The sequence below is a fragment of the Lepisosteus platostomus genome, chromosome 7 (assembly GCF_059453375.1).
Source record: "Lepisosteus platostomus isolate fLepPlt1 chromosome 7, fLepPlt1.hap1, whole genome shotgun sequence".
Lineage (NCBI taxonomy): Eukaryota > Metazoa > Chordata > Actinopteri > Semionotiformes > Lepisosteidae > Lepisosteus > Lepisosteus platostomus.
In genome coordinates, this window is record NC_142617.1 from 36722229 (window position 1) to 36783176 (window position 60948).

A 60948-nucleotide genomic window follows, 5' to 3' on the forward strand; every position below is an offset into this window, starting at 1 on the left:
CTTTTACGCCAAACATATCGTTTTGCATTGTGGCCAAAAAGTTCGATTTTGGTTTCATCTGACCAGAGCACCTTCTTCCACATGTTTGGGGTGTCTCCCAGGTGGCTTGTGGCAAACTTTAGACGAGACTTTTTATGGATATCTTTGAGAAATGGCTTTCTTCTTGCCACTCTTCCATAAAGGCCAGATTTGTGCAGTGTAAGACTGATTGTTGTCCTATGGACAGACTCTCCCACCTCAGCTGTAGTTCTCTGCAGTTCATCCAGAGTGATCATGGGCCTCTTGGCTGCATCTCTGATCAGTCTTCTCCTTGTCTGAGCTGAAAGTTTAGAGGGACGGCCAGGTCTTGGTAGATTTGCAGTGGTCTGATACTCCTTCCATTTCAAGATGATCGCTTGCACAGTGCTCCTTGGGATGTTTGAAGCTTGGGAAATCTTTTTGTATCCAAATCCGGCTTTAAACTTCTCCACAACAGTATTACGGACCTGCCTGGTGTGTTCCTTGGTCTTCATGATGCTCTCTGCGCTTTCAACAGAACCTTGAGACTATCACAGAGCAGGTGCATTTATACAGAGACTTGATTACACACAGGTGGATTCTATTTATCACCATCAGTCATTTAGGACAACATTGGATCATTCAGAGATCCTCGCTGAACTTCTGGAATGAGTTTGCTGCACTGAAAGTAAAGGGGCCGAATAATTTTGCACGCCCCACTTTTCATTTTTTTATTAGTTAAAAAAGTTTCAAAAATCCAATAGATTTCGTTCCACTTCACAATTGTGTCCCACTTGTTGGTGATTCTTCACATAAAATAAAAAATTTATATCTTTATGTTTGAAGCCTGAAATGTGGCAAAAGGTTGAAAAGTTCAAGGGGGCCGAATACTTTCGCAAGGCACTGTACTTGTGTCAGCGAGAGGCTGCTCGTCCACTGGGCTATAGCTGTTCTGGAGGGCTCCGTGGAACCTGCTCACTGTCAGAGGATGAAAGGGTCAGATGGGTGGGCATGTCAGAGAAACTAGGCATTTTTCATTTTCCCAGGTGGGCACAGCAGTCATTAAGAATCTTTAACGACCGGTGATTCCAAATTGAGTGGTTATCAAATAATACTGCCAATTCAAATTTTATAAAAGAACCCTGCATAGGTAGTCATTACATACTTTTTTAATAATACAACATAGCTGATTGCATAAAACTGTGTCTCTAGTCCTGGTCCTCTGTAGGTTATCTTCTAAAGATCTGAAACACTAATCAATAATTATGTGTCATTTATTGTTGTTAGGTGCAAGCACAATTAAACATGTACTCTGTCTAATGAAGAAAACTTGAGGGATAATGACTTGATTACAAATCTTGCTTAAATAAAAAATATGCGAATTACTTATGTCTTCACAGTCCTTTCTACAGTAATAGGTTTGATTTTGTAATGTTTGAGAGAAACATTTTAAAAAGAAAGTTACAACATACCTACGTATTATTCTATCATGCCCGCACATGCAAATACGTCAATTGTTTTTCTTTGTAATGCCTTGGTTCACCTCTTTGATGTCATACTCCATTTCCTGTTATAATGTTAAGGCATTCCACTGAAATATTTCTTTCAGTGGCTTTCTTTTCCCATATACAGGAGAAACAGTAAAAAACAAAACACCAAAGGGGGCAAAACAGAAATAAATTATGCCTTAATCTATCCATGTGTTGTTTTTTCTCTCACTTCTAGATTACAGAAATAGGGAACCAAAGTGTCTTTCCCATTCTTTTATTCTTTTAAGTAGTTTTACAGTTGCTGGCTATGTCCTCTTCTTTAGCCACATGTTAAGAAATTCCCACTGGAAAATCTTGGCCCTTCACTGCTGCATTGGCCTAAAAGAGTCATTTATTTTCTCCCTGGGATTTTCAAACAGATACAGCAGAATCTATATGTCAAATGGAAGACAGGCACTGTGTCTCCAAATACTGAGCTGCACATTATTGAGGAGCTCCAAAATAAATAAATCACCAAAGAGAAACATTAAAGGGCTATGATATATACGTAAATTTTTTTAACAATGTAAGCTTCTTTACCATGCTTGCTCTGTCTTATTCATCCATTGTCGGTTTTTGGCAGCAGATTCTTTGCACCCTAGTGCTATGAAGTATGATTACACCAGTTCGATATGTGAGAAAGTGTTGTAAAATCAAACAGACCACTAAAAGACAATTAACTGCATAATACAAACATAACTACAGAAGAGGTTCATGCTTCTAGATCTTGGTTCATGCAGTGATAGGGCAGAACTGTTAAAGATTAGAAAAATTGTTTTCTTTTGATTGTAAACATTTTTGTAATTACATGTTGATTGTCCATGAGTACTACTGAAAACAACGCAAAGATTAAACAACAATCTGTTCAGCAGAAATCACCCCATACTGTATATCAAAATGCTTAACAGGTTAAATTGTCTTTAAAGGGGAGAATATTCTAAAATGCCTTTGATATAGCCTGTGCCGAATATTAACATTGAACAGATTCAGCTTCAGTGTTTTGTAATTATCTTATGTTTTGGGGGATCAACTTAAACTGGATAAGGCCTGATAGAAAATTCCATGTAAGCTTTTTTTTCTGTATGTGACCATTTCTATGTGCCTCTCTCAGCACTTTCATTTCAGTCTCTCATTGGCAATTATTGTCTGCAGCCTCTTGCATAGCTTGGCAGACAATCTTCTCTGTAGTGTGAGGTCCTGGCTGCGTACACTGGGCTTACTCTTCAACACGCCATTGAGTGGGACTCAGCCAGACCTGCTGAGAAGTGCACATCTCCTCTCAGCTGGAAAAATGCTACTTCAGCTTTCAATGTCATTATATGGCTTTCAGCACTCTGTGCCACCTTCCTGGCCATCTGTGAAACAGAATCCAGAGTGAGAATGTCAGGTTCTAGACATTTTCCCTAAGCCATGTTCACAACAAAAAATTGAACTACCACCAAACATCATTAACTGTGTAGGTGTGGTATTTATAAATACTGACTTTACAGATGATGCGTAGGTGTAGTATTTAGAAATATTTCCTTTACAGATTTATGTATTCATATCTATTCCAAATGTGTTTTCTTCTACATACAGTGGTGTGAAAAAGTGTTTGCCCCCTTCCTGATTTCTTATTTCTTTGCATGTTTGTCACACTGAAATGTTTCAGATCAAACAAATTGAAATATTAGACAAAGATAACACAAGTAAACACAAAATGCAGTTTTTAAATGAAGGTTTTTATTATTAAGGGGAAAAAAAAATCCAAACCTACATGGCCCTGTGTGAAAAAGTGATTGCCCCCTAAACCTAATAACTGGTTGGGCCACCCTTAGCAGCAACAACTGCAATCAATTCTCCTTCAGGATTTTTTGGTAGACAGCAGAATTCATGGTTCCATTTACCACAGCAAGTCTTCCAGGTCCTGAAGCAGCAAAACATCCCCAGACCATCACACTACCACCACCATATTTTACTGTTGGTATGATGTTCCTTTTCTGAAATGCTGTGTTACTTTTACGCCAGATGTAATGGGACACACACCTTCCAAAAAGTTCAACTTTTGTCTCGTCAGTCCACAGAGTATTTTCCCAAAAGTCTTGGGGATCATCAAGATGTTTTCTGGCAAAACTGAGACAAGCCTTTATGTTATTTTTGCTCAGCAGTGGTTTTCGTCTTGGGACTCTGCCATGCAGGCCATTTTTGCCCAGTCTCTTTCTTATGGTGGAGTCATGAACACTGACCTTAACTGAGGCAAGTGAAGCCTGCAGTTCTTTGGATGTTGTTATGGGGTTTTTTGTGACCTCTTGGATGAGTCGTCGCTGCGCTCTTGGGGTAATTTTGGTCGGCCGGCCACTCCTGGGAAGGTTCACCACTGTTCCATGTTTTTGCCATTTGTGAATAATGGCTCTCACTGTGGTTCGCTGGAGTCTCAGAGCTTTAGAAATGGCTTTATAACCTTTTCCAGACTGATAAATCTCAATTACTGTGTTTCTCATTTGTTCCTGAATTTCTTTGGATCGCAGCATGATGTCTAGCTTCTGAGGATCTTTTGGTCTACTTCACTTTGTCAGGCAGATCCTATTTAAGTGATTTCATGATTGAGAACAGGTGTGGCAGTAATCAGGCCTGGGTGTGGCTAGAGAAATTGAACTCAGCTTTCCAAAGATGTGATAAACCACAGTTGATTTATGTTTTAACAGGGGGGGCAATCACTTTTTCACACAGGGCCATGTAGGTTTGGATTTTTTTACCTTAATAATAAAAACCTTCATTTAAAAACTGCATTTTGTGTTTACTTATGTTATCTTTGTCTAATATTTCAATTTCTTTGATGATCTGAAACATTTCAGTATGACAAACATGCAAAAAGATAAGAAATCAGGAAGGGGTCATACAGTGGTGTGACACTTTTTCACACCACTGTATATTTTATCACCTTCAGTAATCAGAAAAACATGATTAACACTTCCTGTTTGCTTAATGGAGCAAGGAAATGAATGCGCTTACAGAACGTTTTACTTTTGACACTTTACAATACATTTCCACTCCTTTCCATTTAAAGCCCATATGCTCCCTGCCAGAGATTTTCCATTTGTTTCTCTTGGATAGCACTGTCAGCATCCTTACCTTTACACCATGCGTTTCTAACAACTCCCTAACCCAGGGTCAGGCTTGGACTGTTCCTGTTTTAAATTCTTTGAATGCTTCATTTTATATCACCATGGAAACCTCATATGATATTGTCATCTCTAACTCCCCAAAGCGGTTTTTATTTGTGCTTCTGCATCAAACATTCCTGTTGCCACACTGTTTTATGGACTTTTGGGAAGTATAAAATCCTTTCCAATGCTATTAAAGGCTGGAGCTACAGTATGCTGTGCTTCTCCTGCCTGGGTCATCTAGCAGGCAGATCATTTCTTAAGCTTCACCCCTACAGAAATTCTCCCCCTCTCTTTAAATGTTATTTGTGGTGTGGCTCTACCATGATGAATTCACATGATTTCTTCTGTAAATGTCAAATATCTCTGTCACATTTACACTTTTGTGAAACAACTCATTTAAACAGTAGGCCTTTTTGATGGCTGCTATGTGTCTCCAGACACTCCACATTGAGATTGGACATTGATTACTAATATTGTGAGTTATAGCTCCTTGAAGAGCCATAATTCTTTCTGAGCATGGCAAACTGTATATTAGGGCTTGCCAACACTGGTGCTAGGAAGCCACAACAACCCACTGGGTTTTATACTTAGTTCATGCATTTAGTTTCAAAAACAAATTAAAGAAAAATACCACTACCAATACCACATAGATCTGCAGGTTCACAACATGGTTAAGTCCTTCATGACTTAACCAAGCCCTTTGCCCTGGGGCCTTAGTTTGGGGTGTAATAGATTCTGCTATTGAAGTAAAACTGCCGCACTTCAGACTGGGTGATATCAGATCCGGGTCCTTTTGTGACTTTATACTCAGAAACTAGGCAAACACTGGGAAGTTACAGTAGATTTTCAGAAAGAAAAAATAAGTATTGCGTACAAATACAGTATGTGATGTGTTTCAAAGATCACATATTGTGCAAAGCAGTGCAAAAATGAAACAGAAGTCATGCCCTGACTTGTGACTTGCAAATAGCAATGTTTTTTTTTTCCATTCCACATTTCATAAAATGTCTGATCATGTCATAACAAACCAACAGCTTTTCTGAAAGGTTGTATACAGTATAAATTCCTGAAAAAAACGACACTATCATTTCCATGTCTGCTTATATAAAAGTATACATAACCTGTGTGTATTCACTTGACATTTTACAATTGACTATAATGATATAATCGGAGGATTAACATATACTGCAGCAGAAAGTTAAAATACAGAAAGACTCAAGCCAGGGCAAACTCTTGACAGATGTTTCATGCACATAACAGACATACTACATGTAGAGTACTACTGTATTATTAAGATATAAAACTGAACTTGAAGAAGCTGCCTATGAAACATACTAACTGTAGGTGCTTATGTTGACATATTTACATCTTTTATATAATATAAGGTGGCAATATGAAAGGTGAACGAATGTTAGGATATAAAGGTTTAAAACTGTAGAATTTAAATCAAGAAATTAAAAGTTGTACATTGGATTAGTAAAACATTATTTACAAAATGGTTAACCATTTTGGCTATCATGTTACAAAAAATATTACTACTCTGGAATCAGTCTATGAGAACACCAAACAGATACAGAATGTTGTCTATGAAGAGGTGTGGCTGAAGTATTCAAAATCCTCAGAGGCATTGATAATGTCAGCCCATTTTTCTTAAGTGGAAAATACGATAAACGGAACACGAGATGCTTTTTGCACAAAGGGTTGCTGGAGTGTGGAGCACGCTGCCCAGCCATTTTGTCAATACTGGCTTCATTAAAAGAAACGTCGGAATGAGATTCGTAATGAACAAGATTATTTATCGACCAAACGAGCCACAGTAAATGGGCAGACGACCTGTTACTTTTCTGTGCGTTTTGAGCGTTTTGTTTATATAGAAAGCACACATACTCCTGGTACTGGATAATACTGTCCGGTTAGAGATCATAGATCATAGAGATCAGAATACTACCTTTCTTTCTTCATTTAAAATGTGGTTTTAGGTGGTATTTAAAACGCAGTCGGCCGGTGCTTAACTGGGTTGTTATAGGTACTTTTGAACCTCGATCGCGCAGAAAAGGCTGGGTGAGGGAAACATATGTCTGCATTCGCTCTTTTTAATTCAAAGGGGCTTCCGATTGCCTACAGACCTGTGTACGTGCCTCCGTTTCCAGTCTTTTGAGTGCTAAACATTCTGGACAATGTGCACCTGCCGTGTGATTTAATCATCCATTTCTATTAGACTCACGACACACTTTCGCTTAGTTAGTTCTACGGACTGCATGTTTTGTTTTTTTGTAGCTGGACATTTTTTAATCTTTCTGTTTAATAGTGGCTGTCAACCTGCTTGGGCTTGTAAAAACAGGGAGACATGTTTTAACTCTATACTGTACCAATTACAGATATAATTTCCATAAAACCGTATGATAACCGTAATTCAGGTATTTACAAGGTGTGCTTTTGTAGTATTTTGACCTTCATTTACCATGTATATTTTTAATGGAGGACTGGATCAATTAATTTTTTTTTAGAAAAAAGGTAGAGGTAGACGCAGCCTCTCGTAAATGAATATCATACCCTCCCACCCCTCACCCAGGACCAGGACCAGGACACTGGAATGAATCAACACAGCAAATAAACCTTTCCATGCACTGTCACACATTAATTACGGCCACACGTCATACTGTCAGAATTCAAACGCGTGTTGTCGAAACCCAGCGAGTGAGCGAGAAGCTGAGCAGCTCGCATGAAACGGGGAAGAAAACCAGAAGATTATGACCTGGTGCGAGTAGCGAAGCAAAGCGCACGGGGGTGTGGGGAAGATACTGTGTTCCTTTCCCTTTTTTTTCTTGTACGGGACAAAGGGAAAAATCTGCGCCACCTGCGTTTGAATGATGGTGTAAACATGAAACTAGGACTGCTTTCAAAAGAGGGAAGAGCCTGCAGAGCAAACAAGAGAAATAGGTCGCCAAGAATAAAAGAAGAAAAACATAATAAATATTAATAGTAATAAAGGATATAAAAAAATCAGGACAGCTGTTTAAGGTCAGCGCAATGCTTAGGAGGACCACCACCGCACAACGGAAAACGTGACAAAAACGCTGTAGTTAAGAGCGACACTGCCATCAGACTATCTCATTTTGTTGCTTAATTCAAAACCGTGCGTACTCGCCCGACGTCTCCGATGGGTTGTTTATTTAACGAGAGAAACAAGATTGTTGAAGGTGACTTAAGATGATGAACAACAAATTGTGCTAACAATGGAAATTGTCATGTAAACCGCAGAAGGATTTTACCTTCATGCAATGGATGGAGGTCCTGTAACTGGCATTTCGGAGAGCACCGAGCGAAGAGTGAGATAATGCGGGGCTCGGGGTGCACCTTTTTCTATCAGGATACATGTGCTAACATTTCAGTCTAACTGGATTTTTATCAAGGGGACACATGTTTAGTTTACATGTGGGACCTTTTTTACCTCTCACGGATTGTCCAAGACGAATTATGCCTTCAGACTGGATTTAAAAATACTTTGTGGCATTCCTCCTTGCACAAAGGTGAAATTATTTTTTAACATTAAGATTTGTTTGTGGACGGGTCCTGGAAATATGACTGGATTGTCATTTTTACCGTACATAATTAGACTTTCATGTTTTTAAGGGGTACGTACATTCTTTGCTCTGGAGTTTAATTTTACGGTTTTAAGGATGTCTGGACAGCTGGGACCATCCCAAGCGCTTTATATAGGAATGGAGGTAGTGATAGCCGTCTCTTCTGTACTGGGCAATGTAATGGTAGTCTGGGCAGTGAAAATCAACCGCTCATTAAGAGACACAACTTTTTGCTTTATCGTCTCTTTGGCCCTGGCTGATATAGCCGTAGGAGCGCTCGTCATCCCTCTGGCCATCACCATCAGCATCGGGCTACAGACTCACTTCTACAGCTGCCTGCTCGTAGCCTGCACGGTGCTCGTGCTGACTCAAAGTTCGATCCTAGCCCTGCTGGCTATTGCCATTGACCGCTACCTTCGGGTCAAGATACCCACCAGGTAAAGTAGCAGCTTCAATGAAAGCTCCAAACCTGAACGCTAAGAATGATGATAAAAAAATAACCCGGGAATTCTCATTTATTGTCATTAGTTAAGATACAAAAAAAAATACGTTTACCGATTTTACAGAAGGGTGAAGATTTCTCAAGAGTCTTACCTTCTCTGCTATTGTTGTGCATACTCCGTTTCTATAGCTTGATACTGGGTTTTTGTGTTGTTGTTTTTGGAAAATACGAGACTTGAAGTTATAGTGTTCCGACATCACTGAATGGACTGAACACACCACACACAGTGTGGCGATAGAGCTGCTTTTGTGCAGCACGCAGTCTGTGGAGCTCAATATCTTGGCCTAAGGAGGTTTACGAAAGGGTCTTTTTGTAAAGCTTGTAATGTGGAATTTGTTTTTATAGTTATTTTTTTCTATACAACAACTACTACTACTACAATAATAATAATTCAGTTGTTGTACAATACGACAGTACGATAAAGTCAATATTTCTACACTGATATGCCTACTCAGATGCTCATTAAGATAGCTAGAAAAAACATTCTTCTGCATGTTATACCACCCGTTAACGACCCTGGATTTCTCCTGGGGGAAAACAGTCTTTACGTTTCAATACTTAATAGCAGTTTCACCAGATATGTGTTGCTATTTTTAGTAAGGAACTGATACCTACGTCGCTTTACTCATCCTGCATAATCTGTAGGTGAAATATGATCGTGGAAACGCTTTCTCGGAGCTAGAGAGTGTGTATGCTGCTATTCTGCATGGTTCTGTGTCACCTTGAATTTTTTAGTGAAATTCACAGACGTTGTTAAAAAAAGTCGCTTACGAGGTTAATTTTTCGCTCTTACTGTGTACAAAATATTTTCCTGCTAAGGACAGCTATATTTACTCGTCATATCTCTTTTTCAATCATCTACTACCACGCAGAAAACAAGCTCTCCAATTTAAGATTCATTCACACATTAATGCTACCTTGCTAACAACTGGATACCAAGATAACATTATTATATATTTTTTATAATATCGTTGGTTTGCTTAAATTCGGTAACGTTCAAATCTTCCACTAAGATAATCAGTCGTGAAAAGTTACAAACAGTAATGGAGACCAGAGTCCTTGGTCTAGTCACCCATAGATATACTGTACATACTGTATACTGAAGCTTTGTGTATAACATATTCCATTTTCACAAAATCGTTTCTGGTCAAATCCTTAATCTGTTTTGATCCGCCTAACGTGAAATAAATTAATTATAAATCATCACGGGTTAAGAAATCAGATATATTCCCATTGCAATTAACTAGTGGAGAGTAAAATATGCAGTATATCCAAGACCAGATGCTTTTGGGTCTGGCTGCACATTACCCATCCACACAACACCAGGAATAAAGTCTGCTAAGATTTTATTTTTATATATATATGACACCTTTCTTGCAAAAATGTTAAGCACTCACCACTGAGAAAGCCCATGACAGAAAATAACTTTCCAGTTGGTAAAGATATTAGGTCAGATCATTTTAGTGAAGACTGGTAGTTTTCCTTTCTAAAATGTCTCATGTCTGGTTTCTTCTGTCCGAAGAGCAGTACTTAATTCAACCTGCCCTTGAACTTTCCTTTTTCTGGACCTATTTTCGGCTTGTTTTCAAATCTGCTATGGGGATATGAATATAGCATATTTTGAATCAAATGAATCTGTAGTCCACTACTTTTCAAAAGGGGAAATTTCTGGTGTGTATATTAGTTTATAATACAGCAGTATTAGTATATACTGTAATAGCCAGCAATTACTGTATAGCACCCTGCAGCCCCCAAACTGGCCGCCCACTGAAGCTAAACCGATGTGAGACTGGCCAGTAACTGGTTGGGAGGCACAAAGCACTTTTAATGGAGTGTCCAGAAAAGCGCTATACAGTATAAGTGTAAGGAATTATTACTATTGTTGTTGTTGTTGTTGTTGTTGTTGTTGTTGTTGTTGTTGTTGTTGTTGTTGTTGTTGTTGTTATTACACAAAGCAAATTTTTATTTATTCTTAATATTTATTTAATACACAATATTACTGTGGAGACTCAATAGTATTGACTTAAAGTATTACCATATTCAATCAGCAATTAAAACTATTGTACCAATTATCTAACATTTTCTAAAGATAACAAAAGGAAAGCACTATAGTAAAATAATGATCTTACCCTTTAGATTTATTTTAAAAATATCTGCTGATACATCTTGTTGGCCTAAGAGATGAAGGGCAAATGTATTACAACCTACTTCAAGAGGACATATTCCAATGCTGAGTTCATAACCATGTTTGTGAAAAGAATCCCTGTCAGAGAACAATTCTGGAACAAGGTTTTGATATACCCTTCAGAAGAATACACAGACCTTTGAAGTCTCTGCAATGTATGATCCCAGAAATTTGAATGCCATTTATTCTATTGGAAGCTGGTAATTCACACATCTGGTTCTGTACATTTTCTATATGTAGCACCAAGATCATAATGTATAAGAGTTAATCATTTACATAAATAAATCTCTGTAACACAGGAAACAATCACAGATGGATACCAGGTATAATGATTATTTTGAATTCTTACCATATTGCCTGCAAGGACAAAAGTACAAATTATGTATAATCTAATCTTCTAATTGGAAATAAGCATAGCTGTTTCTTCCCAGCATATACTTGGTTATCAAAAAAACGATTTCCAGGATTTTTTTTTCATATAGTCAATTTTCTATTCAAACTGCAAACTAAAGTGCTGAAACAAGATTGTAGTGATTATCCAAGATACAGATCAGGAAAAGACAGTGCTGAATGAGCTGTTTACTTGCAGATTGCATATTAGAGCAAGAACTGTCTCTGTTCTACAAATTGATATTGCAATCAGCTGTCTGCTGTGAAGGGTGTACTATGAGCTCATTGTAGCTGTTCACAGTATGTCACTGCAGGCTATAAGAAATCTCTCACTTGAAAGCAATGTCTTAAAATCTGACCTGAGCCAACCACAATTTGAGAAAGTACAGTTAGTCACCTTTAGCAAAAAAAGAATGAGTGACAAAAAATGTCTTAATAGTTCATGCAAACACTAGCAATCCAGTGAGTGTACGGTAAGAATGAAGGGGAAAACAGCTGTTAATTTTAGTAATCACTATTTGTTATTTACTGCCATGTAAAGCAACTGTAGTGAAACTGAAATAAAACACATTTACATACCTTCTAATAATGCAATTTGTACATACAGTACTGTATGCAGAGGTGCAAGCCTCACAAGGAGGAGAAAATTCTACCTACAGTATAAGAGAAAAGGGAGAGATGAACCTGGTTTTAAGAAACTGAAAACAGTTTAAATGCAAACAATTCAGAATACGCTGAATATGCATTCAAATAGTCTGTGTAAAAAATAAAATTAAAACGGCTACAGCAGGGAAATGTTGTTTGGTTTGTGTTTCCCACCATGAATGTGTCAGTAGGGTAGTCACTCTCCCTGTGAGAAAGAATGGTGATACTATTCCCATTGGCATTTAGAGTTCCAAAATGGGTGAGAATATTTGTGGTGAGAAAGATGTAAAAAGCTTCCGCTGAGAAGGTCTGAGGAATAAAGCTGACTAAGAAAGATCAATACAAGGAACATAAATACAGGGGAAAGCATGGCATACAAATGCCTAATTCTGAGACACCAGACAGTCAGGCAGCCAGGCTTTATTTGGTGCTTGTTTAAACAAACTGAGTTCATTATGCCCCTTCGAAAAATCTAAAATGTGTTTTAGCAGAGTGATTGAACTCTGATATTGAGCATTAGCAATATCAAGAGAAAGCTTTAAATACTTGACCCTTCAGATGACACTGAAAGTCAAAAGGGCTTGGGATTTCATATCACTGAAAAGATTAATTTTTTAGATTAATGCTTGATTACTCTCTCTCTCTCTCTCTCTCTCTCTCTCTCTCCTTGACAACAAGCTGTTATGTTCCAGCTATAATCTAGAGCATCAAGCAACCTGTACACAAATAGACAAAGGTTAACTTGCAACAGTCAGAGTGAAAAAAGTCTAAGTACAGTAGTCCAACCCACAGCGGAAGATACACAGAGAGTTCTCCAAATATTTTATCTTTAATCTGCAAGAGGCAACACAATTAAAACTAATTCTCAGTCTTCAGTAAATATATGATATTAATATAAGGTTTGACATTTCTGCAGTTAACAAACAATATAATTCACTTATTTATTATATATGTGTCTCTCTTCACAAATTAGTGAATAATCTTGTTCCTGATACAGTGCCAACTTGCTTTTTGTTGTCCGAAACAAGCTTGCACATTTAACAGTCAGCACTAATACTTAGACACCGGTCAATAGAAACACTACTGCAGATTCAGCGTCTTAGGTAGCAAATGACTGACACCTTGTGGTGGTTGCAGTGCGCTCTACAATTTGAAGATATCCCATTTGGTTTGAAATTGCTTTTCAGATTTGGATTCTTGGCTGAGCTAGTGATATATATATATTACCAGGTTTTGTCCTAACTGAAGGCAAGGTAGCAGTGTCAGTATTATTGGACAACACCTTTTTATTTTGAAGAAGATTGTCTGGGAATGCATTTTTTGGTTCATGCATATTGGAGTGTGCTTTCTCAGAACCCCCCAGAAGACTATTGTTCATTTCATATGCGATGTTTTGTTAAGAAATATAAATCAGACTAATATACAGTATATATTTTGTAATTTCAGCTGCAAAATGATGGTTGCTAAATCCCCCCTACTCCCATAATGCTGGAATTTAAAATTAGAAACACAACTGAAATGGTTTACTATCCTAAAGAGATCAGAAAAAAGGGCTTTTAAAGGCCAGCTGATGAGGATGACAGCGTCAGCTGACCTACTTCTAATCTGTTTATGCTTCTTTTGTCTGTATAGAGTCTCAGGTGATGTGTACTTTTAAATTAATTCATAGAGGACTAAGAGTCAAATTTCCACATGGGGATAATTTGATGTTTGAGATATAATGGGATTCACAGTGATAGCTGTGGTTATTAGGTTGTTTGTATGTGTGAATGGAGATGTTTAATATGAATAAAGTCTCTTTTCCTTGTATTTTGGCTATCCGTTGTGAGTTTCATGTGCTTTGCGGTTGGGCAGCAAGTTGACCTTGGACTCCTAGACTCCTAGACTTACTGAGGAGTTTTTGGTTCCTCTCCTCTGTTGTCTTCTGGCTTTTTCTCTGTCTGTATTGTAATGTCATGTATTGTCACACAGCTTTGTTAAGTGCCTTGGGGCAACCGTGTTGTGAAAGGTGCTATATAAAAATAAATTGAATTGAATTGCTCAGGGCTCATGAGCCACCTATTTAGAGGGAGGACTGACAAGGGATTTTACAGTGTGCTAGCCAGCCTTATTATTTACAGCATTAGTCAATATACTGTAGCCTTAGCCTAACAATTATTGTTTTACTTGTATCCTGAGATATGTCTGTGAAGAGGTGCTTTTCGTTTAATTTACAAGAAAACTGAACTGATACAGTATGAATATACAGTATAAGCAGATGTAAATTCCTGGGTAGTGTATGGTAATATTTGAATTTTTTATTGACATACAGTATTATTTACATAGAATATAGCTCTCAGAGAGAATCAGACGTACTGTTGTGGTGTTTCCCAAATTTCATATTTCAGTCCATGAATGTGGCAGATGGCTCGCTGAGGTCAGACAATGAGGTCCTGATATTCTTGTTGCATCTATGTTACTGTGTGTACTGTATGTGGTAGAAAGAGGAAGGAGTGGTTCTCACACATATTAGCTCTGTGCATGTCAACCATGTTATTGTCATTAGCAGAATCTCTCTGATTGCATCCCAGTCTTTTATTTTTTACAATAGCCATCTTTGTGGTTTATTGGGCAAGAGTGGTACATTCTTCACCAGCAAATGCTGCCATCCTCCAGTGCCCAGCAGTAATACTGTATGTCTGTATGACTATGAAGTGGGCCTGCCTATTGTAGCCACCGTGCGTACAGCAATGCTTAATGTATGAAAACATACATCCTTTTGTGTATTGGAAGGAGCTGCTTTGATTTAAACTAGAAACTTAAATCTGTTTTTTGTCCCAGTACAATGTGCAGACTGTCTAATTCTCACATTGTGAGAGTTTGTATCTTTACCAGTTTTTAAATCTGCTATAGTTTTTTCAGCAAGAAACCAACAAGCTAATTAAAGCTGAGAGAAAAAACTAGCAGAACTCTGCTACTCTCATGAACTCTGTTTTATATTCACAGATTAAAAAAGTAGGTTACATCTGTATTTTTATATTAAAAATATTACACCATCATTAATCATTTCAGACATTGCTCACTGCATAGATACATTGTGGCCACAGTAAAGAGAGACTGACTCCCTGGATTACTTTTTACCTATTTCCACATAGAGAACAAATCATTAAATAATTTATCAGTTTAATAATTGTGACAAAGACAGCTTAGTTCCTGACCATCAGACACAAATGCTTGAGGTTCAAGGTAGAAATATTAAACATGAACATGTGGCTTACTGGCTACCTATTAAATATTTTACATCGATAAAGTGTCTTTATGAGATTAAATGCAAATTTTCTTACAATAATATTATATTTTGTACTGTATGTTGTTGTACTGATATATTTATATTTATTTTCTGTTTTTCATAAAAGACACTTTACCTGTTATCTCAGAGGTTTGTTTCTACTGAACATAGATCAAGTGTTTTTCATGTTTTCACAAAAAAAAATGACGACCAAAGAAAACGTACACTGAGATGTGTCTTTCATTAATGTTTTTTTTTTTTGTTTTCATTAACAATAACAAAAAGCATCATTAAAACCAGTTCACACTTATCTCTGAGCACAATACTTACGGATACAATGAATAGGAGATAATTCCTGCCCATTATTTACCATGTATTAGTTGTTTGTTCTGTGTAAACCTCAGACCTCAGTAGGCTTTTGGTACTGTTGTGGCCTATTGACTCTTAAAAGGGAAAGAGGTTGGTGCTTTTATTTATGATAGGAAAACAGCCATTTGTAGGAGCAATTACATACAAGAGAAATAAAAAGCTTCCCATTAGCTTTCTGCTTATTGGAAGTTGCTTTCTAATCAGTAGGTACTGTCCTCTTCTACAGTATGTCCTCAAATAAGTGCCATTTGTAAAGCAAATGTGAATGGCCTCAGGATTGTCCAGAATACTTTATTCCTGCAGTGAAATACATCCGTTTTTTTTTCTTTTCAATTTCTCCTCTTTTTGTGGTTGGGGAGATATATCAGCCAATAAATTGACCATTTACAAATGCTACAATGAAACCCAAAGAGGTAGTGTCTCTTTCTGTGTCTTTTGCATGTATCTGTCTTTCTGTCCACCCTTCTATAGGCCAACGTAATGGTGCTGTTTTGACTGTCCAGAGGAATGCAGAATGACAAGCATTGTCCACCCTTCTATAGGCCAACGTAATGGTGCTGTTTTGACTGTCCAGAGGAATGCAGAATGACAAGCATTTATCATCTGTCCATCTGTCCATGTATCTGTCCATTTTAGCATGCTACAGTCACAGTGGTGGTAATGCAAGTCTCTTGCCTGTAATCTGAAAAGTGGTGGAAAAGTAATGGTGGAAAGCTTTGCTTGCTCTGAGCACTGTGGAGATTGCAGAATGTCAAATGTGAATGGGCCTGGCAGACAAATGGGCCTGTGAGGGGAATGCATGCACTGTGTGGTATGGGGATTGTAGCAGTAAATTGAATCCATAAATAATTGATGACTCCAGATTGTGTGAGAATATTAAAAAACATTGGTTAGTCCCAAAAGAAAAACACAGAAAATGTTGCATTCGTTAAGGAAGGAATTCCGCACAAATTCAGTTTTGGCCCTTAGTTTTACCATGCACCAGTATTATCAAGGTAAGGTTTAGTGTTCTTTCTTAAATTCATTACCAACCTCCCATACATCCAATTTAATTATGAATGAGGAGTCGTTCAGGAAGCAAGGCAAGAAATCACTTTGCATGTTATAAAATGTGTCAGAAATTAAACAGCGCCTCTGCCATAGAAGGGGTGCATGTACATAAAGTGCTTTTTATACAATTCACATGGAGGCTCTCTAAACTATTCAGCATTAACAAGGGATCTGCTCTACTGACAGATCTACTTTTCTGAAAGAAATACACACAAGGGGTTGGCGTCTGATGCATAACAGGCTGTGGTCCCTGCCTGTGTGCTGAAAGCAGGCAGAGGTGGTGACGAGATGTTTCTGTTTCTGCTTTCTAGCTACAAGAGGGTGGTGACAAAGAAGCGTGCTGGAGCAGCCGTGGTGGCTTGCTGGACAGTGTCCTTCATCGTGGGCCTGACGCCAATGCTGGGCTGGAACAACCTCCAGAAGATGAAGGAGAACGGGACCCAAATCACCTCTGATCTCACGGTCACCTGCCAGTTCGAGAACGTCATCAGCATGGAGTACATGGTCTACTTCAACTTCTTCGGCTGGGTCCTGCCTCCCTTGCTCCTCATGGTCCTCATTTATGTGGAGATCTTCTACATGATCCACAAGCACCTCAACAAGAAAGTGACGGCCAACAGCTCGGACCCCAGCAAGTACTATGGCAAGGAGCTGAAGCTGGCCAAGTCCTTGGCCCTGGTCCTCTTCCTGTTTGCCATCAGCTGGCTCCCCCTGCACATCCTCAACTGCATCACACTATTCTGTCCCTCCTGCCAGAAGCCGATGATTTTAATTTACATCGCCATCCTACTGACACATGGGAACTCAGCTGTCAACCCCATTGTGTACGCCTTCCGGATAAAGAAATTCCGATCCACGTTCCTCAAAATATGGAACCATTACTTCTGCTGCAAGGAGACGAAACGGCCCACCAACTTTCAGAGTGAGCGGTCAGACTTCCAGGGACGTAACTCCATCTGAGCTCGGCAGGCAGGCTCCAGATATTTTTCCATACAGCATCTCTATGGGCTTAACCATCACGACCTGTTACAGTTCACAACACTGGCCTCTGGTGTTCCTGATGTGCTGATGCCGATTGAGGTTACACTACAGAGAGGAGAGGCGTGCTGTTTTCTTAAATGGTTTCTTCTGATGAGAAGTGTAGAAATTATATTCTCACTTATCTGTCGGGAAGAGGAATATTTCAGGTGAAAAGGGGGAGAAATGTTTTTAATGTGTGCCGCAAGAAAATGTAGGTTTATGTGTATTTCTAAAAATATATTAAATTGTTAACTGTAATAGTATGTCGGTAACCAAGGTTGATTTTGGAATGATTAAGTATCAGCTAAACCACCAAATTAGATGAGTAATTTGAAATATGAATAATTTATTTGGTGATTCAGAGGAAGACAAGTGCCACATCCTGCACAACAGTAATAGGCCTTAATGCAGAACATTAAGAACTGCTGCTGGTTTACGGACGAACAAGATACATTAATGCTGACACACAGATTCTGTATTTCTGCAGTCTGATTTCCCTCTTCACCGGCAGAATCCTATACTGTTTCAATTTACTGACAGAGCTCTTATTCATGATGAGCAGGATCTCAAAGCACTTTTCCAGATCAGGTTAAGGGCAACCACAGTGCCAATGTCTTATTACGAGTACAATAATTAGATTTCATTTGCATACATTTTTTTTTGCTGTTCATTCTAATATAGAGATATTTCACCAAGGTATATGCTGAAAGCAACTGCAGTGTTTAATCCCCCGTTTCAGTATCAGATAACTTCTTGTAGTATTATTTACCTTGTTGACATATATTTCTCATCTGTGTGTTTCTGCTCCAGTGTTGCATTTGTTTAACAAATGCAGACCCACTGATTGTCTAGGCTGGACTATTTTACAGACCCAAAAAGGGGGTCAGGACTTTCACCGCTGATTGCTTTACTTCTGTTTGGGTTCGACAGTTGTACCTGATAAATATTCTGAAGAAAATAATGAAGTCGAACACACCAATGGCTGGTGAAAAGATATGGAAGACAGATGAGTTCTGTGTTTACTCTGTTCCATGTCTTTGTTCACTCAAGATAGTTACTGATGTCTAATTCACAACTGACAGATGTATTTAACACTATGGATAGAACAAACCAGTCTGATTGCCGATCAATAAATGTATTGTCATTCTGCAGAATACCGCTGTTATAAATGTCTTGTTTTACATGTGATTCACTTACTGGAACAATGGTGCACTAAAGCAATCAGGTTAATGCAAGTATTGAACTGTACTAATATGAGTATCATCACTGTATGGAGGAATTCAAGTAAAACAAATTAAACTGAACACTGATGAACAGGGACACTGCTGTGGTGGTTTTAATGTTTTTCTCCTGCCCTCACAAAGTCTTGTTAGATGCTAGTGTGTCAAACCAGGGGATTAAATTATCACTGATTGGCTTTATTTAGTGTTCATTATTTCCTGTTGTAACTCAACAGGAGACAGTAATTGTAGTGGTGGATTGTGTTCTGTCAGGACTCCAGGGGTTTTGCCTAGTTTTGTACCTTTTTCTTTGTTTTAAACGGAAACACAAGATAAGTAACACAATTATGGTACATTAATATAATATTGAGCATTCCCCTGCTCAGTTTCAATATCGTTCTGTCATTTCATCTACACCGATGTATTTTGTGTTCTGTGAAGAAGAACCTGCTCTACCATCCATTCATTTTCTAACCATTTCTTCCAATTCAGAGTCCATATGTACATGATGTGCCCTCCAAAAAAACAGTACCGCCTAGTATGGCAGATGCAGCCATATTAGTTCCAAACAATTTCTACAGTTATTTCCAGAATTTCACTATATACATGATGGATAATTCAGTTCATAAAATATGAAAATATGGTTGGAGTGTCTTCAAATTCTCACACTGTCCTCAGGTTGTGCCAGCTGTTCTCTCATGTGCTTTGGGTGAGCCTTGAGTACCAAGACTGACTCTACACCATCTGGCATAAAGTGGGTGCCAACGGAATATCTTTTCTGATATTCATATATAACTGAAAACTGAATGTTTATAAAGAAAAATTATAAAGGGCACCCGATTCAAGTATTTAAACTCCTCACAGGTATTGACACAATCAGCCCAGTGGAGTTCTTTAGACTGAAGAAAGAACCAGAGGACACAAACTGGGATAATGGGAAAGTGCATTAAAAGCTTGAAACAGGATCCATTGTTCTTTTACACAAAGGGTCTGTAACAAGCTGTTGCTAAACTTGCTTCTTTTAGGAAACTCCTCAGTTTCAACAGTCATAGAATAAACATTAAACCAAAGGCAAACGAAGAAAGCAAGTATGTGAAGAGTACCTGGATCTGTAAAGGGAGACAGTGTTGTATCTCAGGGAGCTCTAAAATAAATCCTCTTAAGAAATCTCTTTTATGTAAAGCAGTTGTTTACTTCCTTTCAGCTTAACAATTAAGCCACATTCAGCAATGCATTTTCTCCGTGTCATCTCTTCACCTCTCTTTCTTCATCCCTTTCAGCTCTGAAGCTTTGCCCCAGTAAACAGCCCTAGACAAACCTTTTGTCTGTAAATAGTAACTACTTGGTCATTTAAGTATTATAAACCTTTTTCTTTGGTTTGGCATAATAAAGAATAGAGTCTGCATTCTGAGACCTTCTTTATTTCATTGTATGCTCAGGGGAGATCAGAGAAAAGCAAATCAGAGTATACTGTACATATGCACAGTATCCATCGGCTATGAAAATTAAAGATTAAGATTCTCTGTATCCTTGTAAAATTAATATGACCTTTCCTTCTGACACAATTTACACTGATGAAAATGACACTCTTGAATAAAGACCTTCTTTAGGTAAAAAACAAAAAACAAAGAAATTCCCACAGGATTGTGCTGTGTCAATTCAAGGTCAAAGGGGAAAGAATTCCAATTTTTCTTGCCGTACTCCCATTCAGTAGTTGGGATCGTCATGTATTTATTTTGCAAACAAGCTGTTTCTGTAATCAAAAACCTAAAACAGCAATGCTAATGAACACAGCCAAAAAGTCCTGAGCAGTATATTCTACACCGCAAAATCTGTGGAAGGTCACATTAAGACAATGTGAAGCTGAAAAGGTTTGAACCACTAACTTCAATTAGGAAATCTGTTTTGGATCTCATATGCAAAAGCCCCTAGCTTTTTTGGGGCCCTAGGCAAGAACTTGGAAAGGGGCCCCTCCAGATCACAGTTTGCAACTGATAACAACTATTATCAGTTCCTAACAAAATCTTATTTTACTATTTCAAACAATAAAATTAATTACATAACTAGAAACCTTTTCTTAAGCAGCTTGGAAGAATACATAACTTATAAACAAGAGCACACGGCACACGTTTTACAAAGGTGACGCATTTTAACTTTGAAAGTAATAAAAAGGAGCATTACTTACAATAAATAATGATTGTAACTTCAAAATTTTAGCAAATCATAACTTATAAATTACAGCATTGAAATCTTTGTAGAAATGAATTGCAGAAATAAAAACAAAGAAACAAAAAAATATTCTATACATCAATTTGCCTATATTTTCTACCTCAGGTACTGCATGTTTTAATCAACGTAGGCTCTGAAAAGCTCCTCTCTGCTTCAGCTGCTGTCACTGGGAGAGAGACTGCAATCTGAAGGGCTATACAGTAGGTTGAGTTCACGATACTTCCATTTAATAAAATACAGGAGAAACCGCAAGGAAAACAATACGTTTTAATGTCTAATCGCCGAACAGACTTTGAAAATGTGACATGTTTGCTAGTGTTGTTGATCTGACAGACATAAAACCAAAATAAATACAAATGATTACATTATTGCACATATCGTGCATTGCCAATGACTTGATTAGGCGTAGTTCTGTATTGGGACCGCCGATCCTGCTCTTCTATTCCTGGCTTCAAAAACATTGCGCACTCAATTTTGATTGGTCATTTTTGGAAGACTGGGCTTCCATTTGGGTAATCCACAGCAGCAACAGAAAGAGCTGCTAAAAGGATTTTATTTTCGCTCACATTTGAACGTGCCAATTAAAAATATGTTGCGTTGCACATTGAGGGGGCCTCCTGGCGGCCTCGGGGCCCTAGACAGTAACCTAATTCGCCTGTGCCGCGGGCCGACCTGATCATCAATCTCAACAGAAGAAATCTCCTCATTCCTGTGAGATAGAATGCTGGCAATACATATGAATACAGAAGTGCTCACCCTTCTGTATTTACATGCATTGGCAGAATTCTGTCTCACAGAATAAAGATATTTCTTTTGCGGTAAAAACTGATTAGTTGTATATGGCATTGCAACCATTGATTTAGGAGTGCTCAAGACCTAAGCGCTGGTATAGTGATGTAATGCCTCCCTCTAGTGGTTAATCAAATTTTCTTCATGAAATGAGATGCTCTTCTCCAGAATAACATATTACCGTTTTTACTGTTGCTACTGTACATCCATACAAAACCTTTTTAGGCAAAAGCACTAATGCAGCACGTAGGTTGTACATTGACTCCAGGCTACTGTAATAATAATCTAAATCGGAAAGCAATTTCTTTAGGAATAATTTAATGCCTGATGATTGCCAGCATAAAAATTCGATTTCCAAGCTGCTGGACTTGTTTCCGGGTATTAGGGCTTGATGGTAGTCACAGGAAGTCCTCTGAGACTTTTCTTTTGTATTTCTGAAAATATTAACATACTTCAGTAATGAAAGTAGTGTAGGGAAAGGGTATTTATTTCGGCTTTAAACCGTACGCTTTGAAGGAAAACTCCCTGGATATATGGATGAGAAAACTGGTACCTGTGTACCAGGCCAGATCCTAACCTTGCACACTTCAGCTCACCTTTGCATATACTGTACAGTATCTTGCAGCCCCCCTGCCTCCCCATCTACACCCTTGCAGCAGCTTCCTAGCTCATTCCTCTCAACAGTGAGGGGAGTTTGGGCAGGTATTCTGTCAGGGAGGCTGCCGTTCTCTTTGCTACTGTAGGTGAGTCACACCAAATATTTATCTATCACATTCATTAAGATCGAAACCGAACTACTGAAAACTGTGCCACTGTACTGGCACTGAGACTGGAGAAGGGCAGTAGGCATTACTAGGTACTTATCCCCTAGAGAGCTGGTGAAGGGCAGAAACTATGGCCTGTCTTTCTACAGAACTTTTATTAAGTTGATCTCACAAACAGTGACAGGTGGCACAGCCTACGACAATGTTGACTGACTGACTTTGGAAAACAAATTTTGTAATAACCATAAACTGAAATAATGGAAAGCATTTCTCCTCTTCTGTTTTTCTCTTCATCATCTCCAAAACATAATAAAAGATCATTGGTTGGCTCTGGGTCTTCCATGCAATTATGGGAGCAAAAAAAGCTTAATGCAGAGAGAAAACAAAATCTACCTATATACTCCCTATATTCAGTAGTAGAAGTTATTCAGTAATATTGGTACACCCTTAACAGGTAAGAATTACTCTACAAGATGACAAAAAACCACCTAGTACACACATAGCTATCATGCAGCAAAACATTTAAATTACGGGACCCGTAAACAAGTTTATTCATTTTACCTTTTATTTTAATTTCATTAAGAATTCACAACATTTAAAATTAGAACAATAAAATTAATTTTAAAAACATTGTGTCAATGTTTATTTCATCTATACAATGTGCACAGCATGAAGACTACAAAATGAATGAAGATACCAATTTGTGGTTTATTTTTCAGGTTAATAAAGCTTATCCAACCTGAAATGAAATAAATTCTATGTATCAAGCTACAGTACATACTCTATAGACTGTTCACCACACACACAATTGCCTTCACTCTCATTTAATGCTCAGATTTCATTTAGCTGACCACTAATTTCACACTCTTCCATGAGCAGGGTCATCACCAAATATTTGTCTTACAAGACATTTTCACAAAGTGTTTTATGCCGTTTTTTAAATAATTAGGTATCAAGATTATTTAAAGACTCTTTTGTAGAAGACATTCATAATTAAAAACAGGATGTTTTGATTATGTTTTATTGCTCAGGAATGTGAGGCAGTGTAATATAACATCCCTTGTACTGCCCAATGGCATCATCCATAAGAGTGACTTGTCCAATTTTCTAAGTACTGGGAATGGCCTATGTTTTCTAAGGGCTGTAAAATAGCTGCAGACTAGGATCCTATCATCAGAGTGCTGTAGTAAAGAAATCTGATGTTGGCAGCAGCATTACCAGCTACTAGCCTGATCCTGTCGGATCTCAAAAACTAAACCAGGCTCAACTGGGAGACTTCTCAGGAAAAAACACATTACTGCTGTGTGTGGTGTTGGTGGACCAGTAGATGGACATTCATTTTTCTGCACCACAAATAAACAAAAAACAATACTTTAGTATACCCCAATGGTGATCAGAAACACTACTGTGGCAGGTGCAGTCCTTTGGATGAGATGCTCAGATGTCAAAGTAAGATACGTTTGCTTAACCTCTGCTCTGAGCTTATACAAGTTGATCTCCCTACAGCTCCCCCTGATTTCAACTGGTGAAGCAATTTCTCACTTCTCCTCCTATTCTGCTATGTAGTGGGGCAGCATTAATGTCATACGTCACCCTGGTGGGTACAGCACTTCAGTGGTCGATGAGGTGATCTCTCTTGAACATGTACAGGAAAGCTTGTGGCCTCAAGTGGCATGATTGGTGGTGCAGGGGCCGCCAGAGCACTGATGAAGGTAACGGTGGATCTGGCTAAAATGTCCATTGAAACAGCTTCAAGCATTTACAGTGTCTGGTAGCCAAAAAAAACATCAATAGTAAGTTTATGCAACAATTCATGCAACAAGACACAACCTAACCAAAACGACAGATGGCAGATTTCACATTCTGCGATACGATCACGTGATTGGTTCCATATCTTCCTGCTTGAGGTGGACAAATCAGCTATTCTCTACTTTTGTGGTATATTTGAAAGTCAACAACTCAGAAATAAACTGTAGCCTCCAATGTCAAAGATGTGTCAGTGATTTGAAGAGACAGCACCTCACTTATGGCTGACAAATTAACCAATAGGGGATATAAGAGTGTCTAGAAATGTAAAGAGATTATGTAGTATTGTAAATAATGCATGGTCATAGAAACTAGGTTTCTACTGTACATACAGGGGAAAAATCCTGTTACAACAGTGCACTAACCTTTCAATTTCTGAAATTTTAGAGATTTTTAAGACCTCATCTTTTAAGAATTAAGTCAAGATGACAATTAGATTAGGTGTATCTTACTTTCACAATAGCAGTGTACTATCAATTAATTTATTGGTATAAATTTTGGACACCTAACCTCTATATACAGTAGTTTTGTGGCTAGGAGACACAAAAGTGTAGTGATCAAAGTTGCAGGTGCTACATATGTTCATTGAAGTAATACAATGTGTGCTTGAGATGCTAATGATACATTTTTTAAAAACTCAGAAATGTAATTAATATGCTTACTACAGTAGCTATGATATTACTAGCAAATACTCATTTTTACCTTCCACTGAGAAAAACACTTGGTACACTTTGGTACCAACACTTTGGTACTTTGGTACATTTGACCAAATTCTCACTATCATAGGTGACAGGGTCTACTCTAAATGTACTATATGAAAAAACACAAGTGAGTGCGACACCCATAAAAATGAAAAACTGTACTAACAAAAATTACGGTACAAACACTCCTTATTGCTTTATTTCATTTTAGAAATAAGAATTCAAATACATGCTATGTTAAAGATTATAACAGATGTGCTATAGGGCTTTCCAAAAAAAATAAATTTAAATTATTCAATCAGTGCAGTTTGGCGTAATAGAGAAGTTTACAGGATTCTGTTGGTTTTGACAATATATTCCCTTTACCGAGAAACTTAATTCATAAAGGTGATTCTCTTACTTTTCTACCCACTAACAGCTGATTTCTCAGTTTTCAAATCACAAGCAACATTAAATCTTTTGCCTCACTTTTCTTCCATTCTTCCATTGTTTGTTGTTTTTGATCTTTCATTCTATATACAGTGTGCACTCTCACCCACAAAACTTGGCTTTAAGTTTCAGAATGAGCTGCCTGCTGTTCAGCTCCGTTACATGATGAGCAACATTGATCTGTACATCTCTGATGTGCACTCATCTGGTAAGCTAAGCTATGAGAAAACAAGGGTGGGGTAGTATTAGCACTACAGCTGCAATAGACAGTATCTGAATCTGCTATACAAGGAAGTGGGATCGAATGTGTCTGGAAGTGCGTGATGAGACTTTGAAGGAGTTGTGAACAAGCATTTTGCAAAGACACACAGTGGAAATGGCACTCAATCTTGGCACTCGTCAATACTTGAAGATTGTCTTTATGTTGCTGTTTAAGAAAATATTCTAAACTGCACAGAATTTTGCATGTACCGGTACAGATTTTAGAGATCAGAAAACTCTCCTGTCCTTGTTAAAGGAATCTTCTTGGTGATTGTCATGATTATATGATTCAAACAGAAATGAAGTTGATTTTTCATGCTCGTAAAAAAAGTTCTAGAAAGCTGAGTGAGTGCCATTTCTTAAAAGACAGATAAAAACAAAGCAATAAATACTTCCATTCAGACAGAATTCTAAAAAAAACATCTTTTAGTTTAGAGAACTAAAAGATTGCCGTTTCAAGAAGACCTGATGTCACACTCGATGTTACTTTCCCTCAGGTAGCTGACTTTGTCCTGCACAACTTCTCTACTGAGAAGCCACTTGCTCCTAAGAAAGAAAAAACAAAAAAAGTTACAAACGTATTGTGGGAACGGAAAATAAATAGGCATCTAAACACATAATTTACTTGTCGTTCAAATGTCTTCACCTCTTTAGACAAGAATTTAAAATCATATTCTACCGAAAAATCGGTTTCAACATTTCGTGCTCGCCTTTAACACAAACAGAAAGCAAAGGAATGACTTGTGTCAAGTCAATCTAGATCCTAGACACTATATTATATTTGCAAGGCATTGCCTTTCTTGGCCAGCACAGTTTGAATGAATGCAGATTGAGGTTCAAAGGTGCTCTCTCAGAACTGACTCAGCACAAGGAAGTGTGGTTGTGATTAGTCAATCACAGCTTTCTTGGCTCCTGAAGAGATAGCAAACCCATGTAATGACTTGGGCACCAACAGGCTTGCTGTGATATTAGCAAAGCACATGTCTCTCCTCAGAAGGGTGCAGTCCTCCAGGCAGTTGCCACGGCATAAGAGAAGTTGAGGTGGGAGCATCAGACAAGCCAGTTTTCATTTCCTCACTCAAACTGCATGAGTACCAAGGATTCTAACATGAGCAGAAATCCAAACCTACTTGTTTCATACAGTACATACCAAACGTGCAAGCTCTGCACACTGCGTGCTTGCAAAAAGAAAAAAAAACCGAGGAAAATGTCTGGAGTGTTTTTAACTTAAAAAAATGCACATAATTGAAGATCTAGTTTACCAAGAAGAATGTGATGAATTCTGAGGTCAAATTTAAAAAAAAATGAAAACTTAAATCATCATACAGCACACATGTACTGTAATTTCAATTTACATCACAAAAGTAAATTAACCATTCCAAACATGCAAAAGATATTTCACAAAAACATTAACCAGCGAATCAAACATATACTTTTCTTTTTACACACACTTTTACTTTTCTTTTTTATTTTTATGTATCTATGTTAACACCTAAAAAGGGGGAAAAAATGATTTGCTCACAAGCAAAACAAACAAACAGATACAGAACACAAACCTTACACAGTTCAAAAACGTTTGTGATCTCTGCTGGATGGTGCTGACAATCACATTACTCTCTTGGGTTAGACAGAAAGTATCTGCAGTTTGTTTACAGAGTTAAATGTTCACAGTTAATCACAAACAGAATAAAATTGTTTAAAAATGTAGATGTTTGATATGATATTTTCAAATGTTTTGAATAAACTGAATTTAAATATATTGTGTACCTGCTCTGTCTGTTTTTAATGGGGGCATGTAATGAAAAAAAAAAAAGCTACAGCTTAATGTTGAAGCATTCAACTCTGCATAAAGTGGTTTACCCAAAGACAGAATGTAGGTAAATTGGCTTCTGTAAAACTGGCCCTGGCATGAGTGTGTATGTGCCTGTATGTGCCCTGTGTTGGCCAGGCAACCCGTCCAGGGTGTATCCTGCCTTGCCCCCATCACTCGCCTGCCAGGATAGGCTTTTCGGGGCAGTGCAAATACTGGAAATGATTAATCATGGCAGATAATCTAAAACAAAAGAACAGAGCACAGCTTGGAACACTGAACTGTGAGTTGCAAAATGGAGAGGGAAAACTTTGGAAGGTGTTGATGAGGCAGATTTACTGTAAATGAGGAGAAGAGTTCATTTAAGAGCTCAGACAAGACCAAGAGTTCATTTCATTAGTTTGAACCCTACAAAGTGAAATCATTTTACAGGTTTCTGTATGATTTCGTCTCTCCTTGTGTTTTGCCTGTTTTGCTCACTGTATAAAAATAAAAGCACCAAAACTGTCCATTCTGCGAGACCTGCATATTTAAGACACCTGCTACTACACCCCACCCCTGGTGGCTTACATATATACTTAAAAGAGGAGAACTTAAATAAAGAGTTCTGACATATTGTCACTTAACGCACTAGTAGGACTTCATTCAGAACACTGTGTCCAGTTTTGGTCACCACTGTAGAAAGAAGATATTGCTCCGGCAGAATCCACCCAAAGAAGAGCAAATAGATGCACTGTCAGGCTAAAAGTTTAAACAAGATAGAATTTTTATAGTCTTGAATATAAGATAAGATAAGATCCAACCTGGTTTAAAAGAGGATTAACAAAATCAGCTCCCTGGACTTCCTCAATACCAATGTTGAAACGTGAACAAATGGGAACTACAAGGAGGCCAACTTAGAACTGAGCCCATGAACACATCTTTACACAAAGGATAGTGGGAGAGTGGAACACACTACCCAGCTATATTGTTGAAGGTTATACCCTGGCTTCTTTCAAGAAATGCATAAAATAGACTAGGTAGCCTCCCCTTGAAAGTAGATTCTCTTTTCTTCAAAAGAACCTCCCCAACGGCTGGCTTTTAACACCTGGACTTTATTGCATCAGCTGACCTGAGAAGTGAATCCAAATAGCAGCAAAGATCAGAAAGGCAAACAAGCTTTACCAGGGTAGGAAGAATGCAGCAATGATGCTTTTAAAGGAACAGTCTTCTGCATACCCTTACTGAAATGCAGTGCATCAGTTTACAGTACTGTATATCAAATTTCACACTAATTTCCAAACTAGGAAACCCCACATTAACTTTAATAAATTACATCCATAGTAAAGTATAAATTACTATCATTTCTATACTACATTAGAAACTATTATTTACTACGTAAGAATTAATTTTTTTCTGTTCTTGACTTGCTATCCCTCAATGTTTATTTATTTATTAAACTTGTTCCCTTGTAAAGGATTAAAAAATTATAACCACAAGACAGGAACAAAACAGGAGATGCAGCATCAGAGCATTTTAGAACCACTTGCCAGTAAAAGTAGTGTTTTAATTAAGCTCTGTGGTCTATGAACTCATTCACATTCATCTGTTTTTTTTCTGTGGCTTTGGGTATGTTTCTCTATTAGTAAGTGCGAAGAAAAGGGAGCCAAGAGAGAATCTGCAAATGTACATTACAAAGGCTGCAAACATTAGAAAGCAAATATTACACAATTTAAAAAGTGTTATTTAAAACTGCCTAGACACAAACTGTTTGCAAACTGGGGAGAAGTACTAACTCTTTCCTAGCTTTCATTTTCATCTGCTCCGGAAAATTCTGTAAAGAGCTGATATTGCAACACCTGCTCTGAACAAAATTTCAATTGGTATGGAAGGACACTCACCCAGCCTCCTTGCTGGACAATCCAGCTGCCCAGACGAGTCTCCACAAACTGAGTAAGCACGTTCTGGATGGTCTCTGAGAGATTTGGACACTTCTTATATGCATATAGTCCCACAGTCACAGATGCCTTCAGAAGATATTTCTCCTGTCGGACCTCTGCTCCTTCAGAGGGCCAGGACTTGCAGAGAGACTCCACAGCATCTGAGAAAGCCAAGGCAGCCTGCATAAACAGGACACACAGCAAACGTCAAAGAGTCTTTTAAATCATTTGCTCCATCTCTCAGTTTATACAAAAGGAAAGTGAAGTGTACATGTAGTAGGTTCACAGCAATTCTAAAACTTTAAATGCAAAACAAACTGATTCATTTATTGCCATTTCCAACAAATGGCGAACATTTTAAGACCAAATATTGATATTTTTTTTGTCAGAAATACACAACTACATTTAAAAACTCCTGTAGTAACACAATGTTATCAAATGTTACATATTATTATGTATTAGACTTGCCAGACAACCAGAAGAGGAAATGTGACAGAATTAATTTTTTAAAAATGTCATTGTTGCTGATTATCTTTCAAAATCTATGACTACATCTTGATTTTTAAATTAATAAAAAAATATGTTACCTGGTCTGCAGCTGCACTTCTTGCTTGATTCAGAAATTTATCCATATGAGGCTTAATCACCTTTTCATTGTAATCATCCCCCAACTGCCTGAGCTTATCAGCAATAATAACAGGGTCAAATGAGTCCTCTTCTAAAATAAAAAAGTAAGACCATTTCAACTGAGAATACACTACAACATGTTAAGAAATTGTAGTTCTGTGCTTGGAAAAGGGTCTATCTAAAATTCTGATTTTTTCTTGTTTCTGCATTATTAACTCCCCATTTCCACTTACAAGTACTCAATAACCGTCCTCTGTTGTTTATGATGTAGTGTTTGTATGGATGTGTACAGTACTTACTTCAACTGTACAGCTGGTTAACTTGTAGCAAATTAAGTGATCAGGGCTAAGATAAAGTTTCTTTCATATGTTGGTCAAGCTTGGAAATACAGGTAGTTGTGATAATTAATATTAGCTACAGGTGTAATGCAGCACAAACCCTAACAACAAAGTTCGAAATAACAAATACAGGTACCTACAGTATTCAGTTACTATACAAAAGGGCACCAGCAATCAACTACAGAAGAAGTGTTGATTATATACAGTAAACGGTTATAGTAATACGACTGCTTTCGTGGACTAGAGTGCATTTACAAAAACGATACAGCCTTGACTGCAGCAAGATTTAAAAACGAACTCAAATTGGTCTAAGTTCGTTTCTTCTTGCGTCAATGATCTTAGTGTGGGGCTTTTCCGACATGGCGTTTCGATCAGTAAACGTCAGTTAAAACGCTTGACAAAATTGCACTTTGACTTACCGTCTCCGACACCGTCCGCAACCACAGTGTCTTCGAATACGAGACTTTTTGCTTTTAATACAGGCTCCTCGAAAAGACATTGGATCACTGAAGAGGTCTGCTGTTTGAAATCTTTCGGAGCCATCGTCTTCTTGGATATTTAAGTTCTTATTTGAACGGCCAGTCAGCTTTGCTTTTCACTTTCCTATTTCCTGGTCAGGCGTGGGGCGAGGCTGCTGGTTACTTTAATCCCTCGGTTCATCCAGGGCAACTCTACTATTAACAGGATACGGACAGCAACACAACACAAAAAAAAATTTAAAGATTTCTACATAGTTTCCTTACCAGATATACTTTATTAGGTTATATGCCGTCATTTCTTACTTGTGTAACAGGTTTATCAATGCTACATCACTTTTTTAATACTGGATATTATGTTAATTACTCCAACAAAGCCGAAACAAATACAGAATACAATTTTAAAATTCCGGCATATCTTAACTCGTTTAGGAAATTCCCAAATGTTTCGTCAATAGGGACAATCCCAGTTTAAATTAAGGGCACCCCACCCGCTTGCTGGAAAAACCACTTGTCAGTGCTGTAATTATAAATGTCATACCTATGCCATGTTTTGGGGAAGTCTGAAGCTGCAAAATACAATTTCGTTAAAGACAGCAAGGCAGCAGAACGCAACGCACTAACTGAACAACCATTTATTGCAGTGAACAAAGATAATAAAAGAAAAATCGACAATATCAACGCTACAAAAAGTGACGTACAGACATCTGCAACATATGCTGCGTCCTCTTTGTGCCTGCTCCGCAGTTTCAAATTCGCCCTGACCTGTAAAAACAAGGAGCTGGTTGGTAACATTTGACAAAAGAGTCAAGCGCTGGGTCTCAAGTCTCTGTGTGCTGACTGGTCGGGAAGCCCGTTCATCATGGTCGACCCGGAAGCAAGGCGTGGAATTGTTTATGCGAAAAAATATGGCGGGTATTTACACGTTTTGTACCTAATTTTCAGTCATGTAGAAACGTTTTTTTCCTTATTTGTAACTGAGTACAGCCGAAGAGTAGGATTACATTATAAGTGTCGATTTTTGGGTGTCCTTAAAAAAAAATACAAACGACAAGGTAAGGTATTAGGTCATGAGATTGCAATTGTTTTGCTCAAGCTCAAGTCGGTACTACAGTTATGAAAGAAAGCAAACAGCTGTAGATTTCCTAGTTTTTGTGCCCACTTAAAGCAAAATACACAGAAATTCGTTATTCAGCGACTTTCTTGATTTGACACCTTGATGCACCTGGAATTGTAGTTAGTCTTCGTTTAACCTGTACTTAACATTTTATTTCTTGTTTGGTCAGATGTGTCTGTAATCCTAGGTGAAAACTTATGTATAGATATATATACCCCAAGTGCGGTAAAAGAAAGTACATTAATTTACACTCACCATAGCTTGAAGTTTTTAAGACTGGAGTGATTCTTGCTGTTATCATTTGAATCCATTTTTAATGCATAAACTATATTTTAGATAGAATTTCACTTTTCATATTACCACACATAATAGTGTGCGTTGTCTTTATCCATAAAAGGAGAAATGAGAGTGCAGCAATGACTTGTAAATCGCTTAAAAATAAACATGCAGTTGCTCCATTTATAATGATCTCGTTTTCACCTTGGTGTTTGTTTGGCAGGTGGTTGTGGGGGCTTACCTTATTGACATGAATGGAAAGGTGATCCCTCACACCCCTCTGGCTGTGGATTTCTGGCAAGTGCGGAAGTGCAGCCATGTGCGTTTGTTTTTCCTGTCGCACATGCACACTGACCACACCAGCGGGCTGACATCCAGCTGGAGTAATCGGCCCATCTACTGCTCCCCTGCCACTGCCAAGCTGCTGAAGTTAAAACTGCAGGTGAGCAGGCCTTTCCCCAGTTCTCTGTTAACTAATGCCACAATATGTGTTTCATGATGATTTGAAGGTTGTCTGAGATTTCAAATCTATCTTGTAGTCTGTTGTGCTTTGTGAAGGTATGGCTGTCTTGCTTGTGTGGGATATGAACACTGTGTTCCAACCAGATTTGAGGAAATCTGAAAATCTTGCTTATTGCGCTTGACCATTGTTTGGCAGAAAATTGCAGGTGTTTTCAAGCCATGTCTTCTTTTAAGTCACATGCCCCTTTTCATCCGATTTCTTTGTCTTATTTAAGTTTGCAAAAAGATGAAAGAGTATTGTGCTTGGTTTTTAGGCAAAAGAATAGCAGTGACAAAGGCGTGCAATGTGAAGTACTATTATAATACAAATAGGTGCTCTTCGGGTGCATGTTGGTCATCAGTGAAAGCAGAATCTCAAACAACAGCACAAAGATCTTACCGCAGAGCAGCTTTTCGAAAGATTTACTGAAGAAAATTAAGCTTCAACAAGGTTTTTTTTTTTAAATCCAAAGCAGCAAACCACACAGTAGTACCGAGTTTATTAAGCCTTGCCTTGGGAACACAACTTCAATAAGTGGCCCAGACAAAAAAAAAACTGCATTCAGTGAAATCTAAAATAGGTATGAATGGAAGGCCTTAGTAATGATCTTTAGAAGCAATACTGATAATACTAATAAGTGCTCTGTTGATGAATGTTATATCATTATCTTTATAAGTGAGTCTGTAATTTATATAATTGTGATATGAATGTTGACTTCTGTTCTCAGTTAATTGAGCTAACCTCCTCACAGATCTATTCAGATCCAGCCATACACCCAGTCTTTGTGTAGATTTTGCAAAGACGAGGAGATGTAGCTGGTACTCTTCAGCTTTCAATCAGAGTATAAGAAAGGTTACAAACAAGAAGAAGCCATTTGGCCCATCTAGGCTATTTAGTAGTTAATGATCCAAAGATCTCAACCAGCTGTTCAAATTGAAATTATAATTTAAATTATTACTGTTGAAAGTGGCAGTAAATTAAAGAAAATGAGTGTCCCTTACCATTTAATACACAATTGTAAAAATTTATGGAGTTTAGGTAGAACTGGATTTAGATTTTCATAATTTACACACCATTTACTTTATACATGGGAGGAAGTATAAACAGATTTTGAGAATTGAAATTGGAGGAATTGCATGGATTGCATGGGCTGAATATCAATGGAAGGAATTGATGTGGAAAGGCAATCCCATGAACTGTAGTTGGCTTAGTGGAATTGGAAGTGGCGTCTTTCTTTGGCTGGCTCAGTGCCTTTCACTTTAGAAATGAAATTCAAAGGAGCTGCTGCACAGAGGGCCAGGTTGCCCCTGATGTTTCCCTCCCACCCAGGTGAAGGAGAAATGGATACACCCTCTGGAGGTGGGCGAGACGCACATGCTGGCCCTGGATGACATAGGCAAGGAGACGCTGACAGTCACTGTGATTGACGCCAACCATTGCCCAGGGTCTGTCATGTTCCTGTTTGAAGGCTACTTTGGCACCATCCTGTATACAGGTCAGAGCTCTGTTTACCCCACAGAGACTTGGAAAGATTTCACTGCAAGTGCAAAAGATTCTGTCACTTTTTCTGTGTATGGAAGGTATTCTTGATACAAGAGCACTTGGTATCAGCCTACTTGAAATATGATATTCCGAATACTTCCACATAAATTTCGGAAATTAGAAGTACTGTGAGTTCATTTGACAAATATCACAATCAATTTCCCTAATCTGTGACAATTTAGAAAGTAAGGAAATAACCAGTGGAAAAGCTTAGATAACATTTTAATTAGGTGGAACTCCATCACTTTTTTGTATATTTAGGGGTTATCATGAATTGGCAATGATGTGTGCATTTCAAACCACAGTGAAACTACCTGTATAAGGTAATGTGTACAACCTCCAGTTTACGTCACAAAAGAGTCAAAGTTTCAACGTGGGTACATAGACTTAATCTGTGTTTACATGATTTTTCTTTCTTAGTCTAGTGTTTCATACACCCATACATCCAACCCATTAACCTGTGTTGTGTTTTGTTATGGTTGTGTACACATGAAAATACCTCCCCTTAATATTTGAAGCTTGTTTTATGCCAAGCACTCTTCACTGCATTTATCAACAGGAATGATTAACCGTGCTTCATCTAAATCAAGAACACCATCTGAAACTGAAAGCTTGTGTACAGCATTGCTCCACACTAACATAGAAATCTCTTATGACTCATTTTCCAGATAATTACTATTATTTCCTCATAATCAGCAAATTAAAGTTCCAGTATAGTGTAGACGTGAAATACTAGAGACACAAATACTCTAATACACTCTACTAGTACACTACTAGAATGCCTACTTTTGAGTCCCTGAAAATGAGGAGCAGTGTAACATTTTATATTTTGGATAGTACTAGAGATATTAAGAATAGACTATTGAAAATGGAGTAGGAAGTATATTATCAAATTATTCTGTAACTCTGGCCTGGTTAAAGTAAATGTGACTTTGAAAGTATAATCTCTTTTTTTTTCATGATAGACAATTCCGCAGTAGATAAAATGCTAGGTTCATAGCTATAATAAAAAGGCTTGTGTTGCTCATTCTTGAATCCCTACAGTATATGTCAAACTGTTTTTTCCTGACATCAACAGGAGATTTATTTAATCCTCTCAGATTCTAAAACTTAACTGTTAACATCCCCTGTGTAACATCCATGTTGCACCTGCACACATTTAAAAGGGGGACGGCAGTCCCGGTTTCTCAGACCAGGTATTAAATTTCCATAATAAAAATAAATTAATTTATGGTATCGTAAAATTTAACAAATTTCAAATTGTGTTCAGAATTGTGAACTTTTTGAAAGTACTTCATTGTTACCATGTAGTCCCTGAGATAATGTATCTAGAAAACACCACTTTTACTGTATGTGTTAGTTTCATGAAAAGATTTAAAGATAATATAGTAGCAAAACTGGCTTGGTCTAAAATTTGTTTACAATGTAATGGGGCTGTTTAAGTGTCAACAGAAGTTTTGTTGCCTTGTTCTGAATCTCAGACAATGACAGCAGTATAACACTACGCATGCATTGAAACTTCAACTCTTTTGTGATGTAAATAAGATTACCTTATACAGATAGTTTAATTGTTTGAAATGCACTCATCATTGCGGATTCATGATAACCTTGAAATATACAAAAAAAGTGATACAGTTCCACCTAATTAGAATGTTATCTAAGCTTTTCCATTGATTATTTCCTTACTTTCTAAATTGTCACAGATTAGGGAAACTGATATTTGTAAAATGAACTCAGTACTTCTAATATCCATCTGTCCATTTTCTGACTACTTCTTCCAATTCAGGGTTGCGGCAAGCAACCGGCACAAGACAGGATACATTCTGGACACGATACCAGTCCATTGCAGGGCAGAAACACCGACACAGACACAATGTTCCCATGAGTTAACCTAGCAGCATGTATTTGGACTGCTGGAGGAAACCTGAGCACCAGATGAAGCCCACACAAACCTGTGGAGAACATGCATACTCCACACATATAGCACCTCAGGTCTGGAATTGATGTCTGGGCCCCAGTGCCGTAAGGCCGCAATTCTCACCACTGCGCCACTGTGCCTCCAATTACGTCTAACAATATGGTACAAATTCCTTTGGTTGTTTTCTCAATTATATACCACTATGATGGTATTTCTGAAATTAGTGCATTTTTTAAATATGATAACAGCCGAATGTGGCACAGCATCACCAGTGAAGACAAAATTCTGTGTGTTGACAAGCACTTCAGACGCGTTCAGAAATCGCTTGCCTCCCTCCTCCTTGGTGTGTCTCTGAAGCTGTCTGGGCCTGCAGGTGATTTCCGCTACACGCCGTCCATGCTGCGGGAGCCCTGTCTGGGGAGCTACAAGAAGATCGATGTGCTGTACCTGGACAACACCAACTGCGACCCTTCTAGGACCTTGCCCTCTCGCCAGCAGGCCACCCAGCAGATCAAGGAGATCATCCGCCAGCACCCACAGCATAACATCGTTATCGGTGAGACAGGGGATAAGCTGCTCTTATAGTAATGTCAATTACTATTGATCAATTAAGCAATTAAGATTGCTCAGTCCTCTTGGATGGGAGGGTTTAATCTCAGTTAAGGGTGCAGGACCTACTTTATTGTTCATTACTGTAGGTTTGACCTATTTTATTTAATACCGAGAATCATCTATGACTACCTGGGGGATAGATAACTGAGCAAAATGTTTAGTTTAATGTTTTATTTTTATTTGTTGCTGAAATACAGGCTGCATTGAAAATGAAGGAATAGATGTAGGCAAAGAATCTGCCTTTAGTACCTTCAAAGAAGTATGAATCTGCCTTTAATATTTTCTTATAACGTTATAATACTCACTTACAGTATGGCTAACTTTTGTACTAGCCACCACAGCAGCCATGAGGGGTAGGATGAAAAATGTTGTCTTTAAAAATAAAGGAAACAAGAAAAGGGGAATTCACAGCGCTCAGTGTGTTTATAAAACAGCAAGCATAATAGTGGGAAACACAGTACACACACATAATAGTGTGAAATGCTTTCTTCACATGTTTAAATACTAAATGATGAACTGTAACATGTGGGTGGCATGGTGTGCAGTGGTTAGCATTGCTGCCTCGCAGCGCTAGGGTCCTGGGTTCAGTTCTAGACCTGGGGTGCTATTGGTGTGGAATTAATATGTTCCCGCTGTGTTTGCTTGGGTTTCCTTTTACAGTCCAGGGACTGGCGTCCCTTCCAGGGCATACCCTGCCTTGTGCCCATTGTTTGCTGGGATAGGCTCCAGCTCCCCCGCAACCCTGAATTGGAAGAAGCCGTTAGAAAATGGATGGATGGAGCTATAACACTTGAACAGAAAGCAAAGAAAACTTAATGCAAGTAACCTGGGGAGTGAAGCATTGATTGTTTTTGAAAATGAATAAGAAGTGTTGTTTTTACTGTTGTTGCTTCAAAGTTCATGAGTGCTATTATTCCTAATTCATCCTTGTCCCCCCTCTTTCACAGGCCTCTATGAGTTGGGCAAGGAGACGCTGCTGGTGGAGCTGGCTATGGAGTTTAAGACATGGGTGGAAGTGAAACCAGAGCGACTGGAGACCCTTTGTGCTCTGAATCTCCCAGATGTGTTCACCACAGAGCCGGGGGCCGGGCGGATCCGAGTCGTGTCCCACACTGAGATCAGGATGTCCTCTCTGATCCTCTGGAACAGGCAGTACCCTACAGTGGCCATTCTGCCCACCAGTCGGCCTGTGTCTGTCCTGCATCCCTGCATGTATGTAGTGCCCTACTCTGATCACTCGTCCTTCCAGGAGCTGGAGGACTTTGTTTCGGCTCTCAGACCTGCTTCTATAATACCCATCATCGGGACCTGCATCCCTCACTTCTCTGCCTTCTTGAGTCCCAGAAAAAGCAGCAGGGAGGTGGTGGTGCCTGAGTCTGTGAGACAGTTCATGACCAAGGTTTGTAACTCTGACACTTCAGTCAAACCCACTCGTGGGCTTTTCCGACCTTCTCCCCCTGTGGCGAGAGGCGTGGTGTTTGAGTCCCCAGAGCACAGTTCCCAGCCTCCTGAAATTGTGGCGCAAGAGAATAGCCCTCCATCCAAAGAGTTAAGCCCAGATTCCTGGATGGATGACCAGGACCAGTCCACACAAAAGTTCCCCTTAATTTTTTCCGGAAGAACAGAAAAGCAGAAAAAGCTGTTGAATATATGGAAGTGTTCGGCCGTGGATTCAGAGATGACCAGAGGGGACGCTGTGACCTTTTCACTGAAGCCTAATGTCAAAGAATTAGCCAAGTCTTTGCCTTGTTCGCCTGGCTGCATGGGCCACTCACTCAACATCTCAGCTCAGAAAAAAAAAGTAACTGAAGTAACATCTCAGGTAGGATATAAAGATGGGGAAAGACATAGTCCAGGTTTAGAGGATTTAACCTCCATGTCTGGAAATGAATTCCTCTCACAGCAGCCCACAGCTGTGAGGGCAACAGACTGTGACATTGTAAGAACCCAGAATTATCTTGAATCTGTATGTTTTCTGCTGGAAGCTGAGAAGGCTTGGCTTTCTCAGCTCAAAGTAGGCAGTTTTCTACCAAAAGAAGAAATCTCCAACAAGGTTATCGTCAAAGACAGAGAACTGGCCAACAAGTACCGTCTTACTCCTGTAAATTTCTCACAGCAAGATCAAGATGCCTTTGACTGAAATTTGTAAAGATTCCTTACTGTATCCTGTCCCTTAAAACAAAAATAGTTTTAATGACTGTGCCTAAATCATTCTACTCCTGCCAGCTACTTATAGTACATTCCAGCTCTGGAATTGTTTTTTCTTGACAGCATAAGTGTTTATTATCCACATATTTATTTTTCACAGTATTAAGCTCAAGATACTTTAAAACAGGAAAATAACACTGAAATTGTACAAGACACTTACAGTGAAAACAGAAATTGTACAGTATGTTGCATAACAGTGGTGCATCGTTACATGATTATGCTTTAGTAACTCCCGATTTCAAACACTGCCCTTTAATAAGTGGAAATGACTTAATTTTTCCCATACCTTGTAAGCATCCGTTTATAAATTAGAATTTACTCAAATGTAGTTGAGGCATGTTAGGATATTAGAAATACTGTAGGTCACAGTATTATAATATGGACATCTGAATTGTAGCCAGCTTAGTAAAACAGATTTGTATTTTTTTCTACTTGCCCAATCGGGAGTCTTTGGTTCCTTGTCTGAGCTCGGAGCAGTGCCCTAGCTGCCTCACAGGGACAGTGAGGAAAGCTGAAGATGCTCCCTTGAACTGCCCAACCATGCCAGTTCCATAGTGCTTTACAGAAGCTGGAGATGATTGCAACAGTGGCGTCTCTCACTGATATCACTGCCCTGGTAGTAGCAGGAGTCACTGTCTCACCAGGAAAGCCAAACTAATTCCGTTTGTGCAGCACAGTGGTGTCATGACGTGACCCAAGGTGTGGCTGTCTGGATCTCAGAGCTCAAGCTATACTCGGAGCATGGGCCTTAACGTGGGAGTCCATTATTAACATTTCACATTGAAATTAAGTTTTATCAAGTGACTCCATGTTTTAATGTTTCAATAATTTTTTCAAGCTGCTGACAATTATTGGACTCTTAAGAAGGAATACAGTCACTTCTACATTTAATTTGTGCATGTGGCTGTTTGGACAATCTTCAATAGTATTGGAGGTTCCCAGTTTTGTTCTCGCCAGTTTATAAATGCACAAGTGAAGTTCTACTGTAAAAGCCTTCACCTCGTGTGTCACATTAAACACAGTCTGAAGACTAAGCTTTGATAGCTCCTTTACAAGTTGAGCTCACTGGTTTTACAGTTTGCGCGGTTAGCATGACAACAGGACATGGTAGCAGCAACAGTTTCAGCCTGGTTAGCTCTTCCTGTGAGACTTAGCTTGACTACACTTCTCCTTCCTATACCGTGCTGATGTGGCAAAACATAGGCCATCTACCAAGGCAGTACAAAGGGTGTGGGACCCATTCTTTAATTCCTGCATCCTTATAAGAATCCTCCTGCATTGTACAAGCGGAAATCTACAGTATGTATGTTGCAGATACTGTACCACAGCGTTTTCTCAAACTGTACTTTGCATTCACCTCAACTGTGCTTTGTCATAATGAGCCAGTTAGTTATTCTTCAGGTGTATGTGCACCACCTCGCCTGACCACAGCTATGATACATCGTCTGGAGGGCTGCTTGTTTGTGAAAAACATACGGAAAAGGATGTAGCAGTTGCAGATTTTGAAGGTGATGGTTAGGTCTGCTGAATCATGAAGTGCTTGGCAGGTTTTGACAGCCAGCCAGTGCTTGGTCTTAAGTGTGACATTACCACCAGCAACCACAGCGGCTTCCCGCGTCCCCATGACACGGTGAGGTTCCTCAGCTGCATCCGTCTTGCATCTCTATTCAAGGCTTGAATCTACATTAATGTGGTTTCACGCTGCAGGCGCACAGTGTGAGGGTATTCGGATTACGCATTCTGAGGCCTTTCTCTTTTTATCTGCCATCTATTGTTAATTGAAAGCACTCCAGTAAGACCTTTGAACAACTACATTTGACACTTTTTGTGTGCATTAAAACTAATGGGAGTGATGCAGTACCTGTTAGAATTAACACGGGCTTACAAAAATATACAAAATCGTCCCACATACCATGAAACAGAGGGATGTTCCCCAACCTGGAAACCCGAGAATGGAGATAGAGCAGAGGAAACTTACATTTTAGCCACCATAGCACCCCTAAAGAGTACAATGAACAATGTTATTTTGAAAGAAAAGGAAACAAGAAAGAAAGGGGACTTCACACTGGTGTGGCATTAGCAGTCCCTGCCTAAGATGTGCTCAAGCATTTCACTTGGTTTCATGGTATGTGAGACATTTTTGTAAATCTGTATTCTAATGGGTGTTGCATTACTTCCTTCAGTGTTAATGACAACACAAACGTGTCAAAATTCAGCTGTTTAAACATTTTATTGGATTGCCTTAATTTCATAATAGTCAGTATAGTAATAAGTGCAGATATCAGAAGTGTTTAAAATTACTCCGTCACAGATGGGAGCCTGATGATAGAAATAACTGAAATTCATAACTATGAAGAGACTGGCATTCTGTAACTAGAATATATACAAATTCACAAGATGAAAGCATTTATGAATATTTTCTCTTAGATTATTTTAATGCACTGCAGCCCATAATCATACAATTAAAAGGTGCAATAGAGCTAAAAGTGATATAACACTAGGTAAATTTAGGTTATTTTACTATATAAACCAGCATGAATGTATAGTATCATTTCATGGATTGCTATACAGAAATACTATACTATAGTCACAAAGTTATTTGAAAACATGACTGAAATAAGAAACTAGCTGTCAGAATACTAAAGTGCTCAGCCTTCCCTGTGAAATGGAACAGCAGTAATACACAATGAGAACCCCACAAAGTGACACTAGAGGGCAGTGAGCTACTAACTTGGTGCCTTTTAATTTACCTTTTCAAACAGTTCATTATTTGTGTTGTAATTTTGCATGTGCCATTGATTACTTTAAATTACATATGATCATTGTCCTTGAGGGCAACCTTTTGAAAAGAATATGATTAATAGTAATGCAATATATTTTGGTTCTAAAAATGTTTAATAAATCTTGTATAAAGTATCAGTTTTCAGGTTTCTCTTTTGCATCTGCGCAAAATCCATAACTCTACAGAATAAATACAGTAATTTTTATTTTCGCTTTACATTTTGTGTGTCAAGGAGGAGGAGGGTTACGGGGTGTTTTGAAGTCTTATTTGTTTAGATACACTTCTGTGTCTGAATACATAACATTTTCAAGTTACCTGTTTTTTTGTGGTATCACACACTGGCAGAATCTTTCCTCTTTTTTTGTGATCATTTTTGTGTAATAGCTATTCTTTTCTGGAGCAAAATCTGTGTTTGACAGTCCCAGGAAGTGGAATATTTGTCCTAATATCAGTCAAAAATGTCCCACATGTTCAAATGTCTGATTTGCTTTGTGTAAAATGTGAAGATAGTCTACTGTTGTATTGTTGCATGTAAACTCTATGGCATCCTGATGTCAGATTCATATCTAGCGTCTCACCTGCATTTCATAATGTAATGACCTGGATTATTTTTCAAGATCTCAGATTCAGCCCCAACCGGAATGAGGTCAACTACTTTCACAAGGATAGGTTTTGACAAGAAGAGTCTCCTCATGACGGCACACAAGCCCCACCCAGCCGTGTGGTTTTAAGTGCAACATTCCTGACTGGGGTGGTACTTTCACAATGACCTACCAGCTGTACTGTGAATGTCACGCGACTGACACTTAACAAGGTGATAGCTGTAGGACTTAGAGCTAGAGCACGCATCTGTTCTCAGCCTGAAAAATAGCTGAGAATAGCAGAATAGACTCATCCATATATTCTGCAGAATAAAAAAAGATCGATCTTACTATGCAGCTGTATTGATGAAATTAAGGTTAGCTTAGCTGCTTATGATTAATGCCAATGAACAGTGATATAAGACAAATTGAATCTTAATTGATAAGCAGCTGCAGCTAACTTACTGGTAACTAACTGGTACTGACATTTGTTTTAATTGTGGTTGTCTTTCATTTCTCAACACGGCTAGGCATTCTGCATAATGATTTTAAAGCTTACAAAACGCAACTATAGTGCAACTAGAGATCTGTCGCCTTGTGCTTCTGATGGGTAGGAAAAGATTAAAGTAAACACACCTGCGAGAGTAGTGCGCAGTCATTGGGTGTAACAAGTTACACCTTTGACCATGAACCAGCATGTTTAACCTTCCTCCAATAGAACTTCAACCCGATTCCCCAGGATTACTTGTGATGTGGATGTGGTTCAGTGGCTGTCTAAATGTGTCATAGTCACTGGTGGATCAGTTCCCAGTCTGGGAGTGTGGGTGTTTGCAAACTGGGGCGTGAAGCATTATATCATGCAGAGGCATCTTACAGCACTTCCCCCAAAAAACGTGCAACCTGCAAAGAAGGAAGAGAATAATATTAGAAACATTACTCAGACTGTTAATTACTCAGACATATCAAAACATGGATATGTGTTTTTTTAAGAACAGGAAAGTACTGTTTCTGTTTTTTTTTTTTCAGGGTTTGCATTTTCCAAGTGGAGTAATGAAACCATCCACCCATTTTCTTTGTCCAGTACAGGGTTAAAGAGGCAACCCATTTACAGTTAGACTGAATAAATCTTGAAAAAAACAAGATCTATCACTCTCATGTACAATACTGATGCTCTCATGAGGTCCCATGAGGAAGTTTAAAATACAGATTTCTTTCTTTATAGTACCCATAATTTCAGCTGTGAAAAACCTATGAAAGATTCACAATGAGCCTGAACACCCCATGAGTGCACTTCAGTTTTTGCCTACAAAAAATCTTAACATCATCTTGAATGGAAATACTGTACAGTATAAACTGTAGAGGAAGGTATGCGTGAGAGCTGTGACACGATGAAGGAAGAATATTACCTTCCTGTTCTCTTTTCCTCGTAGGCTGCAGAACAGAAACTGTGCGCAGCTCTTGATCTAAATTCCCTTTAAAAAAAAATTTAAACATGAATCTTCAAATATTTCATAAAGCATCCTTGTGATATACCGCTGGCCGCACACTGCTGGGTGGCATTCTGTGCTAGTTTCTCTTTGCTTATTCGACAGTGTGTTTCTGTCATGCCAGCTGACTATTTGGCTTCTCATATAGGTTAGCAATGAGGTCCTAACCACCTTACTGCCTTACATCTTACATTACATTTCGACATTGATATTGAGGTTATTGTTAGAACAGTAATAATACATTGCAGTCGTTTTTTTCTCAAACTATTTTGAACAAGCTGTTCAAGTGTATACAGTGGTCGACCTTAAAAACATCACATGAAAAATCGGCATAACAAAGCAATCTGACATATATCACCTTAATCCTGTCGATTATTTCATAGATAAATAAAATTACTGGGATTCTGATATTTGTAAGGGGCTAGAATGTGAATCCATCTAGCAACCTCTTTGGTGAGATCTGTGTTATCTACTCTAGGAAGTTTTTGAAAAGCAAATCGGTCTTATGCTAACAGTGATCCTGCACTTTTTCATTGTGTGTTCTTTTCTAGTTTGAGTAAAGGAACACGTCTTGTCACCTAAGCAATCTTAAATAAATATAGAAGGGGAAATGTAACACTGAACTCTTGTGTTTGCTAAACATCACCTTCCTGGTCTATTTCTGGTATTTGGAATTCTGATGTCTGTTGACAGACTCCAGTGGCATTGAACTGTTAAAAGTTCAATCCTGCCTCTGCACTTGTGAATACAAATTTCTGAAATGTATCAATTCAAATGAGAAATTATTGAAGATTTTCTGAAAAAAAAGTCATATCTGCATTGCTGTTTAAAATAAAAATTATCAGCAATTTGATTAATTAATTTATGTATTAGTCTGGATGTAGTTGTCATTAGAATTTTTTAGAACATAATATACAAATATTACTTTCAAGAGTAATATAAATCTTGCATTTTTGTAGGATTTATGGTGGCTTTGTTTTTTTTCTTGTGGCCCTTGCTGAGTATTTAATTTGTTCTAAGGTAAGTCATGACTTCAATGTTAAAAGTTAAATGATCTTTTACTAATTTCAAACAGAAATTACACAGTGCTTATGTTGCAACGCAAGAAAAGATAAGATCTGTCTCTTATCTGTACAACTGTTAATGTGTATACTGTAGGTTAGACTGAACAGGTTTGACTAGTGTTTTTTGTTTCATCTGATTAATTGCGGTCTGCTGAAAGAGGAAGAGCAAGTTATGCGTCATCTTGTTCTTCCAATTTCACTAGTGGGTAGCAAATGTAGTCTGGAAAAGCTTGAGAGCTTCACAGTAGTGGCTGAAGGTCTCCCCATTCACACGTCAGCAAGGAATCTGGGTGTCACACTGGATCGTCTCATCTTTTTCCAACCAAGATTAATACATAATAATAATAATTAATAATTCCTCACACTTATATACTGTAGCACATTTCTGGACACACCACTGTACAGGTAATGGGAACTCCCCAACCAATGTGTAGCCCCACCTGGATGATACAAAGGCAACCATAGTGCGCCAGTACGCTCACCACACACCAGTTATCAGTGGGGAGAACAGAGTGATGACACCAATTCATAGATGGGGATTATTAGGATTAAATTGGTAAAGGCCAATGGGAAATTTGGCCAGGATGCCAGGGTAACACCCCTACTCTTTTCGAGAAACGCCCCGGGAATTTTAATGACCACAGAAAATCAGAACCTCGGTTTTACGTCTCAGCTGAAGGGCGGTGGCTTTTTACAGTATAGTGTCCCCATCACTATACTGGGGCATTAGAGCCTACATGGACCGCAGGGTGAGCACCCCCTGCTGGCCCCACTAACACCTCTTCCAGCAGCAACCTTAGTTTTTCCCAGGAGGTCTCTCATCCAGCTACTGACCAGACTCACACCTGCTTAGCTTCAGTGGGTTGCCACTTGTGAGTTGCAGCGTGATATCACTGCTGGCTAAAAAAAAAGTCATCTTTTTATCACCTGCATTAGGGAATTTCTCTCGATGCAATTTCACTGATATGCCGAGTACCTGATTCATGCATTTATAACATAATAATAATAATAATAATAATAATAATAATAATAATAATAATAATTGCTTACACTTATATAGCGCTTTTCTGGACACTCCACTCAAAGCGCTTTACAGGTAATGGGGACTCCCCTCCACCACCACCAATGTTTACATCAAGGCTTATTTCTGCCACTCTTTACTCTATTGTCTCCCTAACTCTCTTCTCAACAAATTTCAATATGTTCAAAACTCTACAGCTAGACGAGTAACCCACACCAGACTTTGGTTGCATATCACTCCTACACTTACTGTAAGTCTCTACATTGGTTGCATAAAGTCATATAAATTCAAAAAACAGAATACAAACCTGTCTAACGTAAACCAAGGTCTCCACCTTCATGTGCTAGGATTTTAAGGTGATTCACAATTGCTGCATTTAAGGAATTTATTAATGATTACAGCAATATGTGCACGCTTTCATGAAGTTACAAGGGAACCGGTCCATTTCTACTGTAAAGCGCATGGGCTGAATGTTGACCTTTACTTAACAGCCCAGTGGAATGTACTTTTTTGTTAATAATTTACAAAGCACTAATTTCCATGTACTTTCCATTTTAGACACTGTTGGAAAACACAAATACTGCTGAACCCTGAACTATAAACTACATCTTAAGTTAAATCGAAGTACAGCAGGTGACAAAGTTACTCTCTCTGGTGTGCAGAATTTGTTTTTCAAATTTTGCTTTATTGCTATGAGTGATATTTCCCCAACGGAAAGCTATTGCATTTCCTAGACTGTGAGAATATTAATATTAAAAGATTAAAAGATTTGGTACGCCACCAAAAGCACTGAAGTATAACACATTTATAGATATACAGTATATACATTTTACTTATAAGTGTAATACTGGAATCTCAGCTTCAATACTGTCTATCCAAAGGCAGAAATGTGGTAATTTCAGCACTTTACAGGTGTTTGGTATTTGTCAGAGGGCTTAAGTAGTCATTTCACCTATATCAGAGGACACTGTGTCTTTCTACCTGATTTAGAGCTGGTGTGGTAGTGAGGGGTATCTCTAAATGTCAAGAGCTACAATCAGTGCTAAAGGACTTTGAGTAGAGACTCTGATAATAAGCAATAAAGAAAATGTATTATTCTAATTATAATCAGTTAAATTCATGATGAAAACCACAATCCTAAGTTGTTGCAGAGATCCTGTCATCACATTACTCTGTTATATAGTGCAGATTTTTTTACATGGGATTGTTTCTCTGTGGGAAATTAAAGAAATACTGTATAGCAGATGAGTTTTAAAATATATGTATATATAACTCTACTGATTTGCAGGTGTTGTAGTCCACCTCCAATTGATAGTGTTAGGCCTGTAATGAACTCACTGGTGAACTGTGGGCTAACTCCTGTTATAGGATTTAAACTTTTGGGTTATTTCTTAGACGTTTTGCTTCTTTAAAGACAGTCCTCAGGTAAAATCCGGAATGTTCCAGCAGGATTCTCCAAGTGATAGCTGATACAAAGCAATACGAAGATATTTTTGACCTTCGGTTACAACCCCACCCCCCACCTCACATTTCTACTTTGGAAAGCCAGCATTTAACAGATCAACAACCTGTTTCAGGAGAGTGGTTACGTATGAAGTCACATGGCCACAAGTTTCAGATTCCTGTCTGAACAAGTAGTAGATTGTGCAGCTCTGTTGAACTGTGCACGACTGTTTACTACTACAGGCTGCACTAAATAGAATATTTGCACAATTTGGTAACCGTAGGAAAGGATTGAGACCCATTTGTCTGGTGTTTGGTATCATAGTGAACTTCCATATATGAAATACTGGAATAGTACAACACCTATATTTTTGTTGCAAAAGAGTATATTTCTTCCAATGGTAGATGAAAAGTACCTGAAAACTAAAAGAGAGCATTGTTCACCTGAGTTACTGCAGACCCAGATGTAGAAGATGGTAGCAGGTGTTGGTGGCTCAGACAAAAACTGTTTTACTGCAGTCTATTCTGCTCACAAGCAAATTGTTGTGCATTTACAGTATATATCCTGTAATATATATTACATAGAATTCATATTTTAAATTTAGATTTAAGTTGAACTCTGCTTGTACTCAACACATTATGTAATACAATGTAAAACACATTGTATTCAACACTATTTTCTATTAGGATATTGTCACAATAAGCTGGAAAGCAAAAGAATGCATTTTTTTTATACAGTGAGTGTGCATACAGTACCTACATCAAAGAATGATTTCATCACAGTGACCTTACCTTCCATACAATAATAAAACTGTAAAGAAAGAAGCTGTATTTCCTTGCTGTACTGAAGCTGAACTGAATTAACGCATTCCCAAACGGAGAACACTGTTCCAAAGCAGGGGCCCAGGGCTGCGGTGCCTGAGTTAAGTGGTAAATGTAGCATCAGCATTTCACTACTGAATCGCTCAAAGTGTGGCTTTTCACAAGGTGCTTCCCACCCCATCAGCACATGCGTCATCTTATTCACGGTTCTGTAAAGATACCGTCCCTCTGTATATTTGAAACCTCCTGCATGACCAGATTTCCCTTTAATGAGCACTTAACTCAGCATTGCCACTGACTACTGTAGACATTCAAACATAAGAAATGTTAGGAGCACATTTGTCCTTTCTGATTTGGTTGCTACAGTAGTAGTTTATTGATCCAAGGACCATGTCTACTATTTTTTTTTAATATCCTATGGATTTGTCTTCAAAACCATTGTTCATGTTGCTCAACAAAGAGTTGTATAAAGACGTGTCACCTATGATTAGTGTTAAATATACTTTCTGTTTGTGTCATAACAAGGAGAATGAAAACAGGACTTTGATACATGGTGAATCTCGATACACATAACCAAATTTTATCCTACCCAATTGCCCCAGGAACCTGTTTTTCAGTTAATTAAAATCAACTAATCAACACTCCAGCCAAACCTGGCTCTGCACTGTACACTCCAGCATTTGGAAAAAAACAAATTATTTGTCATTGGATTCTGGACATTTGGACACTGATGTGTTACCAACAAATTATCAAAGTGAATAGCAGGACATCTTGCCATCTCTGCGGCTCTCTCCTTTTTTATCAACAACTTCACATCTCGGGTTAAGATTTTCAAATATGCAGATGACACTACTATTGTTGGTCTTATCTCCGATAATGACGAGGCCCCATGCCAACGGGTGATTGACTCAGGTAGAACCTGGTGTTCTGATAATGACCTTCAAATCAATTCATCAGAAAGTAGGGAAATCATTATTGAATTTAGCATATCCAGAACATAAAACTCTCCACCCATCCTATAATGACCACAAATTCCATCATATTCTTGGGAACATACGGATGCGACAATTTTGGAGCAGCAACACAGATCATATAGTTAAGAAGGCAGAGCAGAGGATGTGCTTTCTTACAGTTTTACACAGTCGTAATTCAAGGCATTTGACAGCTTCTATCTATTTGGTGTGGGAATCTGGAGAAGTATGGTATACAAAAGGAAAACATGTCCAAACCCTCAAAAATAATAGGCTGTGATCTCCCTTCCACTTCATCCCTTTACACAAGCCTACAAGATTATTTCTGACTCTTCTCATCCAGCTCATAATCTTTCTCAGCTCCTCCCTTCGGGAAAATGTTTTAAAACGATCCTTTCAAGAACTTTCCACTTCAACCTTGGCTGCTTTCCCCTTGCCTATGAACTTTGAACTCTTTTACAATTCTGATTTCCAACTGTAAGGTAAACATTTACATACGCATGTGATTATGATTGTGTTTTGCTTTGCTTTTCATTTCAGTTTGTTTATATATTTTTAAATATCATGTGTCATATTTTTTAGTGTTCTCTTGCTGTACTGAAAGCAGTCCAACAACTATTGTCATGTGACAGTAATGCATTCTATTCTATGAACACCACCTACACAAATTTTGTCCTTATTTTTACCATAAGATTTTACCCCATAAAACCAAATCTGAAATGTTAAGACAACAAGATAGGGTTTTTCCAAAGGTTCCCATTTAATTTAAAAAATATATAATGGTGCCCTCTTGTTAATGTTTTAAAGCTGTTTAAAATCAGATTATATCAACAGCAGACACTGTAATTCTGTTTTAAGGTGCAAATTAAATTAGTTACACTTCAGTGTGGGCTGTATGACAGTGTTATGGTCTTGCTAATAACCAAAATTAATAACCATTGTTATATACACACATATAACCATTTATATAATTTATATATACATATACAGTAGTGCCCTCCACATTTATTTATACTTTAATGAAACAGGAACAACATATCATAGAGCAGAATGAGTTAGGGCCTGGAAAATGTGTCTTTTTAAAAAGTCTCATAAAGTTACACTGTAATCATGATAGCATTTCACAAAGTCTTATCTGTCAAAAAATTGATTGAATTAAAAAAAAGGAACCAAAAAAGAAGCTAAGGTTATTGGTGTAAACCAGCCAGGAAGAGGACATAAAAGTATTTTGCCACCACAAACTGATTGGTGGCAAACCACATGGTTTGGGAGGCAACTATGAATCCAAAGGCAACAGCTGGAGATCTCAAATACAAATTGTTGAACACTACGGTTCAAAGTCCACTGTGCGAATGTGGCATTCAGAACACCTGAGGATGACATTGTGACAACTGAAACAATCTTATAAAAAAGACTTTGAGCCTTTTGGACACAATGAAGACTTCAGCATAATCACTGACACAGAAGGATTTCTAAAATCCTAACAATAGGGGGTCTTTATAAATGTGAACCTTGTGGGTTTTTTTTAGTTTAATTAATTATACAAATCATGACTTTGCTCTGTGCAATCTTATTAAAATTACTGTATGGGATTTTTAAAATGATTTAAACTTTAAGTTATCTGATGTCTATTGCTCATATTTCATTTAATCTGCCATAATTCATAAATAAGTGGAGAGCATTGTACTGTCCTCTTTCTAATTAACTGTACATCTCCAGTAATCTCAAACAGGTTTATTGTCCACAAACATAGATTAATTTTACTCAAAACCAGTTCCAAAACTGGTCTCTCCTGAATGAGCCAGCAAAGACTCAATGTAGTGTCTCATTAAGTCACTGTCTTTACTATTGCCCTAAATGAAAAAACTGTGGTTCATCATTCTTTAAGGAGACCCAGCTTCCTCAGTGCCTCTTTCCTGTCCCCCTCGGTCTTTGCTTTGGGCATGATCTGGACACTGATGCCCTGAGAACGAGGCAGCTTGTTGGCTGTATGCTGCTGTGTGATAGGAGGGAGTGGCCGCTGGGTCTCGTGCTCTGTTGGCTCTGTACTTTTCCCTGTCTGCGTCCTGTTTCCTTGAACTTCTATGAAGTCTTTTCCAGTCCCAAGTGAGGCAGGACGAGGCCTGGAGTTGCGGAGCTGGTTTGGGGAAGCAGGAGCTTTGTTGCTGGCTTTGAAACTGCGCATGTTGTAGCTGGGGTCTGTATGCTGGCTGGCCATGTAGCTCCCCAGTCCCATGCCCGAACGCTCCAGGGTGGCTGATTTCACCTCGGCCGGCCTGGCAGGTGAGGGTCTGTTGGCAACAGGGGGAAGTTCACTTCCCGATCGCTGGTGGTATCCTCTGCCTACCTGAGGCCCGCTCCTGGGCTCCTGGATTTCCGGCATAGCAGGCTGAGCTTTTGGCTCATTGGACAGATTCGGCGGGTTGGCAGACTTGGTCTCCCAGGATCTGCGTAGTTTGGGGGATTGTGCAGGGTTGACTGTCGACCCAGAATCATTCAAATTATCTTTCAGCAGTCCGAGCTTTTTCAAAGCTTCCATCCTCACCTTTTGTGGGTCCAGAGTTGTTTTATCTGGAGACGAAGAGCTGGTGAAATGTTCATTACCTGTTAGAAGGTTAGATTCCTGGCTTGGGAGAGAAGCTTTATGTTGCTTAAGAACAATGTTAGAAGGAAGTTTCTTTGGTTTTGGGGCAACAGTTGGTGGACCCATCTTTGTTTCAGCCTGGTCATGCAAGTGTGTGGGATGAGGACGCAAGTCTGAGTGCACAGAGGTTACAGTTATCTTTTCATCTGGTACAGGAAGCCCAGATAGCGACTGTGGCTTATCTTTGAGGTCAGGAGTATTCTGAGGAGTTTTCTTCAAAGATGCTTTCTGCCTCAACTTATCCAGGCTCTCACTAGAAAGGGGTCTTGATGGAGCCACATCAGGGTTCTCCACAGGTTGGTCTGATCTCAAAAGAGTTTTGGTTGTCTGATCACTCTCAAGCTTCTTTTTATTTCCAACAGTAACTAGCTCATCCCTAAAATCCGACGGTGGAGGGATGACCTCAAAGCTGATCTCTGACTTGTTTCTGAAATGGCCCTGGAACGTCTTATTGTCTGATACCAAGTTTTTTGGCTTTTTATCTTCTTCTTTTCGCTTCTTGTCCAAATGGTCTGGATCTGGTGATCTCAATGAATGCCCAGTTGGTTCAGTCAGCCTGGTCTCAGAGTTTGTTGACACTGCTGAGCTCTCTGTGCCTTGCCCAGCACTAGACAGAGTGGCAGAACCATTCTTTGCCAGCACCAGTGGAGTGCCTCTCTCAGTTATTGAATTATTGTAAGGGGGCTTGTGGACATCTGAAAAACAAAAGCAAGAGCTTAATTGTTTTAAAATATGTTTCTTCAACCATACTAATAAGACAAAAGAATTGAGTGCACAAATTATTTTTCAGCATGGTTTTGAAGCAAGTCATCTTGTTCAGCATTGCAGTGTCTTTGTTATACCATTAGCACTGCTTTTTGTAGACTGCCAGTCCATACTACTGCATAAAATCTTACATATTCCTATTCATAGGTGCTACAGTGGTTTATTGAAGGTGCTAAGCCAGTTGACATTGGTGCACTCACCATCCGGCTTGCTCTTGGTTGAGGAGAGATGACCAAATTTAGTAGCCACGTTCCCATGAGAAGGTAGCCTTTCGGGCTCATCGTTGGACAAGCCGCTGTCTTCTTCCAACTCAAGAGACTCAATGGTCTCTTCTAGGAACATCAGGCATGCCCGCTCCTCTGCTGACAGGTGCTCCAAGCTGTCATCGCTCTGCAAGGTAAACGGCAGCAATAACTTTCAGAAACTTCATACCTTTCCTGTGTGATTCCTAACAAGGAAGGATCTGTCAAAACTAGGGTCTACAGAAAAATGGCAAGATCCTAACAGTAATCTTACTTTAATAAACATCATAGAATGAATAAATCTTATAGGTCGACATAACTTTTTTTCAAGCAGCAACATACACTCAGATACACCATATACTGTACTGTACACTGATTATTCAGTGCCTGCTTATGATACAAGAGAAAGGGTTTGCAAATAAGGACTTTGAATAGAGATGGAGCAGAATAATACTTACATAGCCTGAGTTGACGCTCATTACACTGTCACAGCTCCCAGCACTGTCTAAGCTGTCGATGGATTCCATGGCAATGCCTCCTGGGTGCACTTCACTCCTAGGCATCGCACAGAGGCATGAGCAGGGTCCTCAGCTGATTGGCTAGTCGGTACCAAAAGGCCTGTCTCCGAATCTACACTCAGAGGAAAAAGTTCCAGAGGAGGCGAGTTAGTAAATACAGGATACTGTATTCTCAATATGTGCATGTGATGACTTTTTAAAACGTATGTTCTCTCCTTAAACTTACCCAGTGTGCATTCAGAGTTAAAACCACAAAAGCAAGAATTTCTCTGCGATGAGCCGAGCTATATATAGAGCACTCGGAAGTAAGGCTTAGAAAATACTCAAGAAGGCAGCTTTCTTCTCTCAAACAACCTAGTTCCCACGCACAATTGTGGTTTTCACCACAAACCAGACAATCAAACCAAAGCTTTCTAAATGAGCTAACTTTTTACTTTGCGCCTTTATCCATATCAAAGACCCACAAGTCATATTACACAGTGATGAGTAGATAAACGACAACCTGGCAACCTCTGCTAAAGAGGGTTTGAAACCCCCTGCTGCTCCGTGCAAACTGAATCAAGGTCTCAGTTTCCACTGGCACTTACACGGAATTTGAGACACACGTATCCTGCTCCAAACCCTGGCTTCAGTTCTTTGCAAGAGACACCATAAAGAACCTGAAGAGATCCCTTCTTCACCATATTCCATTCTGGAGTGTAACTTCAGACTATAGGCATTTTTGTAAACAATGTCATATGCATACAAAGCAAAAAAAGGAAGCCAAAGCTTCAGAACGGTTCAGCAATGAAAGGCAATTTTCTAGTACACATAAAGAATGCTTGCCACCCAAATAATCCCCTTTGGCTTTCCAATCTTCTTATATAACCCTCGTGTTGTTCTGCACATGCGCAAGCTTACAAATGAATGGGCTTCCAGGTTACTCCAAGTGCTAGGTATCATAGCTAAGTCTATTTCTGTGAGTGGAATTAGCTCACTATATCCTCTGTCACATGACATGTATAACTGCGCACTATTCTGCAGTGTGAAGACAAACATTAACACATATGGAACACCATTGACTCTGGGCAATATGCAATCTACAAAGTTTTTTTTCTTCGTTTTTATTAAAACCGCAAATTCTGAAACATTTTACAGTTTACCTTTGAAACGTTCTATTCTACACGTTTTGTTGATAAAACTGAACTGCTCCCATTACATTCCATAGATTATTTTTATATGTATACACAAGCCAGCTCCTGGAGTTTCGAAATTTGTCTGTTTATTTTCTTTAACTTATTACACTTCAGATACATGTAAGATTTCAAAATTGCACCATAAGTAATGCAAGGTAGATTCCTATCATGACTTTGGATAAAGACATTAACCACATATAATCTTCCAAATATTAATACAGCTTTTATACATATTCAGTTAAGTTATATATCTTTGAGAATTCAACTATGCTGCTTCAAACCTATGATAGTAAAAACAATATTTTCTTGTTTAATAATGAATCTAGTACAGAAACATGGAATTGATCAGAAATGTTTGATATCCCTGCTGTGTCTTGTCTTGTTAGATCACTGGTTCATTGACATGCAAGTACATATTGAGGTGAGTGTCTGTGTCCAGTGACCCCAATCACACGAGTTTGTCCCCGTACTCTGAAACAGCAGTGCATTCAGCACAGCACTGATAGCCTGACCTCGTTCTAGCTGTTTAACAATTAGAAACATAAACTGTGTTGATTCAGGATCGTGGAAAACAGTATAAACTGGAATCATATTCCACAGTAATCTGTAAGTAATCCGTGTTCCAAAACTCTGTACTTTTTACTATTATTTTCTCAGGTAAGTGTTACTGCCACTGGACAATACAGTTTTAGTTTTCAAATCTCAGTAGTACAGCATAAACACCAAATATATCACTAAACAGATCTGTGTACAAAAGGTATAAAAAAGGTATAAATATGAATGTTTCAAAATTTGAGCATGATGGTTTCACTGTTCAAGTTTCTGTAAAGATCATTTTAATCTGTATTTCATTCTTAAAATGGCCATTTGAATGCAGTGAAATTAGAGATACCATGTAATGTCTTTTCTGTCTAACCTTATCCAACTGTCACGAATCTCACCATGTAAATTTTCTGACAATTACAAGCAATGCAGAACATCAGTGAAGAGTGAGAAGCTGCGACTGCTTGAACCTGAACCAACTGAACAACAAGCTACTGTGCACAAACATTGTTTTTTTATAACGCAAACATATTTTTAGAGAACATAATTCATAATGAACCTCTTGCCTAAAGGGCCAGCTAATACATGTCTTATCAAAAACAACTAACAGCGATCACAGTTCACTTTCACTGCCACCAACCACCCTGAGTGAGGAGTTAGCAAGTGTGATTGATTTGGAAGCGTTACTGAGAACAGGGACAATTTATTATTAACGTAGAGAGGATAAACAGTGCATGTAATGTATGCTAACACACAGAAGCAAGCAAAAAGAACCAATCACATACTGTAATTGGATTTCATTGTAATTATCACTATCAATTGTATTATTATAATTAAGCATTAAAGTTTAATGTTTAGTGTAATTTAATGTAAGTTATTTCCATATGAGGGAATCCTTAAATTCTCATCAGTTTTGAGTAGTGAACTACTGAGAATCTTTTAACAGATCCCAAGCTTCTCCAAGACCACATTTTCTCTGAAAAGCACCAAATGCAATATGATTATTAATTAACTGTATTTGTATGAGTAATATTCTCAGAATCAGATAAAAAAATATAAAGATAATTACTTGTATCAGAGGTCTTTCACATTTTTGACACATACAGTAGCAGTTGAGTTGAAAAGCAAAATTGAAACTACGTTATCAGAAAATGCAATATTTCGACACTCAAAATAATACAAGTTTTATGTTATAATACAATAATACAAGTAATAATACAATATCTTATTTCCACAATTTATTCAGCTAGCAATTTTGTCTTTTTAATTTGCTTACTCTCTTTCATTAGTTAAGCAGCACTGAACAGCTGTTTGCTCTAATTTTCAGAGTGATCAATTAGCCAAAGAAACAGTAGTACAGTAACTTCACCTTAAAATATGGGCAGGAAAAGCCAAGTTTAAATTTGTCACATTGACATCCTATAAATAGAATTGTGCTTAGAAATGCATAAAATGAGTCAGTGACTATCCCATGAATGTCATGCTTTGTTGTGATGGTTTCATTAGGTACATTTTAAGCTGTTAATTAGTGGAATTCAGTGACTGGGGTATTCATGGCTGAAGAACGCACCTAAACCAACTCCCAACTCTTGAGTGCACTATCACCAGAACTATAAAAAGATCAATAATTAGAATACTTTCACTGTGCACGGAGGTTTTGTCAGAAGAACGTCACTTTGCCAGCTTTTTTTCAGTTTTATCACAGGATTGTTATGTGTTGGACCACTTACATTCTTTATGTGCCAATTAATTACAGGAATGTAAGAGCACTGTCGTCATTTTCCTCATATGAATGACAATTTCTCCACTAACTCCAGCCTCACCTGGTATTGGGCTGGCTTCAGCAGAACATCAGCAGGATCAAGATACCTTTCTTTGTCAAACAACCAATTTAAGGAAATACACCACCAACAGCCAGTTGTTGTACCACACAGAGCATTACATTTAATACATAGTGTCACTTTTGGGACAACTGGGTCAGGTGAAAAGTAAAGTTAATCATTCACCACAAAGAAAAAATCATACAAAATCTGACAGGTGTACATTTTGCCACGCCCAAGGGTGTAAATACAGAGACAGACAAATATAATTAATGCTTAACTACACTGAACACAGGTCACTTCCTACTTTAACTTGAAAGGATTGGACTCGCAGTGATTATGCAGATCAGATGCGGATATGTTTCACTGCACATGCAAACCTCATTGTGCAATTAAACCATGACAGCACAATGGATTTCAGGCCAGAGCTCTAACTTGTGTGCGTACATGCCAAAGGCGTGTTTCAGTGAAATTGGAGCAGGTGAGGACATTCAGAATCCCAGCTCTTCTGGTACAAGTAAAAAATACAACATTTCCTTTGTACAGATACAGTACCTATCCATGTGGTATACAGAGAGTAAAAGTACCCCCAAAGCCTCCACCAAAGTAAAACTGTCTAGACTTCTAGACTTTAAACTCTTTCAATATTAATGGAAGTGAGGCTTTTCAATAAGCAGTGCCCTTGACTCACAATCTGTTACCCTAACCATGAATTAACTGAACTTCCAAAAACAACAAAAAAACAAGGTCGTGTTGGTGGCTCTGCTGTAACAGTTAGTGATAAATTATTCATGTATTATTCAAACTTTGGATTCTGTTAAAGTATCTGCTAAATTACTAGTTATAAAAAATAATACCAAGTTAAAAACCGAGTTCAGAGAAAAAGCGAAAGTTCAGTCCTGGGTCAGATGTCAAGAGCTTTTTACGTATCCTCCAAATTAATGATTTAAAGCTGGGGTTTTTTTCCAATAGCTGTTTGATTCAGTAACTTATTTTGATAAGATGTGTTAATCTGCTTAAGAGGATGTGCAGTAAGAAATAATTTTAAGATGAACACTCTGATGAAGACAGTGTTGGTGGTTCTTGTACACCATTAAGGCATTAAACAAGGCACAAACTGAAAAGGGTCCTGCTGGCTGACAATTTTATCTCTTTCATTGTTAAGGCTTTATCACATGAATAATGAATGACAGCTTCACACTGACTGCCATGTGATGGCATTGCAGTTAGAGATACAATTTCAGTGAATATTCCAGAGAACTGCTTTTACGTGCTTTATGTAATGTCCGGGACTTGGAAGTTTGATTATTTTTGCATTATTTCCTTGTGAGCTATAAAAGAGAATTAACACTTTCTTCCATACTGAAAACAATGGTTACAGTTCTTCCTACCTGCTCTCATTAGAAATAATAGTCCTTTGTTTTACCCACCAGCAAAACCACAGACAGCAACAGTCTGTCCATGACTGCTGTCGATGACGTCAATACTCCCCTTTGCAAATAAAGCCATTTTTTTTTACTAATGTCAAGATTGTAGTCATTTTAACATGGGGTTAAACACAAAAACAGAGCAGATTGTGCTAGCTCCAAGCAACATACTGTATACCAAGGGCCCTGGGGTAAACAGTCCCACTCTTACTTATTGTCAAGGAATTCACAACCACCAAGCATTCTTTGATTATGCACTGCACCTCCAGCAGTGTTCCCCATCACCACACTGGTTGGGAAACTGTGATCCAGAGGTGTGGTGACTTTGTGGCATAGTGTCTGGGGCCCTGAGTTCAATTCCCAATCTGGGGTGCTTTCTGTATGTTCTCCCCATGTTTCCTTGGGCTTCCCACATTCCAAAGATATTGTAACGCAACGGGGGCTCAGGCGGGCGCCCTTGCCGCATTAGGTCGGCCCCCCACCGTCGGGGGCTCGAACCCGGGACTCCCGCGTCACTCTGCAGCGACCCAAAGAGAGATCTCTCTACAGCCCAGTAGCTGTAGTCCTGCTATCACAGGGAAGGGCGGTGACGTCACCTGCTCTGGTACGCCGGCTCTTACACAGTACCTGTCGACCGTAAGCGTTACAATATACTGGTAGGTTAATTGGCTTCTGGGAAAATTGGCCCTGGCGTGTGTGTCTGTGTGTCTTCCCTGTGATGGACTGGTGTCTCATTCAGGGTGTACCCAGCTCTGTACACATTTCTTGCCGAGGTAGACTCCGGCTCCCCCACAACCCTGAATTGGAAGAAGCAGTTAGAAAATGGATGGTCCAGAAGTACAAGTGCCACCTAGTGGTCCACTAACAGCAGCAAACTGTTTTTTCTTGGAGGTCTCCCATCCATGTAATGACCAAGCCCAACCTTGCTCATTTTCTGAGATTTCACAGATCAGGCTACATGGTGGTAAGTCTCTTTAGGAACAAACTACTGTATGTTTTTCTTTACCGTGATGTAAAAAGGCCTTAATTCTCTAAAGTGCGTTTAGTATTTGATATTAAAATCCTACCACACGACGTACTGCATGCTGTTAGGACTTTCATAACTTTGTGTGTACTTAATAGCCCTGAGCCAATATTTGCCCAGCATGGGACCAAGAAGCGAAAATACGGGAAACCGGCTTTCCACTGGACTCATCATAGAAGGTGGGTGTAGTCAATCATTAAATGTTGAGTTTTAGGGATGCCATTTTTTAACAAAATTACAAATTACAGTTTTGAAAATAAATGACCACCCTACAAGAAAGCGAACGTGACAAGCACATCCGTTTGCGGAATTTGTCTAATCGTGTTATTATTCATGAAGAAAAATGTCTGAAGCGTACCGTACAGTATATTATAACACGCAATGAGTTTTTATATTAAGAAACAAGTAAGGGTTTATTCTATGCTGAAAAGAGAAGAAAGGAAACAGCGTTTCTCCTGTGGAGCCTTCTTCAGATTTTTGTATTTATGAGTGTGGTGCGTGGGTTTTGTGTGAGGTGTTTTTATATTTATGCGCAACTGACATTCTAGTAGCGTAAAAACTGATCACTGTTTGCAACACCAGTATGGATCTGTGTGCTAATCGAGCTCAATGCAGTGTTAAGATTGATAAAAGTCTGATCAGTTTACAAAAGTGAAATATCTTTCAGAGATACATTACATAAAGTGTTTAATTAGTACAGCAGGATAAAATATATACTTCACGCTAAGATTGATGCTTAAAATTATGAATACATAAATTTTTCAAAAATGTTTGTAAGTTTTACTTGACACAGTCTTCACGAAGTCTTAAATACATTGAGACACCTACAGTACGTACGCACACTGAAAATGAAATGCTAACAATATTATCTACCCCAACAGAGAGAAATGTACAGTTGATTTCCTTTTGTATGAGGTCCATATACGTTTCACAGCTGCATTGTGAACATCGTTTATGGTCCTGATGAAGAACACGACAAAAAATCGACTTACCTTTATACGAAGGATAATCAAGACCCTTTAAAGCTATTTATGTATTCCACAAAATTGCGCCCTCGCAAGCAACCTCTGGCCGCTGACTCTATTACTGCACAGGTGAGGCAATAATCTCCCGACTTCAGTCAGTCTGCTCCTGTCCCGAGTCTCCGGCGCCAATCAGAACACGGTGAGGCCGCCCATTCCCGCAGGTGCAGCCAATGACAAACTGGCTTTAAAATGAAACCCGCTTAGACAACACGCCCAAAGCGATCCAATTACTTCGCGTAATTAGTGTTTGCGTCTTTGTTGGTTTTATGTATTTGCTTAGGGAGAAAGTTCAAAGTGTCTCTTTAAAATAAATAAATATTTATAGTTTGCATTTACAATTATAAGAAATAAACAGATTAAATCAA

General features: G+C 38.5%; 4 protein-coding genes across 8 annotated transcripts; 2 read left to right on the forward strand and 2 right to left on the reverse strand.

Moving 5' to 3' along the window:
* The first annotated feature begins 7274 nt into the window (after nucleotides 1–7274).
* Nucleotides 7275–19005, forward strand: adora1b (adenosine A1 receptor b). Its single transcript, XM_088640094.1, has 2 exons — nucleotides 7275–8693; nucleotides 16977–19005. Exons 1-2 carry the CDS (start codon nucleotides 8353–8355, stop codon nucleotides 17623–17625), a joined length of 990 nt encoding a protein of 329 aa, XP_088496220.1. The 5' UTR covers nucleotides 7275–8352; the 3' UTR covers nucleotides 17626–19005.
* Nucleotides 19006–23234: 4229 nt separating this feature from the next.
* On the reverse strand, nucleotides 23235–32705 carry LOC148658645 (bcl-2-like protein 15). 2 transcript variants are annotated; one of them, XM_088640096.1, is made up of 6 exons: nucleotides 32689–32705; nucleotides 31756–31819; nucleotides 30998–31252; nucleotides 30201–30331; nucleotides 29575–29793; nucleotides 23235–26430 (listed from the first exon to the last, which is right to left on the reverse strand). In XM_088640096.1, the coding sequence occupies exons 3-6, from the start codon at nucleotides 31119–31121 to the stop codon at nucleotides 26410–26412; spliced, it is 495 nt and encodes a 164-aa protein (XP_088496222.1). In that variant the 5' UTR covers nucleotides 31122–31252; nucleotides 31756–31819; nucleotides 32689–32705; the 3' UTR covers nucleotides 23235–26409. The 2 variants fall into 2 exon arrangements, with proteins under 2 accessions (XP_088496222.1, XP_088496223.1); XM_088640097.1 differs by lacking the exons at nucleotides 31756–31819; nucleotides 32689–32705 and adding an exon at nucleotides 31596–31735.
* On the forward strand, nucleotides 32698–42145 carry dclre1b (DNA cross-link repair 1B). Its single transcript, XM_088640093.1, has 4 exons — nucleotides 32698–32889; nucleotides 34279–34444; nucleotides 36783–36965; nucleotides 37969–42145. The coding sequence occupies exons 1-4, from the start codon at nucleotides 32698–32700 to the stop codon at nucleotides 39159–39161; spliced, it is 1734 nt and encodes a 577-aa protein (XP_088496219.1). The 3' UTR covers nucleotides 39162–42145.
* A 7996-nt stretch (nucleotides 42146–50141) lies between these two features.
* Nucleotides 50142–60707, reverse strand: LOC148658647 (specifically androgen-regulated gene protein-like). 4 transcript variants are annotated; one of them, XM_088640098.1, is made up of 4 exons: nucleotides 60551–60707; nucleotides 53510–53686; nucleotides 53010–53199; nucleotides 50142–52739 (listed from the first exon to the last, which is right to left on the reverse strand). In XM_088640098.1, exons 2-4 carry the CDS (start codon nucleotides 53612–53614, stop codon nucleotides 51277–51279), a joined length of 1758 nt encoding a protein of 585 aa, XP_088496224.1. In that variant the 5' UTR covers nucleotides 53615–53686; nucleotides 60551–60707; the 3' UTR covers nucleotides 50142–51276. The 4 variants fall into 4 exon arrangements, with proteins under 4 accessions (XP_088496224.1, XP_088496225.1, XP_088496226.1 ...); XM_088640099.1 differs by having other exon boundaries at nucleotides 53510–53681; nucleotides 60551–60673; XM_088640100.1 differs by lacking the exon at nucleotides 60551–60707 and adding an exon at nucleotides 54157–58954 and having other exon boundaries at nucleotides 53510–53681.
* Nucleotides 60708–60948: the final 241 nt, after the last annotated feature.

What these genes read in the sequence shown, in the direction of transcription:
- LOC148658647 (XM_088640098.1), bottom strand. Translation starts at nt 53,614, where the DNA reads ATGCCTAGGAGTGAAGTGCACCCAGGAGGCATTGCCATGGAATCCATC. An exon ending in TGAGCGTCAACTCAGGCTAT is followed by an intron (nt 53,200 to 53,509) that starts GTAAGTATTATT and finishes TTTACCTTGCAG; the next exon opens with AGCGATGACAGCTTGGAGCA. An exon ending in AACCAAGAGCAAGCCGGATG is followed by an intron (nt 52,740 to 53,009) that starts GTGAGTGCACCA and finishes TTTGTTTTTCAG; the next exon opens with ATGTCCACAAGCCCCCTTAC.
- LOC148658645 (XM_088640096.1), bottom strand. Translation starts at nt 31,121, where the DNA reads ATGGCTCCGAAAGATTTCAAACAGCAGACCTCTTCAGTGATCCAATGT. An exon ending in TGCGGACGGTGTCGGAGACG is followed by an intron (nt 30,332 to 30,997) that starts GTAAGTCAAAGT and finishes TTTTTATTTTAG; the next exon opens with AAGAGGACTCATTTGACCCT. An exon ending in GAAGTGCAGCTGCAGACCAG is followed by an intron (nt 29,794 to 30,200) that starts GTAACATATTTT and finishes CTGTTTATGCAG; the next exon opens with GCTGCCTTGGCTTTCTCAGA.
- adora1b (XM_088640094.1), top strand. Translation starts at nt 8,353, where the DNA reads ATGTCTGGACAGCTGGGACCATCCCAAGCGCTTTATATAGGAATGGAG. An exon ending in CGGGTCAAGATACCCACCAG is followed by an intron (nt 8,694 to 16,976) that starts GTAAAGTAGCAG and finishes TCTGCTTTCTAG; the next exon opens with CTACAAGAGGGTGGTGACAA.
- dclre1b (XM_088640093.1), top strand. Translation starts at nt 32,698, where the DNA reads ATGAATGGAAAGGTGATCCCTCACACCCCTCTGGCTGTGGATTTCTGG. An exon ending in TGCTGAAGTTAAAACTGCAG is followed by an intron (nt 32,890 to 34,278) that starts GTGAGCAGGCCT and finishes CCTCCCACCCAG; the next exon opens with GTGAAGGAGAAATGGATACA. An exon ending in ACAGCATAACATCGTTATCG is followed by an intron (nt 36,966 to 37,968) that starts GTGAGACAGGGG and finishes CCTCTTTCACAG; the next exon opens with GCCTCTATGAGTTGGGCAAG.